Source organism: Homo sapiens, chromosome 17 (genome assembly GCF_000001405.40).
Source record: "Homo sapiens chromosome 17, GRCh38.p14 Primary Assembly".
Classification (NCBI taxonomy): Eukaryota; Metazoa; Chordata; class Mammalia; order Primates; family Hominidae; genus Homo; species Homo sapiens.
In genome coordinates this window covers 134,228-190,979 of record NC_000017.11, presented here as the reverse complement: position 1 = coordinate 190,979, position 56,752 = coordinate 134,228, and the positions used below count along the sequence as shown (strand labels likewise).

The following is a 56,752-nucleotide window of genomic DNA, read 5'->3' as shown; positions in this document are numbered from 1 at the left end:
TTTTTTTAGTGTGGTAAAATAGATATAACCTAAGATATAATACCATTCCAACCATTTTTCTTTTCTTTTCTTTTCCTTTTTTTTTTTTTTTTTTTTTGAGATGGGGTCTTGCTCTGTCACCCAGGCTGGTATACAATGGTGCAGTAATGGCTCACTGCAGTCTCGATCTCCCTAGTTCAAGGGATCCTCCCCACTCCTCCTGAGTAGCTGGGACTATGGGTGCATGCTACCATACCCCACTCCTTTTTTTTTTTATTTTTTGTAGTGATGGGGTCTCACTGTGATGCCCAGGCTGGTCTCGAATCCCTGGCCTCAAGCAATCCTCCCACTTTGGCCTCCCAAAGTGCTGGGATTACAGGTGTGAGTCACTGTACTTGGTCTTTTCTTTCTTCTTTCTTTCTTTCCTTTCTTTCTTTCCTTCTTTCTTTCTTTCTTTCTTTCCTTCTTTCTTTCTTTCTTTCTTTCTTTCTTTCTTTCTTTCTCTCTTTTCTTTCTTTCTTTTTCTTCTTTCTTCTTTTTCTCTCTTTCTTTCTCTTTCTCTTCTTTCTCTTTCTTTATTTCTTTTCTTTCCTTCCTTCCTTCTTTCTTTCCTTCTTTTTTTTTTGAGACAGGGTCTCACTGTGTTGCCCAGACTGGAGTGCAGTGCTGAGAACATGATTCACTGCAGCCTCAACCTCCTAGGCTCAAGCAATCCTCCCGCCTCAGCCTCCCCAGCAGCTGGGACCACAACCTAGGCTCAAGCAATCCTCCCACCTCAGCCTCCCCAGCAGCTGGGACCACAGGGTGTGCACCACTGCACCCAGCTAATTTTTAAAAAACATTTTGTAGAGACAGAGTCTCACCATCTTTCCCAGGCTGGTCTCAAACTCCTGGGCTCAAGTGATCCTCTTGCCTTGGCATCCCTGAGGGCTGGGATTACAGGTGTGAACCATTGTGCCAGGCCATTTCAACATTTTTTTTTTTTGAGATGAGGTCTCACTTCTGTTGCCCAGGCTGGAGTACAGTGGCGTGATCTTGGCTCACTGCAACCTCCACCTCCCAGGTTCAAGCAATTCTCCTGCCTCAGCCTCCTGAGTAGCTGGGATTATAGGCGACCACCACCACGCCCAGCTAATTTTTGTATTTTTAGTAGAGACGGGGTTTCACCATGTTGGTCAGGCTGGTCGTGAACTCCTGACCTCAGGTGATCTGCCCACCTTGGCTTCCCGAAGCGCTGGGATTCCAGGTGTGAGCCACCGTGCCCAGCCCATTTCAACCGCTTTTAAGTGTACAGTTGAGTGGCATTAAGTACAATCACAATGTTGTACAACCATCACCACTATCCATTTCAGAACTCTCTCATCATCTCAAACAGAAAATGCATCTATCAAATAAAAACCCCCTATTCTCTACCCCAAAACCTCTGGCAACCTCTATTCTACTTTCAGTCTCTACGAATTTGCCTATTCTAGGGCTAATTTTTTCCAACAGGCTAATACACATGCGTGGTAAGAATTCACAGAGCAAAAAAGTTTCCCTGTCCTCTAGTGCTCTTCCCAGATGAACTGTGGTTACCAGTTTCCTGTTCATTCTTTCAGAGGTATTCTGCGCATATACATACAAATATGCATGTGTATACATATCTTTTCATTTATTTACAAAGGGAATATGCTTTTTATGCCTCTTGCTTTGTAACAATAAATCTGGGAGATGAAAAGATATTTAGTACATCAGAATATCAATATCTCTTCCATATCAGCACACTCATCTTTGTTAATGATTGTGCAGTATTCTATTGTACAGGTGAGGCATACTGTATTTAGCCAATCCCTTATTGATGGAAGCTCTTCAATTTTTAATCTGTTGCATTTATCTATTGACAGCACATGCCCACCCTTAGCAGCAGAAATGAAGTAGCACTAGTTAGCAAGGAGAACTAATTAAACATAAAAAAAACCTACCAGACTAGCAAAAATTCAAGTCTGGCAATACCAAGTGTTGACAAGGACAAGGAGGAACTGGCACTGTTAGAGATGGTTGGTGAGAATGGCCGTGGTTCTAACCAGTTTGGGGAGCAGCTAGGCACTCTCTAGTCAAGGTAAAGATATACAGACCCTAGGCCCAGCAAATTTCCTATCCAAGAAACTCTCTTAAAGAAACTCTCCCTGGCCAGGTGTGGTGGCACACGCCTGTAATCCCAGCACTTTGCGAGGCTGAGGTGGGAGGATCACTTGAGCTCAGGAGTTTCAGACTAGCCTGGGCAACCTGGCAAACCCTTTCTCTACAAAAATTATAAAAATTAGCCAGATGTGGTGGTATGTGCCTGCAGTCCCAGCTACTCGGGAGGCTGAGGTGGGAGGATCGCCTGAGCCCAGGGAGGTTGAGGCTGTGGTGAGCCGAGATGGTACGACTGAACTTTAGCCTGGGCAATAGAGTGAGACCCTGTCTCAAAAAAAGAAATCCCATATACAGACCAGGAAACAGGAATAGCCATTGCAGCATGTTGATGATAGCCACGCATAGGAACCAGCTTAAATGATCAACAATAGGAGAAAAGAGAAATAAATTATGGCGTATTCACATAGTGGAACAGTAGACAGCAATAAAAACAAACTATAGCTAGATGCATCTACAGGAAAAAACTTCACAAATAATAATAAGCCAAAAATGAGTTTAATGAGGTTATGTATAGTATGATGCCATTTTTACAAAGTTTTAAAGCTTGCAAAACAATACCATATATTGTTTATAGGTACACACATTTGTAGTAAATGTAAAACTCAGTTCATGTAAGCCTGGGCAACATAGCAAGACCCATCTTTAAAAAATAAAACATAAAAAGATTAACTGGACGTGGTGGTGCATATCTGTGGTTCTGGCTATTGAGGAGGCTGAGATGGGAGGATCACGTGAGCCCAGGAGTTCAAGACTGCAGTGAGCCATGATCACTCCATGGCATTCCAGCCTGGGTGACAAAGCAAGGTCCAGTCTCTAAAAAAAAAAAAAAAAAAAAAAAAAAGGCGGGGGGTGCCAGGTGTGGTGGTTCACACCTGTAATCCCAGCACTTTGGGAGACTGAGGCGGGCAGATCACCTGAGGTCAGGAATTCAAGACCAGCGTGGCCAACATGGTGAAACCCCATCTCTACTAAAAATACAAAGAACTACGCCCGCCAAACATGGTGGCAGTCACCTGTAGTCCCAGCTACTCAGGAGGCTGAGGCAGGAAAATTGCTTGAACCCGGGAGGTGGAGGTGGCAGTGAACCGAGATCGTGCCATTGCACTTCAGCCTGGGCAACAGAGTGAGACTCTCTCAAACACAAAAAGTGGAACACGTTATCATTGAAAGCTACCACTTGCATTGTTAATTCCTTTGAATTGCATCATGAATTCAAAGCGATTGGAGGGAACATTTGTGGCTGTTGGCCCTGGGTTTCCACCAGCCCTGGGCTAGTTAGAGTTTCTACTCATTCTAATTCATGTATAATGCTGAGATGTTCACTTCAGTCATGAAGACCCTGGGCTCTAGTGGTCCCCAGGCCTGTGGGAGGGAGGCTGATCTGTGCTGTGATGTAAGCCTCAGGCTCTGCCCCTCTTTCTCCCAGAGGTCATTTCTAGAGCTTCCCCAGAGGATTCAGCATTATCCCTCTGTGACATCTAATCTCTTGCCTTAGGCAACCTGATCCTGGGCTAAGTCTCTCCTGGCAGGGGAGCCTCTCACCCGGCCTCTTTCCAATCCCACAGCACAGACCTTGGCAGTGTGGAGGGAGAGAGCCTGGTTCTTCTGCCGAGCCCTGGGCAGCCTTCTGGTGTCCCAGGATAGAAGAAAGACTCACATTTCTTTGCACCATTGAGCCCATCACTGCAGCACCAGAGCATCTGACATCTGCAAAACAACATCATTAGGTAGGTGTTAACTTTTCCCCACTGGTAGGCCTGGTGCTCGTAAATGTACTGTGACGAGTGTAATGTGTTTATGAGAATGCGCATAAATTATCAGAAATAGGCTGCATTTTTAATATCACTTAATATATCAAGTTGGCCTCTAAGCAGCCACACGCTATATTGCAAATGTTGAGCTGACTTGCTGGCATCAGTGCTCCATCATGCTCTCCATGCCGAGGCCATAGCGTATGCCAAGAAGGAGGCAAGGGACCCCTAGAGTGGTGGTTCCTACCTCCCTTCCTGACTTCCCCTCCATCATCTGGAATCTAAAGAAAAATGGGCTTCATTTATCACTGAGCCCCCTACAGATCACAGCTCGGGGCCTGTTACAGGGCAGGTGCACAATAAATATTTGTTGAAATGTGGCTTCATGAATAAATGAATGGACAAGAGACCTTGGAATGCCCCTCTCCATCAACCAGCAACATTGTTTGGATTTCCTCCATCCAAGCACCTCTGTTGGGTTAAAATTTTCTGTTAATACAGAGAACGTTCTATTAGCACAGCAGGACAAGATCTCCTCCGGTTATCAGGGAAGGGTGGAAACGGGGGACACATATTAGGCCTGGGTCAGAGAGGGCCCTTCTTCTCCGGGCACATGGACACCAGCCAAGATGCCAACCAAGGAACATCCAGCCAAGTGCTGCACAGAGGGCATTTCCTCAACAACACACGTTACCTACGCTAAGAAGAGCCATTAACTGGTCCTTCTCTGCCGAGACCAGCTTGGTCGGGGAGACCCTAACCCAGCGGCGCTAGAGGAATTAAAGACACACACACAGAAATATAGAGGTGTGGAGTGGGAAATCAGGGGTCTCACAGCCTTCAGAGCTGAGAGCCCGGAACAGAGATTTACCCACGTATTTACTAACAGCAAGCCAGTCATTGGCATTGTTTCTATAGATGTTAAATCAACTAAAAGTATCCCTTATGGGAAACGAAGGGACGGGCTGAATTAAAGGAATAGGTTGGGCTGGTTAACTGCAGCAGGAGCATGTTCTTAAGGCACAGATCACTCACGGTATTGTTTGTGGCTTAAGAACGCCTTTAAGGGGTTTTCCGTCCTGGGCGGGCCGGGTGTTCCTTGCCCTCATTCCGGTAAACCCACAACCTTCCAGCGGAGGCGTTAGGGCCATTATGAACATGTCACAGTGCTGCAGAGGTTTTGTTTATGGCCAGTTTTGGGGCCAGTTTATGGCTAGATTTTGGGGGGCCTGCTCCCAACACTTCTCCACCGGGAAAGAGGTCAGAATACCCAAACAGGAGGAGATCAGACTCCCCACTGTGGCTTTGCCAAACCTCTCTGGAAATTCCAACACCTGCCTTGGGTTAGTCACTCACTTCCCCAGTGAAGAATCATTAAATATTGAGAGATGTCACTGATGGGCATATGTTACACATGTGAACAGTATAGAGGCAGCCCAGCAGGTTGAAAATCACCGTTAAACCATTAGCACCCTCTAACCCAGCGAGTCTCAACCTTCACTGTGCACCAGAATCATCAGGGGCGCTTGTTAAGATGCATCCTGAGTGTGCACACACATATTCTGAGTCAGTGGGTGTGAGATGGGGGCCTGGAATCTGCATTATTGATAGACATCCTGGGCTGGGTGTGGCAACTCACGCTTGTAATCTCAGCATTTTGAGAGGCCAGGGCAGGAAAATCATTTAAAGCCAGGAGTTTGAGACTAGCCAGGGTAACATGGCAAGACCCCGTCTCTACAAAAATTTTAAAAATTAGCTGGGGATGGTGGTGCATGCATTTGGTCCCAGATACTTGAGAGGCTGAGTTGGGAAGATCACTTGAGCCTCGGGAGGTCGAGGTTGCAGTGAGCCATGATCACACCACTGCACTCCAGCCTCAGTGACAAAGTAAATAGACATGCTAGTGCTACAGATACCTGGACCATTTTTTAAAGAACCCACTGTATCTCACTTGACAGGAGGAGCCTTTGAGAGGGTCTGTGGGGAGTTGGGAGAAAGCTCAGAAGCTTGTTGGGAAAAGCAGAAGGCAGAGAGGCAAGGGCACAGGGCTTCTGAGGACTGTGACCAAGGGCAGACTCCATCCACTTAACTTTGCCAGAGGCTGGTCCAGCTGCCCAGCTGCCCACCTCAGCATGGGGAATGGAAGGCAACATGATTGATGAGCCTTTGGACATATCCAACTGCTTAGAGATGCCCACACATGCCAGCCAGCGCCCAGCCTTGGCAAGTGCATCCATTTCTCACCTGGTCCTGGCAGCAGACAGGGAGCAGCCAACCACATGTCACTGGTAGAGAAATCAAGGCAGGCACTGGGAGCGCAATGACAGTTTGCATCAGGAAGGTTTGCACCAGGACGATTTGCACCAGGAAGTTTTGCACTGGGACGGTTTGCACCAGGAAGGTTTGCACCACGACGATTTGCACCAGGAAGGTTTGCACCACGACGGTTTGCACCAGGAAGATTTGCAATGGGACGGTTTGCACCAGGAAGGCAGGGGCAACAGAATCACAATTCCCTGAGTGCCAGTTGCACACTGGGCACTGTGCTAAGCACTGTATACCCATCCTCACCTTTAACTCACACAACGTTGTTCTTATTCTCCCCCATTGCAGATGAGACCCAGGGCCTAAGTTAAACAACTTGCCCAAAGTCCGGTACGCTTAGGAGGAGGCACACCTGACTTTTGACTCTACGTCTGCCTACTCCCTGACCTATGCTCTTTCTAGAAAGTGGACACTTGCCCAGATAACACCACTTCTATCCACTTCTATCCCTCGGGGAGGCCCTACCCCATTTCAGCTGGGCTCAGAGCTGGGCAAATTCAGACCTAGAGTGGATTTCAACTCTGCCACCTGCCAAAGGGTAGACCCCAACATGCCATGTGTTTCTCCAGTGGGCATCCTTGGGTTCCCTGGCTCCATGCTTAGGAGGCTGGGCCCTCCACCTGACTTCTTCAAAGCCCTCCCCAAGAGCCAGCTCCTGCAGAGCCAAGAGCCATGAGCCGATCCTCCAAAAACCAGACCCATAGGACAAGAGGCCAGGAGAGAGCGGCCAGCTCTCGGTGAACACAGGTACAGGGCCTTGGCAGGCTCAGCAGTCAGGACGTCCAGGTCTCATCTCCAGTCTGCCTCTTGCTAGTCACTTGACCTCCCGCAGCCTCAGTTTCCCCATCTGTAAGATGATGACGACACCCTCCAGCTCCTTAGTAAAGGAATGATAAAATGACAGTTCAGCGTCTGTATTTTAATACCTGCGTCATTATGTAATCATTTTGTGATGCAGCCACCTCTGGCACAGAAAAAGTCACCCTGTGCCTATTTAAGGATTAATCCCCTTAAGCATTCCTGGAAATGAGAACCCCTCTGTGCCAGGCTGCCCTTCCAGGCTCTTCTGTCCTTTCCTTGGCCTTTGGCTCTTGGAAGGCTGAATATTTCTCCCACCAGGACCTCAGACTATCTTTAGGGAACCCCGGCTGGTTCATTCCCACTGTAACCCCTGAGGCTCTTGGCCTCCTCCCGTCCTCCTCTTCCTCCTCCTTTTTTTCCCTCCTTCCCCTCCTCCTCAGTTTGGGCTTCCCCTGTCCAAGAAGCCTCAGGATGAGCTTTGGGAACGAGGTTTTACCTGTGTTTCCAACTCTGCTCTGAGCCCCTGAGCTCTGTAGTGGAGGGGAGGAAAGGGAGAAGGGAGGGAAAGTGGAAGCATCGAACAGTCAGGACACTGGGCTCTCATCGCAGCTCTGCCGCCAGCCAGCAGTCACCCTGGACACATCCTTGTGCCTGAGCGCTAATTTCCTCCCCTGTGAAATGGGAACAGCAGGCCCTGCCTACATCGTGGGGTGGTTTAAGGAATCAATGAGATGACAGCTGTGAATGTTCTTGGCGCAGTACAACATATGCCATGTGTTTCTCCAGTGTTTTCAAAGGCCGGTAGTGCCCGCCACCACCCAGTTCAGAACTCACCACAAAACATGAATTTCTCATCACTTCTCACCATGAGTCTTGTCTTTCCAAAGGAAGGGAGAAGGGAAAGCCAGCTGAGCACCTCTTACCTGTCTGTGCTGGATGGGGCCTTGCCACAAGGCTGTGCAGTTGGAAATAGCCTCACTTCATAGATGAGGAAACCGAGGCTCAAAGAGGTCAAATAGCCTGCCAGAACTGTGCAGCTGGAAGCCACAGGCCAAGGCTTTGCCTCTCTTTCCTCTGCTCCCCATCACTCTGCAGGGGTTATGGTGGGGGAACAAGAGAGGCTTGGAGCCCCTCATTCAGATGCACCAAAGGCACCCACTAAGAAGCTAAGTGTCTTACACATCAGTGGAAACCAGAGGGTAAACAGGATTCCATCCATGCCCAGGGCTTTCCGGGAACACACCTGTCCAAGCAGCAGCAGTTCCCAACAGAGCTCTGGTCCCGGAAAGCCGGACAGCCAGGGCTGGGCCCTCTGGGATTTGTTTAGTGATCTGACCGTGTGGGAGGCCTAGAGTAGGAGTGGGGGTGGGGGGAGCGTGCCGCCCAGCCTTATTGCATCACTCACCGCCCAGGCCCTGCCCTCACTCCCTCCTGACCAGGCCCTGTGCAGGTTCTCAGCCACCCTGCCCCGGGGGGTCCTTCAGACTGTACTCACTGACCAAGTGAGGGACTGACCCGAGGTTAGAGTGCTGTGTTGTATGTGACCTGAGAATATGTGTGCACAGACTGAGCCCCGGTGTCCTTGTGCAGTTGAGCGTGTACATGTCCTGCCCGTGTGTAGGCAACCTGTCCCTACATGCTAGGAGTGTGACTCCACGTCCTGCTAGAGGGGGAGGAGAGAAGGAGTTGTGCCCAGGGTCCCCTGATCACTTCTATGGGCTCATGTTTGTGCATCTTGTTAGGGGTGCTTGGGGGTAGGGAAGCCTGTGCCCTGGGTGCCCTTGATCACCTGTGTGTGTGCTCCATCAGGTGTGCGCGCCTGTGCATTGGGGGTGTACTGTGTCACAGCTTCCTAAAACAACCATGTGCGCATGCAGACGTTTGCGTGTGTGACCTACGGTGTGAGCGAGCGGATGCTTCCACCACGTGTCTCTGCACACGCATGTGTGCACTTGCACACCTGCGTGTGTCCCGAGAGAGCGAGCGGAGCCCAGCGTGGGCTGGCACGCGCGGGAACGTGTGGGTGCGCGTCCTGCGGGTCCCTGCCGGGTTGACTCCCAGCTTGTGCCGCGGGCGTGCATGAGCGGAAGGCGCCCGGCGGCCCTGCCTGGCCGCGAGTGTGCGCGCGCGGGGTCCCGGGCCGGCGTGCACGCCGGTGTGAGTGCGAGTGCGAGTGAGTGTGGCGCCGCGCGGCTCCCTCCGCTCCGCGCCGCCCGCGCAGCCCGCACACTCACCCTGCTTGGTTGCTGCCGGGTGACGCGGGCTGGGCCCGCCCCCTGCCTGCCGGCCTCTGGCACTCGCTCGCGCCGTCCGCAGCGGAGCGGGCAGCGGCCAAGTCAGGGCCGTCCGGGGGCGCGGCCGGCGATGCCCGCAGCCCCCGCCGCGCCCCGCCGGGCCTGCTGAGCCGCCCCCGGGCCGGGGTCGCGCCGGGCCGGGCCGCGCCCGGGGCGGGGCGGCGCTGCCTGCATGACCCTCCGGCGGCGCGGGGAGAAGGCGACCATCAGCATCCAGGAGCATATGGCCATCGACGTGTGCCCCGGCCCCATCCGTCCCATCAAGCAGATCTCCGACTACTTCCCCCGCTTCCCGCGGGGCCTGCCCCCGGACGCCGGGCCCCGAGCCGCTGCACCCCCGGACGCCCCCGCGCGCCCGGCTGTGGCCGGTGCCGGCCGCCGCAGCCCCTCCGACGGCGCCCGCGAGGACGACGAGGATGTGGACCAGCTCTTCGGAGCCTACGGCTCCAGCCCGGGCCCCAGCCCGGGTCCCAGCCCCGCGCGGCCGCCAGCCAAGCCGCCGGAGGACGAGCCGGACGCCGACGGCTACGAGTCGGACGACTGCAGTAAGTTTCCCACGCGCCGACTTCGCGCCCCCTCCCCTGGCTCGGGCTCGGCCCCCCCACGGCCTCGCGGCTTCCCTCCGCCGGTCCCCCTCGCGCGCTCGCGCTCTGCCTCGGTTCACAACCCCGCCGCGGGCTTGCGGGCCCCTGGCGCACTCGGTGCGCTCTCCGCGCCCTGCCCACCGGCCTCGAGCCCTCCCCCGACCCAGGCCGGACAGGAGGGAAGTTCGGGGGCACCCCCTGGGGGTGTCCCATTTCCGGGGCCGGGTTCCTCGGAGCCGGCGCCGCGCCCCCTCCCTGCCAGCCCGCCCTCCCGGAGCTCCGGCGCGGGCGGCTGCTTTTGTTCCCGGGAAGGGCGGAGCTGCGTCCCGGGGAGACACCAGTTGCTGCCGGCCGCGCGGTCGCTCCCCGCTCGCCAGCCGCTCCGGGAGGGCCTCGCGGCCGAGGGTCGGGGCTGGGGCGAGCTGGGGAGGGGCCCGAGGCTGGGAGCGGCCCGGCCTCCCGCGTGGTCCCGGCGGCCCGCAGAGCGCAGCTGCTTTGCTGGCGCGCGAGCAGAGGACCAGGAGGACCGCGGGGCCGCTTGTCCTTTGGAAAAACCTTGGCGTTTCCTCCTCCGGTGTCCATGGACCCCGCCGCAGCCCTCGCCAGGGCCGCGCACCTTCGCCCACCTGTTACGCCCGCGGCCCCCGGGCAGAGAGGGCCCCCCAGCCCGCTCCCCCTCCTCCCGGACTGAGCCCTGAGCCCCCGGGAGCAGGCAAGCGCCGGAGTCCCGGGACCGAGGCCCGGCCGGTGGGCGCTCCTGGCGCCTTTTCCCGTCCCCGAGGGTGCCTGTCCGGCCCGAGCCGGGACTGGCTGGGAAACCGAGGCCGGAAGAGGTCGCAGTCCAGTGAGGAGTCGGTTTGCGCGGGGTGGGGATGGCATGTGAGAACCCCCTCCTAGCTCAGCTGTGGCTCCAGACTTGTCACTGAGACCTGGAAAACCAGCGTCTCGTCAAACCCCAGCCCTTCCCGGGATGTGGCCCTTCTCCAGGGCTGGTGCTGCCCCTCCCCTGCGCAGCAGGGATGTCTGCGCCTGGCCTGGGCACTCACCAGGGCCTGTGGGCTGCGGGCCTGGAGTTTCCCAAGCATCAAATGTGCCACCAGAAGCTGAAGGTAGGGATTACCAGTGCCCCCGGGGCACAGACCCCCCATCGCCCCACCTGGGGAGGCCCATCAGCAGTGGCCGGTTAGAGCAGGGCCCCTGTAGGGGAAACTGCCTGCTTTGCACTTTCTAGAGGCCTGGACCACGGCCCTCGGGCCAGCGCCTGGCACATGAAGGCCCTGCCCTGGGGCGTGGGGGCTGGGGAGCAGTCTTGTCCCTCCACTTTCCTGCCAGCTTGGGGAGATTGGGTCGGAAGAGTTTTTTGCCCTCAGGGCTGTGCCCTAGATCCACCCCCCCTCCCCTCTGCCCCTGGCACCCTGTGCGAAGCTCACCCTGGACTTGGTGATCCCCTGGGTGGGCCCTGAGTGGGACCCAAGTAACTGCTTTGGCTGCCCTGAATCCAAAGCCTCCCCCAGAAGAACGGATGGGAAAGTTGTTCCCATTTCTGGCATCTCTGCTGCTGCACCAAGGAAGTAAGAGGGGAGGGCAGAGCTTCAGGCCACCCTCCTGGTGCCACAGAGGGCCCTCTGCATGGCGAATGGCCAAGAGGCTTTTTCTTTTTCTTTTTTTTGCTGTCTCTGAACCCACAAAGCAAGGAGGGGACCAGGAAGCTAGAAACTCAGGCCAGCCAGCCCCATCTCCAATCCATCAGCTCAGCAGCCCTTCAGGGAGCATGTCCTGGCAGCAGGGCTGGGCCCCTGGCCTGAGATACATGCGGTGCAGGGGCCAGACTCACATGAGGTCAGCAGTGCAGGGCAGAGCTGGATGCAGCTTTGCCAGCTTGAACTGTGGGCTGGCCACACCCGTATTATCAGGACATGCCAAAGAAATGCTGAAGACGGGCTCAGAGGAGCTAAGGAGGACGGTGTGCCACTGAGCTAGGGCCAGCTTGGGCCCCTGTCGCCCCCTTCGAGGGGGGCCCCACCCTAGGCTTGGATCCTATGGGAGGCTGACAAACATCCTAGGCCCAGAAGCCCAGAAATCTTGGCTCTTGTCCATGGTGGGGGAACAGGTTCTGGGGTGGGACTGCCTTCCACCCAGTACCCCAGGCGGTGCCCCCCTCTGGGCTGTGACAACCAGATCCTTAGAATAAGCCTCAATGATTCAAGCCAGATGGTTCATTACGGCTTTAGCCAGGGTTATGCTATTTGCTGCCCTAATTATTGGATTATCTCTGTTCTGACAAAAAGAAATGAGGGCGGTTGCTCTGTTGTCCAAGGCAGAGAGTGAAGTGCTGTTTATTTACTCAGCCTTTTCTCCTGGCTTTTTAAAGCCCTTTCTTTATTAAGTCATGTCAAAGCACAAGCACATAACTCGCATGTTCCCAGCAGATCTCGAAGAGGGGCGATGACAGGGAGGAAAGGCAGTGAATGTCCCAATGAGGAGCAGGACCCAGTGTCGGCCCTGCCAGTTCTCCTAGGGTGGCCTCTGTGGCGTGCTGCCCTCCAGGTGGGCCGTGGGCCACACACCCCACACGCTGCCCCTACCTGAGAGGCTCTCCTGCCCGGCACCCACCTGTGGAAGCCCAGTCCATTCTTCAAAGCTGTAATCACTAGAGTGCCATGGGTTGCAAGTGACAGATAACCAACTCAGAGTGGCTTAAACAATGAGGACAGCTGAGGTCTTGCTGCACCAGGGTGCACCAATGCAGCAGCCCCTCAGCACTGTTGGGGTGATGGTTCTGTCCATCTTTGCTCGTGGCTGTGCGTTTTTCCTTGTAGAGCAAAATCAAGGCCCGTTTCCTATTCCTAAGGGTGTCTGGGTGAGGAAGGTTCAGGTGCAGACCAAAGTCAGAATGACGCTGTCAGTCTCCATCAGCCAAGCAGGACCCTCAGGTCCAAGGTGGCTGCTGCAGGTCCAGGCATCACATGTAACAATAAGGTCCTTGACTGGGTAAGGAATTGGTAAGGACCGATTCCTTTTCTCATGTCTCAGTTTAAGAGCGAGGAAACCTCTCCCAGAAGTCCCCAGGAGACCTGTCCTTTTGTCTCATTGGCCAGAATTGGATCACATGCCCGTGTTAAACCTGCCCTGTGTGGTTCACCCAGGACCGGGTCAGGACCGATGCCTGTGCAGGTCTGGAGCAAGGACAAGGGGTTGAGTCCACCACAAAGGTTCTCCGTGTTAGGGGGCATATTCCAGCCCCCATGGGCTGTGGTGCCCCTTCCTTTGAGCCCAGAACCTCTTTGGCCCCAGTCATGTTCTACCTGGACCTGTGATATTTGTAATGCACTCGATGTTACGGCACCAACTATGTGGCAGGCTCTGTGTTAGGCACAGAGATACAAGAATGCTGAGAGGCAACCTCTGACCTGAGGGTGTTCATCAAAACCAAGACAAACAGGTGACCCCACAGCGAGGGACAGGGAGGCAAGAACCCAGATGGAAAGCTCTGGCAGGCGGAGGTCACTCACAGAGAGGGCTCAGCCCTAAGACTGGGAGGAGGGAGGAGGTGGGCTGACAGAGGGAAAAGAGGAAAGGGAGGTGCTCTTCGCAGAGGGACAGCTGTGTACACAGGTCCTGAAGTGTCAGAAACTCAGCCCAGTGTAGGCAAAACAGTAGAGCCAAGTGGCTCAAAGAAGGGGAAGAGACCTATGAGGAGGCCAAAGTGGTCATATCACACAAGGTCTTGAATGCCACACCAAGGAGGTTGAACTGAGTCCAGGAGTTGATGGAGAACCTTTCAACAATTTAAAGCAGATGAATGAAGATGTTTATAAAAATCTTAACACTCGTCTCTAAGCTCCTGGGAAGCAGGGATGATGGCTCATTTCTCTCTGTCCCCCCTGCAGTGCCGGCCTGGCTGAATGGCTGTTTCCCCAACTATAAAATGCTTTCAACACAAGCTTGATGATTTTCTATGGTCCTTGCCACAATTGTTTTGTTTTTTTTAAAGTATTTGAGAGCCTGACATTTTTCTTAAAAAAAAAAAAAAAAAAAATCAGGGCAGATTTCCTATTCCCAAGGGTGTCAGGAAAGTCCAGGTGCAAACCAAGGTTATGATGATGCTGTCAGGTCTACATCAGCCAAGCAGGGGGTGCTCGGCCTTAGAGGAGCCAACAGGGGCTTGAGCTTGATTTTCTCTGAATTAGCCCCATTAAAGCTCTGTAATTATCGACAAGCGGGTGACAACTCTCAAAGGCCCATTAGTGACCAACCCTCATTATTTTTCCGAAGATGTAAACTTCAGTGGGGTCATGTGATTGGAGCGCTCCAAGGGCAGGGCACTGTGGGTCACAGAGAAGCACCTTCTCCTGCCCTTAGGGCCCTCCTCACGCCCAGCACAAGCCCAAGGTGCTTTTCCAACTCGGAGGGCTCTCCAGGGCAGCGGCTGAGCCCCCACTCTCCTTCCCCTAGAGCAACTCTGCTTTTCTCTCTTTTTGTTTCTTAGTTGCATCCTCCTAAGATTTCAGCTAAACAAAGTGGCCAAAAAAAAGCTTTTTGGACCAGGGCAGAGTGGCCCGTGTGTGCCTGTAATCCCAGCACTTTGGGAGGTGAAGGCGGGAGGATTGCTTGAGCCCGGGAGTTCAAGACCAGCCTGAGCAACGTAGTGAGACCTACCCCCCCGCACCCCCCGCACCAACACCACTGTCTCTTTTTTTGTAAATATATTTTTTAAGTTAGCCGGGCATGGTGGTGGGCGCCTGTAGTCCCAGCTACTTGGGAGGCTGAGGTGAGAGGATCGTTTGAGCCTGGGAGGCTGAACTGTGATCGCACCACTGTACTCCAGCCTGGGTAACAGAACAAGACCCTGTCTCAAAAAAAAAAAACTTCTTGGGAGCCAGTAGGCTTTAAGGGAGAAACTATCAGGATGGAAGTGAAGAGGCCTAGATTCTGTGCCTGGGTCTGCTGGGCCACGCTGAGCAGCTCCCCTCCCCTCTCTGAGCCTCATTTCTCTAAAGGGAAATGAAGAGTTTGGGCCATGTGCTCCGTAAGAGAGCTTCACCAGCCTCTCAAAACTGTGACCGAGCTTCTATTTATAAACTATCATTTCTTACAGACCTTCCAGTGGAGTTCAAAGAAATTCATCAGTCCCTTCCTGGTGACACACTGGGTGTGCTGTTCCTTCCCAGGAGGTGGTGACGGGTGTCAGTTTTCCCCCCAGGCAGTTGGAGAAGATCGCTGCCCTCCTTGGACAGGGGTTTCTGTAGAGCCAGTGCAGGGGCTTCTCCCCTCCAGGAGCTGGGTGTCCCAGGGGGAGCAGGCAGCCGCTCTGTCTTCTGGCTGTCCTTCTCTGGGGTTGGGAAACAGGCAGAAATCAGAATGTGCATTTTTACACTTGGGTGTCACACCAGATCCCAGCTCCTGGGAGCACCTGGAGGGCAAGTTGGTTTGAATGGACCAGCCATGTGTGTCTGCATCTGCTGTTTGTTGGTCTCACAGGTGTGGCCAAGGCATGGTCCCTGTGCTCAGGGGGCTAATTCGTTGGGGGAACAAACCCCAGGTAGGCCTGACCTGAACAGCAGATCCATTTACTATCATGTAAAGCCAACAGCTTCAGAGAATATTGTTACAAAAGTACAGATTGGTGCATCTCGGGCTGTGGCTGTGTTCATTGCTGCAGGAGCAGTGGGATACACCTCCCTTCCAGCAGCCTCACCTGCCTGGTGTGGAGATGGCAGCTAGCATGCAGGCAGCTGAAGGCCAGCTACAGCTATTGCTGCTGCACACATACCCTGCTCAGGAGAACGTGCCTCAGGCTTCACTCAAGACCTAGTATTTATTTATTTTTTTGAGACAGGATCTCGCTCTGTCGCCTAGGTTGGATGCAGTGGCACAATCACACTCACTGTAGCCTCAACTTCCTGGGCTCAAGCGGTCCTCCCACCTCAGCCTCCCGAGTAGCTGGGACCACAGGCATGCGCCACCATGCCCGGCTATTTTTGTATTTTTTGTAGAAATGGGTGTTTCCATGTTGGCCAGGCCGGTCTTGAAATCCTGGGCTCAAGTGATCCACCCGTCTCAGCCTCCCAAAGTGCTGGGATTATAGGCGTGAGCCACCACACCCGGCCATTTTTGTAGTTTTTGTTGCCATGTTGGCCAGGCTGGTCTCGAACTCCTGAGCTCAAGTGATCCATCTGCTTCGGCCTCCCAAACTGCTGGGATGACAGGCATGAGCCCCACACCAGCCACTCAAGGCCTGTTGGCTCTTAGTTTGCACACACTTCCAACAAGTATCATCACCTGGTCTCATGGGAGAAACAATTATTGAATAGGTGAGAGCTGTCTGCGCCAACACAGACAAGTAATCTAATAGGAGTTTCAGGCTGATGTCAAAGGAAGAGGCAGAAAAATGAAGAAAACCGAAAAGAGGGCCACCCGGGACCCTCTGGTGCAGGGGTTGCTTCGTGTCCCCTTTTGCCTCTGGAACATGACCGTGACATACGGAAGAGTCATCGTGGCCATAGCAATGACTCAGGTTATTCAAAAAATTTAAGTGACTATTTGTATGTTCTGTTCCCAAAGGCAGGGAGGGAAATGAGCCAATTGAGGACAGTTTCATTCCAGAATGGGTCTTAGAGAAGCCAGTACTGTTAGCTAGAAAACCCACCATAGGGATCTGCTCCTTCTATAATGATCTACTGAGCACCTCCTACACCGCAGGCACACTGTGCTGTGAGGTGGATACTATCGTTGTCTCCATTTCACAGATGAGTAAACTGAGGCATAAAGACGTTAGATAAGCTGGCCACACAGCAGGGAAGTGCACGCTGGGATTTGAACCGAGGAGACTGATGTCAGAGGGCAGGTCTTGCACCCCACACTGCTGCGAAGACAGAGACATGTGCCTGACCCGTGTTAGAAGGGGATGATCTAGACAAATGCCACTCCCATCACCAGCTCAGAATAAAGGACACTCCACACTCGTGGCCTTTCATTAGCCAATTTCCCTGCAGACCCAAGAAACTTTGTTATGCCTGGGCCCAGCACTCGCCCAGAGATCTGCAAACTTGTTCTATAAAGAAGGGCTGGATAGTAAATATTTTCAGCTGTGCAGGCCGTAGGGTCTGCTTCTGAAGTAGGAAAGCAGCCGCAGAAGAGATGTAAATGATGGGCCTGGTCAGGTGTGGCCGTAATTGGATCTAGATCCAGGTTGGGAGCCTAGCTCAGAGCCTGAAGAACACAGTCTTTCAAGTTTGGCCTTCCCTTATCCCGGGATCACACCAGCCACTAAGCCCGTACCTGCTGGTTGGCCTGTGGTTGGAATCGTCACCTCCCCCAGCCCCTCTTTGCCATTGGCCAACTCCTACTCATCCCTCATGGCTCAGGTGAAGCATCACCTCCTCCAGGAAGCCTTCCCTGGTGGTCCCAATTCACATGGGCTCCCCATGGCTCCCGGCTCACCAGACTCTACTGCGGCAAATTATTTCCATTTGTTCCTCCCCTTAAGCTGTGCTTTCCTTGGGATAGGGACTCTGCCTCACAGATGTCCATCCCCTAGAGTCTGGCATGTTGTAAACACTTGGTAAATAATGAAGGAATGTGACACCATTTGACCAGCCCTGCAGCCTGGGAGCAGGCTCTGGGCTTCTGAAGCCATCTGTGAATGTGCATCTTGCTGTCTGCGGACTGCCACTAAGCTCTGCCCCCCACCATCATCTCCAAGCTCTGCCCCAACCATCACCTTGGCCTCCATGCTGGGAGCCGCTTCTGCATGGAAAGCCACAGCTGCTATGAGTGATTGCCCCCGGGGAGGGAGGCAGCTGCACCCAATTATGGCTGCAACCTCCCCCAATTATGGCTGCACCCTCCCCCCGGCTTTTGGGAGTTACCACTGCCATTGAGAGACTTGGGGGCAGCAGTATGAGGACCCAGCTGGCTCCTCACGGCCTGCTCGGGGTTCCCAACGGGCCAGAGAGACAGAGGAGCTGCAGTCCTGTGTGTTGGCTGGGGGACTGTTGAGCAAATCAGCTGATCTTCCTGGCCAGGACCTGTTCCTCTCAAAGCCTCGTCTCCTCCGCCTTGTGTGATCCTTGTGACATTTCACAGGTGAGGGAAACTGAGGCACGGGGCCCAGACTGGCAGTTGCACCAGGAGGGCAGGAACTCCTTTGGCTGGGTGCCCAGCTCAGGTGGACCACACACTGGGCCAGACAGGGAACTGGAGTGACCCACCTGACCTCTCTGGGTCTCAGCTCCTCCTCTGGAAAGTGGGGAGATTATTGTGACTTCCCAGGGTTGGGTGGGACTGGGAGGATGGGTGAGGGGCTGGCATAGAGCAGGTGCTTGGTTGGTGGCAGCCGCCATGGAACGGTGGCACCTGCCCAGGCCAGGCTCATCTGGTCTCACAGGGGCAGGCGAAGCCTCTCCAAGATGCGGCCAGGGTGGGACCTGTGCCCTCCTCTGTCCGCAGCTGCCCTGGGCACGCTGGACTTCAGCCTGCTGTATGACCAGGAGAACAACGCCCTCCACTGCACCATCACCAAGGCCAAGGTAGGCCCCGCCAGCCTGCCCCCAAATTCCCTGCCCCGGGGTCCTCAAGAGGGCCTAGGTCAGGGAGGCCAGACCACACCACTCCCCAGGTTCCTGTCCAGGCTTTTGGATGTCTGCGCTGTGTGGGGTGCGGGGCCAGGAAGGAATTCTTCTTTAAACCTTCTTGAATACCCAACCCCAAGAAATGCCTTGGACAGTCAGGCATTGCGGGGAGCAAAGAAACAGATGAGAATGGGAAGATGAAGGCCTGGACCGAGGACCCTCGAGCCTGGGGAGGGGCTGCTGAGAGGGAAAGAGAGGGGCAGGGTGATGTCTGTCCTGCAGGCCAAGGGAGGGCGGGTTGGGTACTGGTGCCTCCAGGCCTCCCAGACGCCCTGAGGAGTGGGGACGCCACTTTGCACCCTGGAAGCCGAGCCACTGTAGGAGGCCGATGCCACTCCAGGCAGGGTGTCCACGGCCTGAGCCCAGAGGCCCTCTGAGCCTCACTACGTGGGCTGGGGTTGTGGGTGCCTGTGGACCCCTCTGCAGCCTGGCCCGGCCGCTGGTGCTCCCCTCTGCAGCCTGGCCCGGCCCCTGGTGCTCCCCTCTGCAGCCTGGCCCGGCCCCTGGTGCTCCCCTCTGCAGCCTGGCCCGGCCCCTGGTGCTCCCCTCTGCAGCCTGGCCCGGCCCCTGGTGCTCTCCCCTCTGCAGCCTGGCCCGGCCCCTGGTGCTGCCCTCTGCAGCCTGGCCCGGCCCCTGGTGCTCCCCTCTGCAGCCTGGCCCGGCCCCTGGTGCTCTCCCCTCTGCAGCCTGGCCCGGCCCCTGGTGCTGCCCTCTGCAGCCTGGCCCGGCCCCTGGTGCTCCCCTCTGCAGCCTGGCCCGGCCCCTGGTGCTGCCCTCTGCAGCCTGGCCCGGCCCCTGGTGCTCCCCTCTGCAGCCTGGCCCGGCCCCTGGTGCTCTCCCCTCTGCAGCCTGGCCCGGCCCCTGGTGCTCCCCTCTGCAGCCTGGCCCGGCCCCTGGTGCTCCCCTCTGCAGCCTGGCCCGGCCCCTGGTGCTCTCCCCTCTGCAGCCTGGCCCGGCCCCTGGTGCTGCCCTCTGCAGCCTGGCCCGGCCCCTGGTGCTCCCCTCTGCAGCCTGGCCCGGCCCCTGGTGCTCTCCCCTCTGCAGCCTGGCCCGGCCCCTGGTGCTGCCCTCTGCAGCCTGGCCCGGCCCCTGGTGCTCCCCTCTGCAGCCTGGCCCGGCCCCTGGTGCTCCCCTCTGCAACCTGGCCCGGCCCCTGGTGCCGCCCTCTGCAGCCTGGCCCGGCCCCTGGTGCTCTCCCCTCTGCAGCCTGGCCCGGCCCCTGGTGCTCTCCCCTCTGCAGCCTGGCCCGGCCCCTGGTGCTCTCCCCTCTGCAGCCTGGCCCGGCCCCTGGTGCTCCCCTCTGCAGCCTGGCCCGGCCCCTGGTGCTCCCCTCTGCAGCCTGGCCCGGCCCCTGGTGCTGCCCTCTGCAGCCTGGCCCGGCCCCTGGTGCTCCCCTCTGCAGCCTGGCCCGGCCCCTGGTGCTCTCCCCTCTGCAGCCTGGCCCGGCCCCTGGTGCTCTCCCCTCTGCAGCCTGGCCCGGCCCCTGGTGCTGCCCTCTGCAGCCTGGCCCGGCCCCTGGTGCTGCCCTCTGCAGCCTGGCCCGGCCCCTGGTGCTCCCCTCTGCAGCCTGGCCCGGCCCCTGGTGCTGCCCTCTGCAGCCTGGCCCGGCCCCTGGTGCTGCCCTCTGCAGCCTGGCCCGGCCCCTGGTGCTCCCCTCTGCAGCCTGGCCTGGTCCCTGGTGCTGCCCTCTGGCTCTGCCACTCAAGCATGTGTCAGCTCCATGTTCTCAACTGTCCTGTTCCCTTCCCCTCACCCCATTGCTCCCTGTGGGAGGAAGGTGCCAAAATTGATGTTCTCTCGCAAGGTAAGGGCCTGCATGGCCAGTAGAGTCTCCCTAGTAGTGCCATGTAAGGGCCTGAGCCAGCCCAGCTCAGATCCAGCGGCTTCCCACAGAGCTGCCTGGGCCCAGGCCCCACCCAGCCTCCCAACCTGCAGGCCCCCTGCCCCTCCTCCCAGCCTGGCAGCAAGGGCTGCCCTTGGCAGCATGCTCACCCAGCAGGACAGGCTACTGCGTGCCACCCCAGGCTGTCCCCCAGCCCAGCCTGGGCCACATGTGGACTGCCATGGGTAGGTGTGAGTGCCATCCACGCAAGCCTCAGGGCCCTGGTAGGGCACTGAGAGGCCTGCACGCTCCATCCCACCCCTGCCCTCTCTAGAACCACCCATGCTATGACTCAGGGCATGTCCAGCCCTGCCTGGCGGGGGCTCCAGCCCACCCCTAGGAGCAGAACTGAGCATTTGTCAAATCCCAGCTGTGCCAAGGTAGAGACCAAGCTAGACCCTTCCTCCTTTCCCTCTGTCCAACTTTGTAGAGGTGGTCCAGGCCTGGGGACTGGAGAGGTGCCGGCTGCCAGGCCACTCTGGCCAAAGCCCACCCCTTCCTCTCTCCATGCCAGACACCAGGGCCTTCCCTTCCCAGCTCCAGGTGCGTTTGTGTGTATGCACATACATGGCTGTATGTGTGTCTCTGTGTGTACATGTGTGGTACCGTGCGTGCACACATGTAAGTGTGTGTCCACTTTGGGCTGTATCCCTCAGGTATCAGAAGTGGGGGTGGGAGGCCCAGTTCCTTCTCTGTGTAAATCCAGTTCTGTAGGGAAGGGGTGGTGCAGGCTGGGGAAGAGCTGGGGCTCTGGGCTGGGGTGTGGGGAGGGGCCCAGGGTGGGTGAGCTGAAGGAGGGCTGGCCTCTGGAGGGCCAGGGTGGGGGCTGGACACCCTGGGGTGCACCCTTGCTTGTCCCCCCTTATAAGGGTCAGTCTCAGTTTGCCCATCTGTAAATAGGGTTGGTTGTCCCTGCCCTACATGCCTGTTGTGAGCATTAAATGAGTTAACACGTGGCCCCTGGCACTACCAGTTCTGGGAGACTTTTTATTTTTATTGTGGTAAAATACACAGATATACATTTCCCACCTCAACCACTTTTTTTTACTTCTTCCCTCAGCGCTCAACCATTTTTAGCGTACAGTTCAGTTGTGCTAAGTACCTTCTACCTTCACACTGCTGTGAAACCCATCTCCAGAGCCCTCTTCAGCTTGCAAAACTAAACTGGACCCATTAAACAACAGCTCCCCCTTCCTCCTCCCCTGGCCCCTGGGGAGGCTGCCATTTGGCTTCCTTCTCTATGGATTTGACTATTCTAGGGACCTCATGTAAGTGCAGTCTCCCGGTATCTGTCCTTTTGAGTCTGCAGTCCCCGGGATCTGTCCTTTTGAGTCTGCCTTCTTTCACTCCGCAGAATGTCTTCAGGCTTCATCCCCATTGCAGCACGTGTCAAAACTTCCTTTTCAGGCTGAATGATACTTCAGACTAGAAAGCTCCTCTTCCGAACACTTCACCAGCAACAGCCTCTGAGAGGCCCAGGGCGGGGCAGGGCTAGGTTTTTGGGGAGAAGCTCTCCTCTCAAAGCCAGACCCCCCATCTCTTCCCTCAGTGCCAGTACCAGCCAGGGCCTCCCCCGGGGCCGCTTCCACCCATCCTCCCTGTATTAGTCCATTTTCATGCTGCCGATAAAGACATACCTGAGACTGTGTAATTTATAAAGGAAAGAGGTTTATTGGACTTGCCGTTACACGTGGCTGAGAAGACCTCACAGTTATGGCTGAAAGTGAAAGGCACTTCTCACATGTTTGGTGGCAAGAGAGAGAATGAGAGCCAAGGAAAACGGGTTTCCCCTTATCAGGCCATCAGATCTCGTGAGATGTATTCACTACCTCAAGAAGAGTGTCAGACCATGAGATCTCGTGAGACGTATTCACTACCTCAAGAACAGTGTCAGACCATGAGATCTCGTGAGACGTATTCACTACCTCAAGAACAGTGTCAGACCATGAGATCTCGTGAGACGTATTCACTACCTCAAGAACAGTGTCAGACCATGAGATCTCGTGAGACGTATTCACTACCTCAAGAACAGTGTCAGACCATGAGATCTCGTGAGACGTATTCACTACCTCAAGAACAGTGTCAGACCATGAGATCTCGTGAGACGTATTCACTACCTCAAGAACAGTGTCAGACCATGAGATCTCGTGAGACGTATTCACTACCTCAAGAACAGTGTCAGACCATGAGATCTCGTGAGACGTATTCACTACCTCAAGAACAGTGTCAGACCATGAGATCTCGTGAGACGTATTCACTACCTCAAGAACAGTGTCAGACCATGAGATCTCGTGAGACGTATTCACTACCTCAAGAACAGTGTCAGACCATCAGATCTCGTGAGACGTATTCACTACCTCAAGAACAGTGTCAGACCATGAGATCTCGTGAGACGTATTCACTACCTCAAGAAGAGTGTCAGACCATGAGATCTCGTGAGACGTATTCACTACCTCAAGAAGAGTGTCAGACCATGAGATCTCGTGAGACGTATTCACTACCTCAAGAACAGTGTCAGACCATGAGATCTCGTGAGACGTATTCACTACCTCAAGAACAGTGTCAGACCATGAGATCTCGTGAGACGTATTCACTACCTCAAGAACAGTGTCAGACCATGAGATCTCGTGAGACGTATTCACTACCTCAAGAACAGTGTCAGACCATGAGATCTCGTGAGACGTATTCACTACCTCAAGAACAGTGTCAGACCATGAGATCTCGTGAGACGTATTCACTACCTCAAGAACAGTGTCAGACCATGAGATCTCGTGAGACGTATTCACTACCTCAAGAACAGTGTCAGACCATGAGATCTCGTGAGACGTATTCACTACCTCAAGAACAGTGTCAGACCATGAGATCTCGTGAGACGTATTCACTACCTCAAGAACAGTGTCAGACCATCAGATCTCGTGAGACGTATTCACTACCTCAAGAACAGTGTCAGACCATGAGATCTCGTGAGACGTATTCACTACCTCAAGAAGAGTGTCAGACCATGAGATCTCGTGAGACGTATTCACTACCTCAAGAAGAGTGTCAGACCATGAGATCTCGTGAGACGTATTCACTACCTCAAGAAGAGTGTCAGACCATGAGATCTCGTGAGACGTATTCACTACCTCAAGAACAGTGTCAGACCATGAGATCTCGTGAGACGTATTCACTACCTCAAGAACAGTGTCAGACCATGAGATCTCGTGAGACGTATTCACTACCTCAAGAACAGTGTCAGACCATGAGATCTCGTGAGACGTATTCACTACCTCAAGAACAGTGTCAGACCATGAGATCTCGTGAGACGTATTCACTACCTCAAGAACAGTGTCAGACCATGAGATCTCGTGAGACGTATTCACTACCTCAAGAACAGTGTCAGACCATCAGATCTCGTGAGACGTATTCACTACCTCAAGAACAGTGTCAGACCATGAGATCTCGTGAGACGTATTCACTACCTCAAGAAGAGTGTCAGACCATGAGATCTCGTGAGACGTATTCACTACCTCAAGAAGAGTGTCAGACCATGAGATCTCGTGAGACGTATTCACTACCTCAAGAAGAGTGTCAGACCATGAGATCTCGTGAGACGTATTCACTACCTCAAGAAGAGTGTCAGACCATGAGATCTCGTGAGACGTATTCACTACCTCAAGAACAGTGTCAGACCATGAGATCTCGTGAGACGTATTCACTACCTCAAGAACAGTGTCAGACCATGAGATCTCGTGAGACGTATTCACTACCTCAAGAACAGTGTCAGACCATGAGATCTCGTGAGACGTATTCACTACCTCAAGAACAGTGTCAGACCATGAGATCTCGTGAGACGTATTCACTACGTCAAGAAGAGTGTCAGACCATGAGATCTCGTGAGACGTATTCACTACCTCAAGAACAGTGTCAGATCATCAGATCTCGTGAGACGTATTCACTACGTCAAGAACAGTCTGGGAGAAACCTCCCCTTGTGATTCAGTTATCTCCCGCTGGGTCCTTCCCACAACCTGTAGGAATTATGGGAGTACAACTCCAGATGAGACTTGGGTGGGGACACCGCCAAACCACGTCACCTCCCGTGAGGCCCACCCCTAAACCATGGGATCAGTTTATGTCTCTTGCCAACTCCCAAGCTGGGGAGCATGTGCCCAAGGGCCCCACTAGCAGCTCCCTGCCCTGGAAACAGCCTCCCGACCTTCCCCTTCCGTGGACAGAGGTCAGGCTCCGTGGGAGGCCAGCCCCACAGAAGGTGGAGGCACTGGCGGAACCCCGGGTCAGGACCAGGGAAGCTGCCTGTTTGGGCACAGAAGTTGGTGGCAGCACAGTGACAGGGCTTCAGGCAGTGCCTGCTGGTCCTTTTGCTTTTGGCGAAATGTGTGGCTGCCCAGGGTGCTCAGGGAACTGCCGGGTGGAGGAGTAGAGAGCAGCAGCAGGGGCCTCGTCACAGTCCCGGGGTCTGAAGGACAGAGCAGGCATCACTCCCGTCCCAGCATGACAGCGCCCCTCGACCCAGCCTAGCTCCCACGGGTGTCTCGGGGTACGGAGGTGGGACCACCAGAGCCACTGGAAAGACATACGCCAGAACATGTGGTGGCCCAAAGGTTTGTAAGTGAAACGTGTCAGGAAACGTGGCCCAAATGGAAACATTTTAAGCTACAACAAACAAATGTATAAGGACTGTAAGAATAAGACACAGCAGTCAGGCACCGCCTGGTCAGGCCAGGCCACCAGATTCCCAGAACTCTGCACTTCAGGCACTTGGTGGGAAAGGTGCAAGGCAGGGTGAGGGAGTTGGGTTTGGAAGAGCAGCCTTGTCACCTTGAGCACGTGTTGGGCCACTGAGCCAGGCCCTGTCCCAGAGGCAGCCCCACAGTGCAGGGCACAGCTCAGATGCACCCAGCAGACCTCAACCGCTTCTCCGGCGTCTCACGGGGGCCTGGCGTGCAGGGAAGGGAGCAAACCCTGCCTGCCAGGCCCTGTGTCCACACAGTCTCCCTCCCTCTCACTCCAGCCCTAGGAAGGTGGGAGTATTACACCCCCGCCCTTTTTTTTTTTTTTTTTTTAAACTTGAGACAGGGTCTCACTCTGTCACCCAGGCTGGAGTGCAGTGGTGCGATCATGGTTCACTGCAGCCTCCGTGTCCCAGGTTCAAGCGATCCTCCCACCTCAGCTTCTCTAGTTGCTGGAACCACAGGCACATGCCACCCCACCCAGCTAATTTTTTAGTTTTTTGAAGAGACAGGGTCTTACTGTGTTGCCCAGGCTGGTCTTGAACTCCTGGGCTCAAGCGCTGGGATTACAGGCGTGAGCCACCGTGCCCGGCCAACCCCTTTAACAGATGATAAAGCTGAGGCTTAGCGTGCAAAGTAACTCATCCACTTCCCAGCTGGTGAACAGGAGCTGAGCCTGGAGCCCAAGCCAGCCAGGCCCCCAAACCTCTGCCCTTTGCCAGTGGCAGGGAAGTAGGTGGTTGGAAGCCCCTGCCGCATCCCCCAGAGCTCCGTCAAACCGAGGTGGGGTGGGCCTGGGAGGGAGCCCCAGCCTCCCCTTGGAGATGGGCCTGGTGTGAGCCGCCGAGCTGCCTCCCTGACCCGGCTGGGTAGAAGCCCTTTGAATACTATCCTGGGGTTGCCGGCTGCACCCCCACAGATGCCACAGCTGCCTCCCTGCATCCCTGTGCACCATCCCAGAAGGAAACAAATGCAATTTTCAGAGACAAGAGCCTGCTGAGGTCAGCAAAGCCCCTCTCTGTCCATGCTTCTGTGTGCCTCTGGCTGTGCACGCGTGGCTGGGTTTTCTGAAAGAACCAGAGTGAGAGAGGGGTGCCATCTTGTGGAGGGACCCTCTGTGGCCAGTCTGCTTGTGTGATCTCTGTGGACTGACTGGGAGTTGTGGCAAATATGGCCAGAAATGGGGCCTAGTCTCAGACTGTGTCCCGGGGTTATGTGGATTTAGGGTCAGTGAGGGGCATGGCCACTCAGGAGGCCACGCTTGGTAGATGGGAGACGGGAGTCAGGATGATGGCAGGGCCTGAGCAAAGCAGGGTGGAGAGGGAGGCTCAGAGAAGGGGGAGCCACCTGGCTTCCAGGATGAGGACAAGAGAAAGTCTGTCCTGACAGAGGCCCCATGACAGCTGCCCTGGGCCAGGATGTTTTGGGGAGGGGAGATTGCATCAGCGTTGAGCCATCCTCACTCCCTCCATCTGGAGGTGTGGGGCCCGGGGGCTTCTGTGAAAGGGGCCATGAATGGGCCCAGCCAGGAGACCCAGGGGACAAGGGCATCTGCAGGCCCTGTCAGTTCCATGTCCCCGATTTCCAGTTCACACCGTTTGCTCTTCTCTGCCCAGGGCCTGAAGCCAATGGACCACAATGGGCTGGCAGACCCCTACGTCAAGCTGCACCTGCTGCCAGGAGCCAGTAAGGTGAGGGGTTCCACCCAGGCCTGCCCACCAGCTGCACCCGCCCACCACCTCAGGCAATGCACTCTGGTCCTTTTGCTTTGGGGCCTGGACTGGGCTGCGGGCACCCAGGGAGGCCCACAGCTGCCACTCCCCTCAGAGTCCAAGCAAGCTGATGGGACCTCAGCCATTCAACTGCACACAGAGCACCCAGTCTGCCCCACACCCTGTTGCCTCCTGGGGACCTCACGAGTCAGCGTTACCTACCTGCTGATCTGGGGAAACCCCTGGAGAATTTCCAGGCCAGCATTTTATAAGAAGCATTCTCAGCTGGAAGTTACTATTAGGTGCAAACAAAGGACTCTGTGGTTAAATAACATGGGGAAACATTGTTAAACAGGTTTCTGTACCACAGGACTTCTCAGAGCATCTAACGTGTTGATGGGCTGTTCCCTGACTCTCCGCAAGGGGGATGAAGTGGGCAGAATCTGCCCCTCATTCCTACGCCGGATGACCCAAGCGTCCGACCACACATGTGCTCAGGGCACCAGCACAACAGGTGCATCTCGGACAGGAGAGAGAAAAATTGCTGTTAAATAAAAGCATCAAGGTGACCTTGAGCCATGGAAAGTCAGAACTTAATTAGACTTCCTTCTGTGCATCCTACACTTCAGTGCTGTTTTATTTTTAATTTCATGGGGCAGAGTCTGAGTTTACGTGGAGGCCTAAATGGGTAGGCCTGGGGCCCACAGCAGCCCAGGAGGACCACCCCAGAAGGGGCCCTTCCCCCTTCTCTAGGGAAGGCAGGACTGTAGGAGAAATGGCAGTGCCCCACCACCTACTCCTGGGGAAGAAATGGGCTCCCCACACAGGGTCTTGATGCCCTTATGCTGCAAGAAGGGCTCAGGGATATGAGGGCCGAGGGCGAGTATGACCAGGGAAGTGTGCTCAGTGACCCTTCATTTGTGGGACTGGAGCCGGCAGTGCATGGCTGCCGAGTTGTAGGAAGTCCCCAGGACTTTCCCTAGTGTTTTATAAAGAGCAGTCTCCTTACAAACAGCTCCTGAAAGCAATGGGAGAGAGGGATTCCTGTGCCCTTTCCACAGTGGGGAACCTGATGCTGCCACAGAGCTGGAATTGGAAGCCCAGGCTGTCTGACCTCCCAGCCTGGGCCGGGTGTGGCAGGCATCAGACCGATTCAGACAAGGAGCTCAGAGCCGCTGGCACAGGAGGAGGGAGTGGCAGCAATATTCCAGCTCGGAGAGGCCACCCCCGAGGCAGACCCAAGGACGGGATGGGTTCCAGGCAGAGGGGACGGTCCACAAAGGCAGGGAATGCCCTGGGAAGGAGACTCCAGTTCCACACAGGCCTCCTGCAGAACCTACCCCGTGGCATCGGGCTGGAGGTGGGGTCCTCCTTGGATGAGCCTCCTACGGCTGCTGCAACAAATGACCACAAACTTCGTGGCTTAAAGCAGCGCGTTTACTCTCGGACTGCTCTGCAGGTTAGAAGTCCAGCAGTGGTCTCTCTCTGGGCTAAAATCAAGGTGTCGGCAAGGCTGCATTCCTTCTGGAGCCCGGGGAGCCCACAGTTTCCTAGCTCCTTCCAGCTTCTAGAGGCCATCGGCCCTCCTGGGCTTGTGGCCCCTTCCTCCACCTTCACAGCGGGCCCCATTGCATCTCTCTGGCCCCCTTCCTTGGTGACGTCCCTGACTGTCTTCTCTGTCCATTCTTCTGCTTTTAAGAACCCTGTGACCACATTGGGCCACCCAACAATCTAGGATAATCTCCCTATTCTAATGTCAGCTCATTACCAACCCTAAGTCCACCTGCAGCCTCAGTCCACTTGGCCATGTTGATAACACATTCACAGGCTCCAAGATGAGCACGTGGCCATCTCTGGGGGCCATTGTTCTGTTTGATACACACTTTGATGCTAATAAGATCATTTTTCTCTTCTCCAGGCAAATAAGCTCAGAACAAAAACTCTCCGTAACACTCTGAACCCCACATGGAACGAGACCCTCACTTACTACGGGATCACAGATGAAGACATGATCCGCAAGACCCTGCGGTGGGTGAGGGTCCCAGGCCGCCTGCTCCCTCCCCAACCCCTACTCCCACCCGGCTTTTCCTAATGAAGGCAGGACTGGAGGGTCAGATGGTCCCCTGTGGGTTCAACCTCATGCCAGCAACTCCAGCTTGGGGGCTTGAAGAAAGGCAGAAAGGTCTGCCCACGCCAATGGAGCCTGGTGGGTGGAAAAGGGTCACCCTGGCCCCAGTCCCCTGAAGGTGCTTCCTGGGGCCTCTCAGGGTGCTGGAGGTGGTTCCCTCCAGAGAACCGGCTCTCCCAGCCTCCTGGCTACTCCTGGCACTGGTTCTGCCTTCTCCTGTCCCCTCTTCCAACCTGAGGACACTTGTCCATGAGGACAGTGCCTGATATCGTGCCACACTCTGCCCCTGTCAGGGCCCAGGCATCTTGTGCGTCTCCCACCCCAGACCAGGGCAGGGCTTGGGGCAGGAGAAGCCAGGGCTGGCCCTACCTGCGCACACCTCCACCATGCCCAGTGCGTCTGAGGCACTGGCTGTGCCCCTCACCACCGCCCCCTCTAGGATCTCTGTGTGTGACGAGGACAAATTCCGGCACAATGAGTTCATCGGGGAGACACGTGTGCCCCTGAAGAAGCTGAAACCCAACCACACCAAGACCTTCAGCATCTGCCTGGAGAAGCAGCTGCCGGTGAGAGGATTGATTGAGCACCTGCTGTGTACCTGGCTCGGTGGCAGGTGCTGGGAAGGCAGAACTTCCTGCCTGTGATGGGACTCATGAGGGGCAGAGTGAGAGGGGAGGGGAGACCGGGGAGGTGAGCATGGAGAGTCAAGGGGGTGGAGGTGAGGAAGGACCCTGGCTTTCACTCTGAGTGGCCACGGGAGGGTGCTAAGCTGAGGGATCATGGGGGATGACATTTTACCAGGCTCGCTGGCCTGGGCTCAGGATGGCTTGAAGAAGAGGGAGGAGAGGGCAGGAGGCCTGGGGAGATGGGGAGAGATGGGCACAACCCTGGCCTGACCTTGGCAGCGGTAGGAGGGCTTGATTCTGAACCAGATGTGCAGGCAGCAGATAGGACGTCCTTGGGTGAGGGAAGGGCAGATCCGAGGTTTGGGGCCTGAGCCACTGAAGCCTGAGGGGCTGTTTGCTGCACTCAGAGGACTCAGCAGGGACCACGGGTGGACAGGACGCGCAAGGAGCACGCTTGGAACATGTTAGACCTGAGTGCCTGTGAGATACGCAGAGGAGACAGCAGAGTATCCTTTCCTAGAAATGGCATTTGTCTCAACGTTATGTCAGAACAGATTTGCCCTCGGCCTGCTCCAGCAGCTACGCCCTCTGAGTCTTGGTCTCTATGTCCCTCTTCCCTCCCCCATCCTCCCTTGTCTATGGCCTCACCTTCACCTGGTTCATAGGGCTGGTGAAGCCAGGAGTCCCCCGTGCCACTGGGGTCAAGAGAAATCCTGGGGCCTCAGCCTCCCAGCGTTCAGGACACAGGCGGAGGCATGGTCCCCTCGATGGCACGTTGTCCCCCTAAGAGGACTGGGCAAGGGGCAAGTTTGGGAGGACAGAGCCCGGCGGCTGTCCCCAGTGTACCCAGCCCCAGTGGGGCCCGGGGACGTGGACTCACCTCGAGCTTAGCCCAAGTCAAGCCCCGGGGGCGAGTCAGCCTGAGGCCACGGCTTCTTCCCAGAATCCCAGTTACTTTTGCAGAATTTGATCCAATTTTATTCCTTGTCACATTCTCTCCCCCTCAGACATTTGTGTGATGGATATAACCTTTCCTGTTTTATTGTTAGTCACTAACCACAGGTAACCCGGTTTTTCCACATGGTCTATGTCACTTAAGAAAGGCAACATCTTAGGAGGCCAAGGCAGGTGGGTCATGAGGTCAAGAGTTCGAGAGAGCCTGGCCAACATGGCGAAACCCCGTCTCTGCTAAAAATAAAAAAATTAGCCGGGTGTGGGGGTGCATGCCTGTAATCCCAGCTACTCAGGAGGCTGAGGCAGGAGAATCGCTTGAACCTGAGAGGCGGAGGTTGCAGTGAGCCGAGATTGCACCGTTGCACTCCAGCCTGGGTGACAAGAGCAAGAGCAAGACTCTGTCTCAAAAAAAAAAAAAAAAAGCAACACCAGCCCTGCCTTAGTGTTCCTGAGTTTTCATCACTGGCATAAACAAACAACCACGTGGGTATGTACGTGGGGTGTCAGCGTGTGTGTGTGTGTGCTCGTGTGTGAATTGTGTGTAAGAGCATATGTCAGTACGTGTCTGTGTGCGACAGTGTGTGTGTCCACATGTGTGGTGTGCGTTCGTGAAAGCATGTGCGTCCCTGTGCGTGGCCATGATCAGGGCGTTGCTGGATGCGCTACCGGCCCATTGGTGCCGTTCAGGGACTCACAGTGACCGCAGGAGTGCAGCTGGGGATGCACCCCTGACAGTACAGCCACATTCTGGTGGTACTTTTATTATTATTATTTTTTGAGACTGAGTCTTGCTCTGTCATCCAGGCTGGAGTTCAGTGGCAAAATCTCTGTTCACTGCAACCTCTACCTCCTGAGTTCAAACAATTCTCATGCCTCAGCCTCCCGAGTAGCTGGGACTACAGGCGTGTGCCGCCACGCCTGGTTAATTTTTGTATATTTGGTAGAGATGGGGTTTCACCATATTGTCCAGGTGTCTCAAACTCCTGACCTTGAATGATCCACCTGCCTCAGCCTCCCAAAGTGCTGGGATTACAGGTGTGCGCCACCACGCCTGGCTAATTTTGGTATTTTTAGTAGAGACGGGGGTTCGCCATGTTGGCCAGGCAAGTCTCAAACTCCTGACCTCCAGTGATCCTCCTGCCTCGGCCTCCCAAAGTGCTGGGATTACAGGCATGAGCCCCTGTGCCAGGCCTCTGGCGGTAGGTTTTAGAATTTACAGTCTGCGAACATTATCTGTTTTAAGTCAATACTGAGCAAGACCCAGTGGTCTTCATATGAAACAACCCGAAGTACAATGTCCCACCCCTGAAAAAAGAGCTAAAAATATGCCTGCTGGTTGGTTGTTTTTTTTTTTTTTTTATGAGATGGAGTCTATGTCGCCCAGGCTGGAGTGCAGTGGCGCAATGTCGGCTTACTTCAACCTCCGCCTCCCGGGTTCAAGTGATTCTTCTGCCTCAGCCTCCCAATAGCTGGGATTACAGGCATGCGCCACCACACCCGGCTAATTTTTGTATTTTTAGTAGAGATGGGGTTTCACCATGTTGGCCAGGCTGGTCCTGAGCTGCTGACCTCAGGTGATCTGCCCGCCTTGGCCTCCCAAAGTGCTGGGGTTACAGGCATGAGTCACTGTGCCTGGCCCCTGCTAGTTTATATTGTTTAATTTTCACACCACACACACTGACACAAGCAGCACAGGGCATCAAGGCCCTCACACACAAAGCTCTGCCTGAGCGGCAGATAGCGAGATCTCGCAGGCCTGGCCTGATCCACCAGGAATGGCTGCCTGAGCACTGTGTTGAAAAGGATTCTGAGGTGGCATTGGAGCCTAGGGCAAATGCTAGGATCGATTAGCCATGTCTGCTCTGGGCGTGGGAGGTGGCGAAGGTGGCTGGTGGGGCATGTATGTCTTCCCTGCTCAACATCCCTGCTCACCTCACAGGAGTCTCATCTCCAGAAAGGGTTAGATGTAGCCAGAGGGACTCACTTTGGTGTTAGGCAGGGCACGGTTGTGGGCAAAAGGAGGTGGCTGGGGCTGCTTGGGAGAGGAGCCTGGTAGAGTCCTAAGGGGATCCAGGGGGACACAGGGCTCAAGCTGGGCGTGTGTGGGTGGGCTCAAGCTGGGTTTGTCTGGGGGGGCTGAGGGCCTAGGAGAGAGGGTTTGGGGTGTGCAGCAGCCAGAAGGAAGAAGCCGGGTAGTCTCGGGAGGGCAAGGAATGGAGAAGCATCAGGCTGGCTGGGGATGGGGAGGCCTGGAGCTGAGATCTGCCTTGAGAGGCAGGCACTGGCAGCTGCTGAGGCAGGGAAGGCACTGGATGGGCTCCCTACTTGGCTCCCAGCTTCTCCAGGGTGAGGAATGTACCAGAACTCTGTCTTCGGGGTTCTCCTGAGGGAGCCACATCCAGCACCCTGAGAGGCTCCAGGTAGCACCTTCAGGGAACTGGGGCCACGGTGACCCTTTTCCATCCACCAGGCTCCATTGTCATGGGCAGACCTTTCTGCCTTTCTTTGAACCTCCAGGCTGGAGTTGCTTGTATGAGGTTGAACGCACAGGGGACCATCTGTCCCTCCATTCCTGCCTTCACTAGTACAAGCCTCCAGTGGGCCCTTAGTGCCAGGGCCTTGCCCAGCCCTGAGGTATTAAAGATGACGCAGGTATTATCTGGATGCGGTGGCTCATACCTGTAATCCCAGCACTTCAGGAGGCTGAGGTGGGTGGATCACTTGAGGTCAGGAATTCGAGACCAGCCTGGCAGACATGGCAAAACCCTGTCTCTACCAAAAAATAGAAAAATTAGACTGTAGTCCCAGCTACTCAGAAGGCTGAGGCAGGAGAATCGCTTAAACCCGGGAGGCAGAGGTTGTAGTGAGCCAAGATCATGCCACTGCACTCCAGCCTGGGTGACAAGAGTCAGACTCTGTCAAAATCAAAATTTACAGGTAGAGTTCCAACTTCAAGGAACTTAGAGGCTGGGGCAGAGCCCTGAGGAAGCAGGGGGCCACACCAGGCCATGACAGGATAAACCCGAGGCAGTGGGCGCGCAGAGGGGACGGCCAACCCACCCTGAGGGTCAGAAAAGCCCCCCAGGCCCAGAAGGACCAGGAATTTATCAACGGTGAACACTGAGGAGGTCAGAGGAGGGTGCTGGAGCTGTGGATTAAGGGTGCGCAAAGGTGTGGAGGTGGGACCCGGCTTCAAAGCCAAGGGAAAGTCCGGGCGGGCTGTGAGGAGGACCTGGTGGAAGACCGTCCGCGGAAGCCGAGCGCGCCAGGCCGGGGGCTGCAGACCCGTGAAGGGCCGCTTAGCGCTAATGTTAGGCTCTGTGTGCCTCGCAATCTGTGGCCACCATGCAGCTCTGTCCTTAGGGCAAAAGCAGCCATAGAGAAGCATCACGGAGCTGGCAAGGCTGCGTTCCAACAACACGGTGTTAATGGAAGCTGAAGTGTGAATTTCATGTCATTTTCATGTGTCACAAAATATTTTTCATTTCATTTTTCTTTCTGCCATTCCAAAAAGTAAGAACCAGCTGGGCACGGTGGCTCATGTCTGTAATCCCAGCACTTTGGGAGGCCAAGGTGGGAAGATCCCTTGAGCCCAGGAGTTTGAGATCAGCCTGGGCAAAATAGTGAGACCCCTGTCTCTATTTTTTTGAAAAAGAAATTGTTTAAGATAAGGGTAAGAGCCATGCTTAGCTCACATCCCACACAGAGCCAGGCGTCGGGCCTGATCTGGCCCCCGGGCTGCAGTTGCCAACCCCTGGGCTGGCCCTTGCTGGGCTGTGAAGGCCACCGTAGGCCACATGCAGCCAAGAACAGGGAGGGTGTGGGTCAGATCCAGCCCTGGAAGAGCCCTTGGGAGGGAAGAGATGACAGAAGGGCTGTGAGTTCACAGTGAGGCCACTCACCAGGGACCGTGACCAGGCCCGGCTGCAGCAGCCGGATGGGCGGGCTCAGGAAGAGGAGGCCAAGGACGGCCAAGAGAGGGGTGGGAGCAGGTGAGGACTGAGTGACCGTCCCGTCCAACAGGTGGACAAGACTGAAGACAAGTCCCTGGAGGAGCGGGGCCGCATCCTCATCTCCCTCAAGTACAGCTCACAGAAGCAAGGCCTGCTGGTAGGCATCGTGCGGTGCGCCCACCTGGCCGCCATGGACGCCAACGGCTACTCGGACCCCTACGTGAAAACGTGAGTGTGCCGTGCGCGTGACCACCTGCCACGTCTTCACCTCCAAGGACGGGGGTCCGTGTGCCGGCTCCGTGGTCCCAGGTGGCAGGCACCCAGGGAGTGCCTGAGGTACAGGGGCGCTGTGTTCCCTGATGGGCTACCTTGGCAACTCCAGGGGTTAAGCATGGCCAGCCCATTTCACAGATGGGGAAACTGAGGGACAGAGAAGCTGAGTGGCTTCCCAGGGTCATGCAGGTATTAGTTATCACCTGATGCTATGTCCAGGCCTCTCTGTGACTGAGGGGCCCAGGAGGGGCCATGAGTTGCAGGAGGGGACAGAAGGCGGGGCCAGTGCCGGGGGTAGCCAGGAGGCTGGGGGAGGATGCAGAGGAACTCTGCCAGGCCTTTGCAACTGCCCACATTTGCCCAGCCCTATAATGGTGCTACAGATGCGGATAAGAGTCCACCCAGCTCTACCAACAGGGCTGATGGTGGGCCTGGGGAGAGACACTAACTCAGGGGGCCATGCCAGGTGGCCTGGGCCGCAGAGCTGTGGAGCTGTGAGCCTGGTCAGGAGAGGCTGTGTAGCTCTGAGAGCCAGGCAGGAGCTGGCGACCCTTTGGAGAGGGTGCTACAGGTGCCACAGTGACTACCGTCAGTGCTCGGGGCTCTTCAGAAACTAGGTAGGTATGAGTGTGAGCTCACAGGGAGACTCTGGAAAACTGAGACTTGGGGAGGAATTTAGTTCAGCAGAAAGGAGGGGCAGGTGCTTCAGGGAGGGGGAATGACAGAGGGATGGCCCTGACCTAGGGGACACCAAGGACCCAGGTGACTAAGGCCTCAGGGACATCTTGGCACCATGAAGAGGCCAGTACTCCTCGTGGCACAGCTCTAGGGGCACCATTCCCATGGCCATGATCATATTTCTGTCACTTTAAAAATTGTATGTGGCAGGTGCAGTGAGTTACACTTACATTCTGAACACTTTGGGAGGCCAAGGCAGGAGGATTGCTTGAGGCTAGGAGTTTGAGACCATCCTGGGCAACATAGTGAGACCTCCATCTCTATAAAAAAATTAAAAATTAGCCTGGTGTAGTGGCATGTCCCTGTAGTCCTAACTACTTGAGAGGATTGCTTGAACCCAGGAATTTGAGACCAGCCTTGGCAACATACTGAGACCTTGTCTCTACAGTTAAAAATAGTAATAAATTAGGCTGAGTGCAGTGGCTCGTGCTTGTAATCCCAGTACTTTGGGAGGCCGAGGCGCACGGATCACCTGAGGTCAGGAGTTTGAGACCAGCTTGGCCAATATGGGGAAACCCGTCTCTACTAAAAATAAAAAAATTAGCTGGGTGTGGTGGCGGGCGCCTGTAATCGCAGCTACTTGGGAGGCTGAGGCAGGAAAATCACTTCAACCTGGGAGGTGGAGATTGCAGTGAGCCGAGATCACACCACTGCACTCCAGCCAGGGTGACAGAGCGAGACACTCTCAAAATATAATAAACAAATAAAAATAATATGAGAATAATGGGATGGCCACTTTGGGAAGCAGCTGATAGTTCCTCAGAAAGTTAAACACAGAATCACCATTTGATCTGGCAATTCCACTCCTTGTTATATACCCAAGAGATAAGAAAAACATGTCCATCCTAAAACTTGTGCAGGAATGTTCATAGCAGCACTATCCACAACAGCCAAAAGTGGAAACACCCCAAGTGTCCATCCACTGATGAATGGATACACAAATGAAGTCTGTCCCTGCAGTGGAATATCAGCCCTAAGAAGGAGTGTAGCAGGTGCGTGGAATATCAGTCATAAGAAGGAGTGTAGCAGGTGCGTGGAATATCAGCCCTAAGAAGGAGTGTAGCAGGTGCGTGGAATATCAGCCCTAAGAAGGAGTGTAGCAGGTGCGTGGAATATCAGCCCTAAGAAGGAGTGTAGCAGGTGCGTGGAATATCAGCCCTAAGAAGGAGTGTAGCGGGTGCGTGGAATATCAGCCCTAAGAAGGAGTGTAGCGGGTGTGTGGAATATCAGCCCTAAGAAGGAGTGTAGCAGGTGCGTGGAATATCAGCCATAAGAAGGAGTGTAGCAGGTGCGTGGAATATCAGCCCTAAGAAGGAGTGTAGCAGGTGCATGCTACACTGTGGGAGGACCTTGGAAACAAGATGCTAAGCGAGAGAAGCCAGACACAGACGGCCACGTGTTGCAGGACTCTATTTCTATGACGTGTCCAGAATAGGTCAACCCACAGAGGCAGAGAGTAGATTTGTGGTTGCAGGAGCCAGGGGAAGCTTGAGGGGACATGGGCAGTGTGTAGAATGTGGTACTATGAAGTTAAAAATGAATAAATTTGAACTAGAGGAATTATTATAACACGGACAGCTGTCGAAAACACAACAAACGACACACACAGTAGGATACTGGTTTGCGTATATATATGTTTTTTCTTCTGATTTGTCATTGACTTGAATTTCACGCGTATATATCCTTGCAGGAGGATATGCAATCTGAAGCCAAAATGGTGTGATTTTTTTTTTTTTGAGACAGAGTCTTACTCTGTTGCCCAGGCTGGAGTGCAGTGGCGTGATCTCAGCTCACTGCAACGTCTGCCTCCCAGGTTCAAGCAGTTCTCATCCCTCAGCTTCCCAAGTAGCTGGGATTACAGGCATGCGCCACCACGCCAGGCTAATTTTTGTATTTTTAGTAGACGGGGTTTCACCATGTTGGCCAGGCTGGTCTTGAACTCCTGACCTCAAGTGATCCACCCACCCTGGCCTCCCAAAGGGCTGGGATTACAGGCGTGAGCCACTGTGCCCGGCCTATGGTGTGACATTTTTAAACCAGTTTCAATGCCCACCTGCCAGATGGACAGGAATTCCAGGGTCACCTGCTGGGTTGCCCAGAAAGCAGAGTCTTACCTGCTGTGACAGATGGTCTGGTCAACTTCCACAGGCAGGCGGGGGGCCATCTGGGCAGGGCCTGTCCACTGTACCACAAGCTCCTCCCTGCCACAGGTGGCTGCTGTGGGTGCTGCTGGACCCCTGCAGCTGGGTCCCACCTGCCAGCCGTGGGCCAGGTCACGTGGCCTTTCAAAGACAGGCCGAGCTGTGGGCCACTCCCTGTATCTGAGCCACGCCTCACCCGAGACCTCCACATCTGTTTCAGACACCCTGGGTGAGACACGACGGCTGCTGCTCGGGGCTCCTCAGGGGTCCCCGTCTCTGAAAGGCCCCTTCATGGACCAGGGGCCTCTTCCTCACTAAAGCAGAGGAAATAAGGGCACAGATTAGATGGTAAGAGGGGCACCCCTCAGCTGCATCCTAGACCTGGAAGAGAGTGTGACCTGTGCCCCAGAAGAAAGGGAGGGACGTATCTAGCGGTTGATGCTGAGGGCCAAAGCTAGATGGGTCAAGGCCTTTTGTCTGCACTATTATTTTTATTTGTTTTCTTTATTTCTTCCTTTCTTTTTTGAGACAGTGACTCACTCTGTCACCGGGCTGGAATGCAGTGATGCGATCACAGCTCACAGCAGCCTCAAACTCCTGGGCTCAAGCAGTCCTTCCCCCTCAGCCTCCTGAGTAGCTGGGACTACAGGTGTGCACCACCACGCCTGGCTAGTTGTTTTTTGTATTTTTTGTAGAGACTGGGTTTTGCCGTATTGGCCAGGCTGGTCTCAAACTGCTGGACTCAAACGATCCTCCTAGCTCGGCCTCCCAAAGTGCTGGGATTACAGGTGCAAGCCACCATGCCCAGCTAGCACCATTATTTTTATAAAGCTCATCTCTGGTGATACTTGCCCCAGTTTCCCCAGGCCGGAAGTTGACCCCAGGCCCAGCTCTTGAGGGTTTGATGGAAAACCCCAGGAGTAGCAGTGCCTGTGACAATCGCTGACATGTCGAGTTACACGTAATATCCCTGAGCTGCGCGATGGCTGCGTGTGACGCGCTCAGCAGCCTGTGCGGTCGCTCCTGTTGTTATCTCCATTTCATGCCCGTGAAAATGGCAGTAACTGGCAGCAACGTGCTGTGCCACCCTGGGCAACTCCCTTCTCTGGCTGTCTTATGTATAACCAGAAGGGGTTTCTTCTCAAAGCCACAGGCAAGCAGAAGGCACTGTGCAGAGGGCTCAGAGGTACACGGCACAGGGCGGCTCCGTGAGCCCCGGTGGCCAGGACCACTGTCCTGACAGCAAGGGAGGGAGAGACGCCACAGGGCGGGCCTCAGGGGCTTTGCAGGGTGGGCTTGTGCCAGAGTAGGGTATGCTCAGGGAGGGTGCTGAGGGATTTCCCCAGAGTGGTCAGGTGAGGAGGGAAGGGCACTTCTGGTAGAGAAAACAGCAGAACAGAGGGCAACGCTGGCGGAACTGTCCATGGCTGAAGGTGCCGAGGCTGGAGCCTGTCGTGGAAGTCTGGTGGCTGAGTGAGGGGTCACCAGATGGGCACAAGTTGTCCAGGCTGAGGGTGCAGAGATCCCAAAACAACTTTCCTTCCAGGGGCTTGTGAAGGCAGGGCACGCAGGACCCTTCTGTCCCTGCTCCTCACCCGTCACCAAACAGGCCAAGGACAGTTCACAGCAGACACAATATACCAATACCTAGAGAAATGGCCAAGGAGCATAGTAAGTAACTAAGGAAATCCGCTGTCTCCGGGTGGCGGGCTTAGGGGAATCCCCCCAAACTTTTTTAAAATCAGGTTTATTGAGGTACAGGTTGAGCGTCCCAAAGCTGTAAATCCAAAACCCCAAACATTCCAAGCACCGACATGACGCTCAAAGGGAATGCTTATTGGCGCGTTTGGGATTTCAGATTTTTGAATTTTTGAGTTAGGGATGCTGAACTGGTAAATATACTGCAAAGATTACAAAATATGAAAAAATCCAAAATTCAAAACATCTGGTCCAAGCATTTCAGATAATGGATCCTCAACCTGTATCATTCATATCCAGTGAGTTTTTCTTTTCTTTTCTTTTTTTAGAGACAGGGTTTTGCTCTGTTGTCCAGGCCAAAGTGCAGTGGCGCAATCATAGCTCATTGCAGCCTTGAACTCCTGGGCTCAAGCATCTTCCCACCTCAGCACTGTGAATAGCTGGGACTACAGGCATGCACCACCATGCCCAGCTAATTTTTAATTTTTTGGTAGAGATGGGGTCTCGCTGTATCACCCAGGCTGGGACAGTCTTGTTTCCACCACCAGAATCAACACAGAGAATATGACCCCAGAAAGTTCCCTGGCCCCAGGCAACCACTCACCTGTTTTCTGTCTCAATGGTGTTGCCGTTTCCAGACTTTCCCATGAAACAGTCAGATAGTGTGTTGCCCTGTGAGTCCGGCTTCTTTCACACGGAGGAATGCGTTTGAGATTCATCTGTCAGTTGCATGTACCAGGAGTTTGGTCCTTTTTGTTGCTAAGTGGTCTTCCATTGTGTGGGTAAACCACAAGTTTGTTGTTGATGAGTTCCCCAGTTGAAGGGCGTGTGGTTGTTTGCAATTTTTGGTGATGGTAGAAAGCTGCAATGAACAGGTTTTTGTGTGGACATATGTCTTCATTTCTCTCTCCTAATCCCAACTTTTGTCCACATGCATTTTCTAGTGCTTCTGTAATAAACCAGTATTATTTATGCCATGAAAGTCACAATTTTAAAATATGCAAAGTAAAGCAACTATGAGATATCATTTTCTGCCTCTCAAACCAGCAAGGAGTTTTTAAATGATAGCATTCAGCTTTGTCGCAGGCACTGTGTGTCAACCATGCAGCCTTTCTGGAGAGGAACTGGGCAGAATAAGCTGGACATGGGCGTGTCTTTGGGCGGTGCCTTCACTTCTAGGGATGCAGGTTAAGCTGGACATGGGCGTGTCTTTGGGCGGTGGCTTCACTTCTAGGGATGCAGGTATTCGCTGGACAGATGTTTGTTAAGCTCCCTGGTGCCAGGCCCAGGGAGTTGGTCGTGGGTGAGACCCCAGAGACCCCAGAGCACATTCAGCAGGGACAAGGCAATTGTCATGCAATTATCTATGCAGGAACAGGGTGAGAAGCTTTGCAAAGAAGTTGGGGACCTCTTGTCCCCTTCTCCAGCCTGCACATGACCTCCCTGTCATAGAGAAAGGAGTCTGAGCCTGGCTTTCAAGCACCACGCTTGTGCTTGCAGGCTGTGTGACCTTGGGCAAGTCACTCCCCCTCTCTGAGCCTCAGAGGAAGACAGCTGTTCTGCATCAGAGCCTAAGGCCTTAGTGGCTGTGGAGGGAAGAACATCTAGGTGGCCTCCGTGTGACTGCACAAAAGGTCTTGTCCTTCCTCAAAGCTCCAATGGAGGTAGTGGTGATGGATGTACAACTCTGGGAGTCTACTAAAGGCTACTGCGTTTTACACTTCAGAAGGATGGATTTTATGGTATGTGAATTATATCTCAATAAATCTGCTATTTTATAAAAGAAGCTTGAGGCCGGGGGTGGTGGCTCACGCCTGTAATCCCAGCACTTTGGGAGGCCGAGGCAGGTGGATCACCTGAGGTCAGGAGCTAGAGACCAGCCTGGCCAACATGGTGAAACCCTGTCTCTACTGAAAATACAAAAATTACCTGCGCATGGCGGCACATGCCTGTAGTCCCAGCTACTCTGGAGGCTGAGGCAGGAGAATCACTTGAACCCGGGAGGCAGAGGTTGCAGTCAGCCATCTGAAAAAAAAAAAGAAGTTTGAACAAGAGACCAACTCTGCTAAAAACTCTGTTCTGGTGGGAAATGTGAGCTTTATGAAAATTAGACTTCCAGAAATGAGGAAAAACCCCTTTCCTAGGGGGATGGAGGGCGCCCCCCAGGGTTAACTTCAGGAATGTGTGTGTGAACAGAAGTGCGGTGGATGAAGGGACCACTTGCTTCTCGAAAACAACGTCTCGCCTTTGCCACAAAATAGCGTTGGGAAAATCCAATGATTAGGACAAAAGAAGGGCCCAGGAATCTCTCTCCAGGGACAGAAAGCTCTTTGAATACCTGCTGGCTTGATCTATACCCCATAGCATGTCCCCATCCTCTGCCTGTCCGTTGGATGTAATTCCAGATACCTGAGGCCAGATGTGGACAAGAAATCCAAACATAAGACAGCGGTGAAGAAAAAAACCCTGAACCCGGAGTTTAATGAGGTATGAGGGGCTGGTGAAGCTTCATGAAGGCCATTCCTCTGCCCCACAGCAGTGGGGGTGTGGCTGGGTTTTCAAAAGGTCATGGCGGGATGGGGAGGGTGGTCAGAGACGGTGGGGAGGGGCCGCACCAAGCCACAGACACAGGGGAGCTGGGGGACCCCTGGAAAGCTCTTGGCAGGACTTGTCGGATGTAGGGCTGGGGGGAGGGAAGTGTTGAGGGGAGTCCTCGGTTCCTCATGGAGGCAACAGGGCAAAGAGGGGGTGAGGAAGATGGGGAGAAACTCTGTGTGGGGCAAGGGGACTCGAGACACCCTGGGGCCCCAGGAAGTCTTCCGCCCAAGGCGGCAAGTACGGCTGGAAATGCGGATTCCCCCCAAGGAACAAGAAGGAAAGAAGAGCAGAGGGGCCTTGGGTAGAGCCCACACCACACCAGTGATCCAGAGGCAGGCAGGGGAGGTCAAGATGCTTCCAGAGAGTGAGGGGAACCCCGGATGGAAGGGAGGGTCCCACAGAGAAGGGAGGGGTCAGCAAAGCCAGGCCCCAGAGAGGCCCAGGATGACAAGGACTGTGGGGCGTGCAGTGCCTCTGCAGTCAGGAGGCTCCCGGGGTGTGGGGAGAGCAGGCTCAGGGACAAGGAGCAAGCGGGCGAGGGGACAGGGGCCCTGAAGACCCCAGTGGAGCTCAGGGGGAAGTGGGCGAGACATGTGAGCATCCACCCATCATCCACTCTGAGCACTGATCACCCCCATCCCTCCTCTGTCCCTACACCTCATACCCCTCCTGGCCCCCGGCGGAGGCCCAGGCCCAGGCATCAGCCCTAACACTCCCTTCTTGCCAGCAGGAGTTCTGTTACGAGATCAAGCATGGGGACCTGGCCAAGAAGTCCCTGGAGGTCACCGTTTGGGATTACGACATTGGAAAATCCAACGATTTCATTGGTAAGGGGGCATAGTGGGAACACCGTCTCACTGTGTGCCTGTCCTGGATCAGGCCACAGCCCCTCTTTCCTGGTCCATGGGGAAAGCTGGAGCCACGGACCACCTGCCCCTAGGTCAGGGGCCTCAGACCTTCTCCAGCCTGACCCTTGTGCCCCAGGAAGAGACAGGCCCAGGGATGGAAGGAGTTCTGGGAGGGTCACACAGCACTCTGTGGTGGAGCACAGACAAGAGACAATGATGGGCAGTGCCTCGGGCTGGACTCTGAGCCCTAGAGGCCCCAAATTCCCAGTGGGCCTGGTGGCTGCGCATAGTGGGGCTGCCCGGCCCTTTCTCCCCTCTTCAGGCCCCCATTCCTTGACCCCTGATGCTGCCTCTGCACCCTGCCCCTATCCCTGCCCTGGTGGAAGAGAGACAGGATGGCTGGGCCCTGACGGGGCCAGAGTGTGGCATGGAGGTCAGGTCCTGTTCATGCTCAGAACCCAGCGGGCAGTGGGAGAGGCTGGCCTTCGAGCACAGAACCTGGGAGGGGGCATGGGCCCCACGCCTGGGAGTTGGGGGTCCCTGTGCCCCAGCTGCCCCTCCTGTCCTCCTGCAGGTGGTGTGGTTCTGGGCATCCACGCCAAGGGGGAGCGCCTGAAGCACTGGTTTGACTGCCTGAAGAACAAGGACAAGCGCATCGAGCGCTGGCACACGCTCACCAGCGAGCTCCCAGGGGCTGTGCTCAGCGACTGACGCCCACCCGCCACTGCTACCCCTGCCGCCACCTGCGCCCAGCACGGCCGGCCCCGGGCTTCCCCAGCAGCCACCAAGGCCTGTGGCCCCCACACTGGGGGAGATCCAGAACCCCTGCTTGGACACAGAGCCACTGCAGTCCCCGCTCGGAGGATGTGGAGGGCTCAGCCACTCTGGGACGGGGAGGGCAAGGAGCTGGGGTGGGGGGCTCTCAGCTCTCTGGGGCCCAAGAGGCCGGTGGTGGAAAGAGACCTCAGCACCTGCCCAGGGGAAGGGGACACGCCCATCTGGGAGCAAAGACCCTTCTAGAGGCCAGCCCCGGCTGAGAGGACAGGAGTGTGGGGGCGCCTTGGCGGACAGTGGGAACAGAGGAGGGAGGTGGTGAGCAGACAGACAGGTGGAGGATGGGACCTTGAAGACTGGCTGCTCCAGCCCAAGAAAGCCTAACTGCATCCCTCATCTCCTTCGCTGCTGGACAGATGGAAGAAGCGGGCCTGCCGGCCGAAAGTCTGCCAGAGTTCCCGGAGGCTCCTGATGATGGGTAAATTGGCACATGCTTCACTCAATGATTCCACAAGCCCTGGGGGTGAATGAGACACAGGGCCTGCCCTCAGGGAGTTCCCATCTAGTCAGGAAGCTGGGAACAAACCATTCCAACTGGGGTGAGAAATACCAAGACCAGCTTGGCCAGTCTGCAAGTACCGTGGGCTCTGCTGACTCTGCCGGGAGGTCAGGGACGGCTTCCTGGAGGAGGCGGTGCTTCCGTAAGGCCTTGGAGGGTGAGTGAGGGCTTCTAAAAGCAGTCCAGGCAGTGGGAGTGGTCTAAAACGCCTGGAGAGAGAAAGCCAATGGGGCCGGGGTGCTGTGGACCCAGGGTCTCCTCTCCAGGGGAGGGTTTGTTAGGAAGGTGTGAGGCTCGAGGCAGGAGGTGGGGGACGTGATGGAAACACCATGGAGAAACTGGTGTAGGCTCAAGTTCAGACCTCAGACCCAAGTCTCCCACTCTGATCTCTTTCTACTCCTGAGGGACCTCAAGGACGGAGCCCGCCCCTCCTCCTTCCTGGCATAAGCATCAGGTCAGCTGCAGTGGAGAAAAGGGTCCCTTGTGCTTGGGAAAAAAAGCAAGCATTCCTACACGTCCTGACTCTGCCCTTTCCCCTCCCCTCCACTCCATGGCTCACACTGGGGGCCTCCGGGTGCTTGCTCGTGGCATCTTGGTCCCACTACCGCCACAGATGTCCCTTTTGGGAGTAATCAGTGGCCGTCCAGGGCCTTGTCTCTGGGGAGGCCTGTGGGGCCAGCTCCACCCTCCAGGAGCTGAGCAAGAATCACCCTGGCTGGTGGGCCTGTCTGCTCCCCTGAGTGAGACTCCCCAGGAGGCTTGAGAGTATCTGAATCTTGGGGCCCATGCCTGAAGCCCACAAACTTTCTCTGCCTACCAAGGGCCCCTCAGGAACGCTGGGTGAACAAATGCAGAGCCAAGGAGTTGCACAGCCAGAGTCCCAGTGTGCTCAGCCCATCAGTGTGTGATGGAAACAGGCCCAGAGAGGTCAGGTGACCTGCCCAGGGCCTTCCAGGCCCCACACAGCTGGAACCAGGATCCACAGCCCCCAGCCCAGAGTGCTGGACACCACGCTTCAGGGGAATTGGCGTGCTGAGCTCACACCAGAGAGGTCCTGCTAGCTGCCAGCCTGGGGCTCCCCCGCCTGCTGCCCACCCCTTCAACACCGATAGAGGGACTCACAGGCACGACGGTGGGACCTTCCACTGCAGACACAAAGCACACCACCACCTGAGGTCCAGGGTTATGATTTGAATCCTACCAAGTGCCCATCAGGCCTTTCCCAGGTTGCGGGGAAAACAGGACCCCAGCCCCCACACAGTCCCTGGCCACCTGCTGCTCCTGGAGACTTGTCTCCCTGCCTTTAGGAAGGGTTTTTGTGTGAAGGTTTTTGCATGCACTGGTCTGAACGCATGTTCACAGCCCTGCAAGGTGGGTTTGATTCTCATCCCCATCTTGCAGGTGAAACAGGTTCCCAGAGTCTGAGTAGTTTGCCAAGGCCACACAGCCAGGAAGGGGTGAACCAGGACTCAAACCCAGGTCCTCTGACTGCCGCTTTCTCTCTCTGGGGGTCGGTACCCCCAGTCCCTTCCCTCTTGGTCTGTCGGAGACTCAGCAGAGACACCAGGTGAAGGCTCAGTAAGCTCAGGTGCATGATGGAGACCTGGGGTCTTGTCACTGTCCTGCCACCTCATCCGCTGGCTTTGAAACCATCCGTGCTACTTCAGGCTTCCCCAGAGGTGTCTAACCTGGCCCCAAAACTCAGCCACCCCACCCTAGCCTCTGGGGGCTGAGGCAAGGGCTCCTCTTTTCTCCACACAGAATGGGCACCCTCTGGGGGCCTAAGGTAAGAGGTGGTCTATTTCTAAAAGGCCTGGTGTCTAGTTAAGCTCTGGGTATCTTCTTAGCTTTGCTTTTTTGGGGGTCTCATTCAGAGAGGAGATTTGACAGCCTCTCTGAAGACACAGAAGTGAATGGCAAAGCGAGAAGAGGCTGTACCCCCCACCTACCATGACTTCCTTATTAGGCACATGGGGAATGTGAGGCCCAGTGGGTGAAAGGGGCCTGAAGGGGCACAGCTGGGACAAGAACCCAGAACTCCAGCCCCCCAGTCCAGGGCCCTCTACTGCCCAGGCTGTGCAAATGGGGCTGGGACCGAAAGATGGGGACAGTCAGGCTGGGAGGCGGGCTTACTGGCCAGCCAGCCCAGGGGCAGCACAGGCACTCGGGCAGGAACTCCCCAGGAAGTTTGGATCCTTCCTTCCCTAGGATCTCAGCACCCTTTTAGATCCCGTGCAGATTGTCTTTCTGTTAAAGCGTTTTGAGGCACGATGGCTCACGCCTGTAATTGCAGCACTTTGGGAGGCCGAGGCTGGCGGATCACCTGAGGTCAGGAGTTCGAAACCCGCCTGGCCAACAGGGCGAAACCCCATCTCTACTAAAAATACAAAAATTAGCCGGGTGTGGTGGCGCACGCCTGTAGTCCCAGCTACTCAGGGAGGCTGAGGCACGAGAATCGCTTGAACCCGGGAGGTGAAGGCTGCAGTGAGCCAAGATCGCGGCACTGCACTCCAGCCTGGGCGACAGAGCAAGACTCCGTCTCAGAAAAAAAACAAACAAACAACGCTTTGAGAAGCTGCAGAAGCGGCTCTGCCTTTGACCCCGAATGGGCATCTTTACTCGGGTCCATCATCCCCACAAAGACAGGAAATCTGATGCCAAAAAAAAAAAGTCATTCCAGGTGTCAGTAACCAGGCGCTGCCTCCAGCGCCGCCCCGCCCGCCGCCCCGCCCGCCGCCCCGCCCGCCGCCTGCGCCAATCCCCGACGGGCCCGTCTTCCAGCCCCGAAGCGGTCACCTCCTGACCTCTAGTGGCGAGCGCGGGGAACTGCGCCCCGGCCCGTCCGCCCGCCGAGCCCGGGCCGTGCATGCCGAGCCCGTTGTTCCTTCGCAAACCGAGTGAACCTCCCGATGCATGGACTCTGGCTGTCGTCGACGCAGACTCTCGTGCACTGCTTAACCCCGTTTTGCTGCCATGTGACGGCTGCAGACACTGTCCTCAAACTGCAGTCCCACAGACAAGTTTTGTATTTTGGTCTGACCTACCCGAAGGTGTCCTTTTTAAGTCTTATTTGTTAATATTTATAATGACATATAATCCAAAGTAAATGGAAACGTCATATTGCGATCTCATTGCCTTGGCGAGACTCTCACCTTTTAATAGATTTGAAGGGGTGGGGGCGGTGGCTCACGCCTGTAAGTCCTAGCACTTTTGGAGGTCGAGGTGGGAGAATTGCTTGAGGCCTGGAGTTCGAGACCAGCCTGGTCAACATGGAGAAACCACGCCTCTACACACACAGAGACACACACAATGACAATTAGCCTAGCGTGGTGGCACACACCTGTAGCCCCAGCTTTTCAGGAGGCTGAGGTAGGAGGAGGAGGATCGCTTGAGCCTGGAAAGTGGGGATTGCAGTGAGCCGAGATCACGCCACCGCACTCCAGCCTGGGCAACAGAGGGAGACCTTGTCAAAAAAAAAAAAAAAAGATTTGGAAGGGTAGGAGGGGAGGGTGGAAAGACGGAGGAAAAGGCAACTGAAACCTACTCCGGATATAGTCTTGTTACTCTTCACCAGGGACCCATTTGAGGTAGGCCCTCAAGTTACAGATGGGGAAACTAAGGCCCAGAGAGGTTAAAATACTTTTACAGAATCACACGGCTGGTCGATGGCAGAAGCAGGATTCAAACTGAGGCAGCCCAAGACATTTTGCACCAGGACCTGTCGACCATGCTGTTGTCCACTCATCCAACAAACAGCCGTGGAGTATTGACTAACGCCAGCCCGTCTGAGGCTCCAAGAGTCTTACGTTTTGGAAGGTAATTTAAGACATGTACTGCTTAGGTTTGGAGGGAAAAAAATAAACCTTCCTAACCACAGATTAGTGTATTAGGACTAGTAGCAATCCCCACACTTTATATTTTCATTCCACCTTGTTAGAAAATGTTGATCAATTGTTGAATACAGTTTATTGTACATCATTCTTTAGGTCAGAAATTTCTCGAGATAAAAGCCTTTGCTTTCTAACATCGACTAACGAAGAAAATGTATGTCATTGAATATGCAAACCTCTCAATCTCTTTCCTCTATGTCCCCCTTCAGGGTCAGGGTCAGGGTTTAGGGTCGGGGTTAGGGTCTAGGATCAGGATTAGGGGTTAGGGGTTAGGGTTCAGGCTTGGGTTCGTACTAGGTCCAGGTCCAGGTCCGGGTCAGCGTTTCGCATTTAGTCAGGGTTGGGTGTTCGGTTTTGGCCGGGTTAGGGTGGGTTAGGACTCGGGTCATAGTTTTGGGTTGGTGCGGTCGGCATCCATGCTGGAATTTCCTTTCCGGCTGTCACCGTGACCGTAACCTGAATTCTGGTTCCACTGCTCTCCCCTGTCTAGTTATCAGGGCTCTTTTCACCGCTGGCTCCATTCATTGCTCGCTCCTCCTGCTTATCTCTCCTGTCCAATCTGCAGAGCTCGCCACCTTCTTGTTCCGCCCTCTTTTCCCTAACATCCAATAGCAGCCTTCTCCGCAGTCCTTGCTCCTACCACTCCTGTCTCTTGCCCAATCAGCAGGCTTTACCAATGCTTACTCCGCCCACTTCTCTCTCTTGTCCAATTGGCAGGGTCTCCTCAGTGCTCGCCCCACCTACTTCATGCCCGTCCAATTGCAGGATCTCAGTGCTAGCCCCGCCCGCTTCTCGCTCCTATCCAACCAGTAGAGACTCTACCAGTGCCCACCCTGCCCACTTCTCTTTCTTATCCAATGACAGGATCTCCTAGTGCTCACTCCGCCCACTTCTCTCCCCCATCCAATCAGCGAGCTCTGCCAGTGCGTTGCGTTCCTGTCCTTGGGGGAGGGAGTCCGGGGTCTCTCGGGGAAACGGAAACGCAGGCTCAGATGTGCGGGTCCAGTTAGGGTCAGGGTCAGGGTCAGGGTCAGGGTCAGGGTCAGAGTCAGGGTTAGGGTGGTTAGGGTTAGGGTTAGGCAAAAGGAGCATGGAGAGAAAGGCCTTCCTCTCTCCTCATGGGCTTACAGAATTGGGGAGAGGTCCCCCACTCTAAACTCTAGAATGTGGCTCTGTGGGATGACAGGTTCTAGATTCTGTCTATGTGACCAAGACAATGGCTTCTGCCTTTGATCCCCTCACCAGATCTCACCACCAGGTCCCCCCAACAGGACACCCCTATAAGTCCCCCTGACCATGTTCCCCTCACCGTGTTCCCCTCACCAGGCTCCCCTCACCATGTCCCCTCACCAGGTCCCCTCACCAAGGCTCCCCACCCATGTTCCCCTCACCAGGTCCCCTCACCAAGGTCCCCCCCATGTCCCCTCACCATGTCCCCTCACCAGGTCCCCTCACCAAGGCTCCCCACCCATGTTCCCCTCACCATGCTCCCCTCACCAAGGTCCCCCCCAGGTCCTCCTCACCAGGTCCCCTCACCAAGGTCCCCCCCATGTCCCCTCACCAGGTCCCCTCACCAAGGTCCCCCCCATGTCCCCTCACCAGGTCCCCTCACCAAGGTCCCCCCCATGTCCCCTCACCAAGGCCCCCCTATGTCCCCTCACCAGGTCCCCTCACCAAGGTCCCCCCCATGTCCCCTCACCAGGTCCCCTCACCAAGGCTCCCCACCCATGTTCCCCTCACCAGGTCCCCTCACCAAGGTCCCCCCCAGGTCCTCCTCACCAGGTCCCCTCACCAAGGCCCCCCTATGTCCCCTCACCAGGTCCCCTCACCAAGGTCCCCCCCATGTCCCCTCACCAGGTCCCCTCACCAAGGTCCCCCCCATGTCCCCTCACCAGGTCCCCTCACCAAGGTCCCCCCCATGTCCCCTCACCAGGTCCCCTCACCAAGGTCCCCCCCATGTCCCCTCACCAAGGCCCCCCTATGTCCCCTCACCAGGTCCCCTCACCAAGGCCCCCCTATGTCCCCTCACCAGGTCCCCTCACCAAGGCTCCCCACCCATGTTCCCCTCACCAGGTCCCCTCACCAAGGTCCCCCCCAGGTCCTCCTCACCAGGTCCCCTCACCAAGGTCCCCCCTATGTCCCCTCACCAGGTCCCCTCACCAAGGTCCCCCCCATGTCCCCTCACCAGGTCCTCCTCACCAGGTTTCCCTAAGTTCCCTCACCAGACCACCCCTCACCAGGCCCCCTCACCATGTTTCTTTCACCAGGTCCCCTCAACCAGGCACCCACCCATGAAGTCCCCCTCACTGGGTCCCCTCACCAGGTCCCCTGTAACCAAGTCCTCCAGGGCCCCCTCCCTAGGGCTCCCTCAGCCAAATGGAAATCCAGGCAGATACCATGTAGGCAGGTGGGACAGAGCACAGAGCCGACAGCACCGCATGGCCCCCTTGCCAGGCTCAGACAGGACAGAGGTGTGGAGAGGAGGGCCGGGGCAGTGAAGTGTCAGGGCTCAGCACCCAGGGTGGCCAAGGATGGGGCGGTTCCACTCAGCTGTGCCCCCAGAAGAGACCATAGATTGGGCAGCTGAAATGCTGGAAGGTTCTGGCTGTGGGAGAGTCTGGGATCCAGGGTCAGGATCAGGGTCTGTGCTGGTTGTGGTGGGTGTGAGTCAGTGTGGGCGCTGGGGCTGCCCTGGCTGACCTCAGAGGCTGCTCACCTGCGGCTCCCAACCCCCTTGGACATGGGTGTACCTTTTTCTTGGCCTTGTCAGGGGTCCTCTTGGGGCTCGACACCAGCTTTCAGATGCTGAGCACCCCCGCCCTGACCTAGCCCATGGGCGACATGGGGTCTGTGTCCACCCAGTCCTGGACACTTCCTCTTTCTGGGGCTCCCGCCTCATACCGCTGCCTCTGCCGCCCGTCTCCCTCCGGACGCCCCCTCCAGACGCCCCCTCCGGACGACCACGCAGTGTTGTCTGGCTCTGTGCTCTGTCCACCTGCCTGCGTGGCGTCTGCCTGGATTTCCATTTTGGGTCTTGCCTGTGGTGTGCCTGCTCCTGTGTGGACCCTGTGTGTACCTCTGTGGGGACTTTCACACGTGTGTTCCTTGAGTGGGATCCTCTGTATGTGGGTCTGTGTGTGTGGCTGTGGCCCTGTGTTCCTGATGTCCCCACTTGTGTGCCCCTCTGTGGGGACTTTTGCACGTGTGCTCCTTGAGTGGGATCCTCTGTATGTGGGTCTGTGTGTGTGGCTGTGGCCCCGAGTGTGTTCCTGATGTCCCCATTTGTGTGCCCCTCTGTGGGGACTTTCGCACTTGTGCTTCTTGAGTGGGATCCTCTGTATGTGGGTCTGTGTGTGTGGCTGTGGCCCTGAGTGTGTTCCTGATGTCCCCATTTGTGTGCCCCTCTGTGGGGACTTTCGCACGTGTGCTCCTTGAGTGGGATCCTCTGTGTGTGGGTCTGTGTGTGTGGCTGTGGCCCTGTGTTCCTGATGTCCCCACTTGTGTGCCCCTCTGTGGGGACTTTCGCATGTGTGCTCCTTGAGTGGGATCCTCTGTGTGTGGGTCTGTGTGTGTGGCTGTGGCCCTGTGTTCCTGATGTCCCCATTTGTGTGTCCCTCTGTGGGGGACTTTCGCACGTGTGCTCCTTGAGTAGGATCCTCTGTATGTGGGTCTGTGTGTGTGGCTGTGGCCCTGTGTTCCTGATGTCCCCATTTGTGTGTCCCTCTGTGGGGACTTTTGCACGTGTGCTCCTTGAGTGGGATCCTCTGTATGTGGGTCTGTGTGTGTGGCTGTGGCCTCGAGTGTGTTCCTGATGTCCCCATTTGTGTGCCCCTCTGTGGGGGCAGAGACAGGAGCCTGAGCTGCGGAAGAGGCTTTATTGATTAAACGGTTTGAGGATACATTTCCATGTGGGAGGTGGTAGTGGGCGTTGTGTCCACGGCTGCTTGTGTGGCAGGTCCTATGGCTGAGCCATGTCTGAGGTCCACTTAGGCACCGTCCTGACTGCCCAGCACTTGCACCTGGAAGGCAGACACATGTGGACTAAGAGGGCTGTGCTCAATAAGTGGAGAGCCACAGCTCCATCAGGCAAGCAAGGCCCTCAGTGGGGGGGGGGTCTGGCATATTGCTGCCTATCTCCTCCCAGCAGCTGGGAGGTGTGTGTGCACATGTGATGGTGTGCACACATGTATGTGTGTGCATATCCCAGTGTGAGCATGTGGGTGTGAACGTGTTTATACATGTGTGCACGCAGTGTACATTTCATGTCTGCACCTGTGTTTGGATCTCTGTGTATGTTCACATGTGTGCATGGAGGAGTATCCCACAGACTGGGGAGGAGGTCTATGGAGTCTGGGGGCTGCTCGGTGGACAGGAGGTCTGGGGTGTCCACCTGAGCTGGCTGATGCGGGTGCAATGTCTGTGGGTGGTGGATGTCTGTGGGTGGGGTAGGCTGTGTGGGTGCTGTGTTGGGTGGTCTTGGTAAGGCTGCAGATCTTTAGAAAATGGGGTGCCCGCCGCCCTCATACCAGCAGCTTGACCAGCTCCGCCTTGTGCATTGGCTGCAGGCCATCTCTGCAGGACTTGAGTTCAGTCATTGCTGCCTTGGCATCTTCGTTGACATTGTACTTGCCCAAGGTCCCCTCATAGAGCTCCTCTGGGGTCCCCACCAGTAGTGTTTGCAGGAAGTCCATGAAAAACTCATCGTTGTCCTCCCCCGTGGCCATCCCTGCATCACGAGCGAGATGATGCCAGGACAGGACAGGGTGACTCTGGTGCAACCACAGCCCTGGACCTGCCCCAGGGCTCTAACCTCCATGGTCTCCAGACCTTCCCCTTCAATGCTCACCTCTCCTCCCCAGGGCTTCCTCCACAACACCTCCAACTCCACCTTGCCCGAAGACCCCTCCACATCCCCCTTAATCTTAGCTGCTCCAATTTCCACTCAGCATTCCCTGGGATCACCAGGGAAGGAAAGTTAAGCTCCTGGTGTGGGGGAAATTTCCCCTGATGAGAGGCTATTATGACCAGAGGCTTGAAGGGTCAGGTCAGGCTGGACTGGGCTGGGGTAGGAGACACTGGGCTGGTGTTGGGTCAGCTGGGCTTTGTCCTTGGTTGGGGTGGAGTAGGGTGGGCGCGGGTTCTGCAGGGTCCTTGCCCACTTCTGTGACAGAAGCAGGTGGAGTGTTCACTGCAGAGGCCCGATGCCAGGATTTTACCTTCTCAGGTACCCCCCACTCCCCCCCGCCCCTGAATGTTCTGGAAACCCCAGTGGCACAGACTCACGGCAGATGCAGAACAGGGTGAGGGCCACCAGCAGGAGGGCACGGCTCCCCTTCATGCCGGCAGTCTCAGGAGCTGCCTCCAGCCAGAATCCCGGGATTTTATGCCTCACCGGACAGCACCTCTCCTAGAGGGCGGACCGGACCTGCCCATTAGGACCCGGCAGCCAGCTTAGATGAGGTTTGTTCACATCCCTGGCCCCCAGTGGGTGCCAAGCAGCAACAGGCATGGAGTGGCTGTGTGACAGGTGGTTGGCAAGCGGCTTTAGGGTGTGTGAGAGAGAGAACAGGTGTGTTAGGAGGGAACACTGGTGAGAGGCCATGCCAACTGATCGGTGAAGAAGGCAGTGGGTCCTGGCCACCAAGGGCCTCTAGTCATGCCTGCCCTTGAGGCCGAGAGTGGTGGGATCTGGGGTTGGTCCCACGCCTTTCTTTTAAGGTGGGAATCCCTCCTCTTATCAGTGTGCTGTGTGATCTGGGTCTGCATCTGGGGGTCTCCAATCAGGCAGGGGCCCCTTACTACTCAGATGGGGTGGCCGAGTAGGGGAAGGGGGTGCAGGCTGCACGAGTGGACACAGCTGTAGGACTACCTGGGGGCTGTGGATCTATGGGGTGGGGAGAAGCCCAGTGACAGTGCCTAGAAGAGAGAAGGTGGCCTGAGAGGGTCTGAGGAACATAGAGCTGGCCATGTTGGGGCCAGGTCTCAGCAGGAAGTGAGGAATGGGACAGGCTTGAGGTACATCTTCCATCAGTAGCCAGGATAGCAAGGAGAGGTTGAAGGCCCTGGGGGAGATGGTCCCAGGACATATTACAATGGACACAGGAGGTTGGGACACCTGGAGTCACCAAACAAAACCATGCCAAGAGAGACCATGAGTAGGGGTGTCCCAGTCCAGCCCTCTGACTGAGCTGCATTGTTCAAATCCAAAGGGCCCCTGCTGCCACCTAGTGGCTGATGGCATCCACATGACCCTGGGCCACACGCGTTTAGGGTCTCTGTGAAGACCAAGATCCTTGTTACATTGAACGACTCCTAAATGAGCAGAGATTTCCACCTATTCGAAACAATCACATAAAATCCCATCCTGGAAAAAGCCTGGGGGATGGCACTAAGGCTAGGGATAGGGTGGGATGAAGATTATAGTTACAGTAAGGGGTTTAGGGTTAGGGATCAATGTTGGTTAGGAGTCAGGGATACAGTAGGGTCACCGGTAAGGGTTAGGGGTTAGGGGTAGGGGTTAGGGTTAGGGTTAGGGTTAGGGTTAGGGTTAGGGGTTAGGGGTTAGGGTTAGGGTTAGGGTTAGGGTTAGGGTTAGGGGTTAGGGGTTAGGGTTAGGGTTAGGGTTAGGGTTGGTTAGGGGTTAGGGGTTAGGGTTAGGGTTAGGTTTTGGGGTGGCGTATTTTGGTCTTATATGCTGTGTTCCACTGGCAATGAAAAGAGTTCTTGTTTTTCCTTCAGCAATTTGTCATTTTTAAAAGAGTTTAGCAATTCTAACAGATATAGACCAGCTGTGCTATCTCATTGTGGTTTTCAATTGTAACCACATTGTGGTTTCAATGTGTTTACTTGCCATCTGTAGATCTTCTTTGGTGAGGTGTCTGTTCAGATGTGTGTGCATTTTTAGTTGGGCTGTTTAACTTATTGTTTAGTTTTAATAATTTTTTATATATTTTGAAGACAAATTCTTTCTCAGATGTGTATTTTGCAAATATTTTCTTCAATATGTGGCTTGTCTTTTTGTTCTCTTAACAAGGTCTCTTCCAGAGTATAAACTTTAAATATTAAGAAATCCACACTGTCACTTCTTTTGTGTATATCTACCTTTTGTGTCATTTGTTAAAATTCATTACCAAACCCAAAGGCAGATAGCTTTTCTTCTATTGTTTCTTCTAGAAATTGTATAGTTTTGCATTTTTAGTGTAAGGATGATTTTGAGTGATTATTTGTGTAAGTTGTAAAGTTTTCGTCTATATCCATATCATTTCTTATGGTTTCCAATTAATCGTTCCCTCACTATTTTTGGGAAAGACACAGGATAGTGGGCTTTGTTAGAGTAGATAGGTAGCTAGACATGAACAGGAGGGGGCCTCCTGGAAAAGGGAAAGTCTGGGAAGGCTCACCTGGAGGGACCACCAAAAATTCACATATTAGTAGCATCTCTAGTGCTGGAGTGGATGGGCACTTGTCAATTGTGGGTAGGAGGGAAAAGAGGTACCTATGCAGAAAGAAACACTCTAGAACTCCTCTGAAGATGCCCCAATCATTCACTCTGCAATAAAAATGTCAGAATATTGCTAGCTACATGCTGATAAGGCCAAAGGGGACATTCTTAAGAGAAACCTGGCACCATAAGTACAGATTAGGGCAGAGAAGGACATTCAAAAGAGGCAGGCGCAGTAGGTACAAACGTGATCGCTGTCAGCGTGCCTGGGATGGCGGGATGGAGGCTGCTGCCAGAGTGGATTCGTATTGATCACCACACATGTACCTCAACCAACAGTGAGGAGGTCCCACAAGCCTAAGTGGGGCAAGTTGGGGAGCTAAGGCAGTAGCAGGAAAACCAGACAAAGAAAACAGGTGGAGACTTGAGACAGAGGCAGGAATGTGAAGAAATCCAAAATAAAATTCCCTGCACAGGACTCTTAGGCTGTTTTAATGCACGCTCAGCCCACTCCTCCCTATTTTTCTACAATAAACTCTTTACACTGTGTTTCTTTTCAATGAAGTTATCTGCCATCTTTGTACTGCCTCTTGGTGAAAATGTTTCTTCCAAGTTAAACAAGAACTGGGACATCAGCTCTCCCCAGTAATAGCTCCGTTTCAGTTTGAATTTACAGAACTGATGGGGCTTAATAACTGGCGCTCTGACTTTAGTGGTGCAGGAGGCCGTCACACCGGGACCAAGAGTGCCCTGCCTAGTCCCCATCTGCCCGCAGGTGGCGTGCTGCCACGACACCGACAGCAATAGGGTCCGGCAGTGTCCCCAGCTGCCAGCAGGGGGCGTACGACGACTACACTGTGAGCAAGAGGGCCCTGCAGTGTCCTCAGCTGCCAGCAGGCGGCGTACGGGCACCACACCATGAGCAAGAGGACCATGCAGTGCCCTGGTTGCCAGCAGGGGTCGTGCTGCCACTACACTGTGAGCAAGAGGATCCTGTCGTGCCCCCAGCGGCCAGAAGAGGGCGTGCCCCGACTACACTGCAAGCAAGAGGGCCTGGCAGTGTCCCCATCTGCCAGCAGGCGGGCGTGCGGCCACTACACTGTGAGCAAGAGGGCCCTGCAACGTCCCTAGCTGCCTGCAGGCGGCGTGCCGCCACTATATTGCGAGCAAGAGAGCCCTGCAGTGCCCCGGCGCCAGCAGGGGGCGCTGGCCACCACTGTAAGCAAGAGGGCCCTGCAGTTGCCCTAGTCGCTAGCAGGG

General features: G+C 55.3%; 2 protein-coding genes and 1 long non-coding RNA gene across 8 annotated transcripts, besides 2 other annotated features; 2 read left to right on the top strand and 1 right to left on the bottom strand.

Annotated features, from left to right (window-relative positions):
* The first annotated feature begins 3,728 nt into the window (after positions 1 to 3,728).
* Positions 3,729 to 7,156, top strand: LINC02091 (long intergenic non-protein coding RNA 2091). Its single transcript, NR_104420.1, has 2 exons — positions 3,729 to 3,884; positions 6,522 to 7,156. It is a non-coding gene; the product is annotated as a long intergenic non-protein coding RNA 2091 (long non-coding RNA).
* Positions 8,445 to 8,946: an enhancer, noted in NCBI's record as "H3K4me1 hESC enhancer chr17:31825-32326 (GRCh37/hg19 assembly coordinates)". NCBI's record gives its function as "activates a minimal SCP1, AML or CMV promoter by ChIP-STARR-seq in naive H9 embryonic stem cells {active_cell/tissue: H9 hESC(naive)}" and the evidence as "EXISTENCE:reporter gene assay evidence [ECO:0000049][PMID:30033119]".
* On the top strand, positions 9,330 to 48,191 carry DOC2B (double C2 domain beta). Of its 6 annotated transcripts, XR_007065502.1 has the most exons (10): positions 9,330 to 9,873; positions 18,364 to 18,443; positions 26,776 to 26,850; positions 28,790 to 28,899; positions 29,439 to 29,565; positions 34,603 to 34,760; positions 41,788 to 41,869; positions 42,711 to 42,807; positions 43,403 to 44,080; positions 47,810 to 48,191. XR_007065502.1 is itself a non-coding variant. In NM_003585.5 (9 exons), the coding sequence occupies exons 1-9, from the start codon at positions 9,501 to 9,503 to the stop codon at positions 43,537 to 43,539; spliced, it is 1,239 nt and encodes a 412-aa protein (NP_003576.2). In that variant the 5' UTR covers positions 9,330 to 9,500; the 3' UTR covers positions 43,540 to 48,191. The 6 variants fall into 6 exon arrangements, 4 of the variants coding, with proteins under 4 accessions (NP_003576.2, XP_011533665.1, XP_047292894.1 ...); NM_003585.5 differs by having other exon boundaries at positions 43,403 to 48,191; XR_942190.3 differs by lacking the exons at positions 41,788 to 41,869; positions 42,711 to 42,807; positions 43,403 to 44,080; positions 47,810 to 48,191 and adding exons at positions 37,905 to 38,032; positions 39,231 to 39,623.
* Positions 10,408 to 10,974: an enhancer, noted in NCBI's record as "H3K4me1 hESC enhancer chr17:29797-30363 (GRCh37/hg19 assembly coordinates)". NCBI's record gives its function as "activates a minimal SCP1, AML or CMV promoter by ChIP-STARR-seq in naive H9 embryonic stem cells {active_cell/tissue: H9 hESC(naive)}" and the evidence as "EXISTENCE:reporter gene assay evidence [ECO:0000049][PMID:30033119]".
* On the bottom strand, positions 51,913 to 53,411 carry SCGB1C2 (secretoglobin family 1C member 2). The gene is made up of 3 exons (NM_001097610.3): positions 53,335 to 53,411; positions 52,578 to 52,777; positions 51,913 to 52,070 (listed from the first exon to the last, which is right to left on the bottom strand). Exons 1-3 carry the CDS (start codon positions 53,387 to 53,389, stop codon positions 52,038 to 52,040), a joined length of 288 nt encoding a protein of 95 aa, NP_001091079.1. The 5' UTR covers positions 53,390 to 53,411; the 3' UTR covers positions 51,913 to 52,037.
* Between the last annotated feature and the right edge of the window lie 3,341 nt (positions 53,412 to 56,752).

What these genes read in the sequence shown, in the direction of transcription:
- DOC2B (NM_003585.5), top strand. Translation starts at nt 9,501, where the DNA reads ATGACCCTCCGGCGGCGCGGGGAGAAGGCGACCATCAGCATCCAGGAG. An exon ending in GCACCATCACCAAGGCCAAG is followed by an intron (nt 18,444 to 26,775) that starts GTAGGCCCCGCC and finishes TTCTCTGCCCAG; the next exon opens with GGCCTGAAGCCAATGGACCA. An exon ending in TGAACCCGGAGTTTAATGAG is followed by an intron (nt 41,870 to 42,710) that starts GTATGAGGGGCT and finishes TCTTGCCAGCAG; the next exon opens with GAGTTCTGTTACGAGATCAA.
- SCGB1C2 (NM_001097610.3), bottom strand. Translation starts at nt 53,389, where the DNA reads ATGAAGGGGAGCCGTGCCCTCCTGCTGGTGGCCCTCACCCTGTTCTGC. An exon ending in CACCCTGTTCTGCATCTGCC is followed by an intron (nt 52,778 to 53,334) that starts GTGAGTCTGTGC and finishes CTCGTGATGCAG; the next exon opens with GGATGGCCACGGGGGAGGAC. An exon ending in CGGAGCTGGTCAAGCTGCTG is followed by an intron (nt 52,071 to 52,577) that starts GTATGAGGGCGG and finishes TCTGCCTTCCAG; the next exon opens with GTGCAAGTGCTGGGCAGTCA.